The sequence below is a fragment of the Protopterus annectens genome, chromosome 4.part0 (assembly GCF_019279795.1).
Source record: "Protopterus annectens isolate FY-2018-M chromosome 4.part0, PAN1.0, whole genome shotgun sequence".
In the NCBI taxonomy this organism is placed as follows: Eukaryota; Metazoa; Chordata; order Ceratodontiformes; family Protopteridae; genus Protopterus; species Protopterus annectens.
In genome coordinates this window covers 143787591-143859679 of record NC_056733.1, presented here as the reverse complement: position 1 = coordinate 143859679, position 72089 = coordinate 143787591, and positions in this window count along the sequence as shown.

Sequence of the window (72089 nt, the reverse complement as noted above, 5' to 3'; positions counted from 1 at the left end):
ATTACAAATGGTCAGCATGACTACATCTTTGTAAACTGTAAGCACAGGCAGTTACTTCGTTAGGCATTTCATGCAGTGTACATATCACCATGTCATGACTAATTAATGGAAGAAAGGAATGTCATGTTATTTGCAAGTATTTCCTTATTACTGATTTACTGTCTGTGTGACTTACCGGGGCAACACTTTAAAGCGATCGCTCCGTTGTAATGCAGTATCTTAACACATCTGTCAGGCAGACGTGTGTAAAATTAGAGTAGTTACTTGGTTAAACATTTAATTATCAACACAAGGATTTTATACCGACATGTGCTCAACAGGCATGTTAATGAGCTGCATTACACCTGAATGATTGTATTAGTAGTGTTGCCCCGATAACAGAAATGTACCCATTCAACAGTGTAGGACATGTATTCAATTACGTAGATGTATGTGTGTTAATGTCCATATAATATATATATATATATATATATATATATATATATACATACATACATACATATAGATTATATATCCCAAGAACAAACCACGTGACACCAAAGCATTAGGAAAGAATGAAAAGGAAAATACCTGCAACTCCTGTATTCTGTACTGGTGTTAATCCCAAGGCAAGTGTGTGTCTGTCCAACACATGGGTTCAGACTGTAGTCTGGGTAATAACAGGGTTGCTGACATTACTCACCATGCCTATTGCCAAATGTATGGGTATGTCTCGCCAACCCAGTAACTTGGCTGATTGTGACATATATGGCCACTATATAGGAAAACTACAAAACACACTCCCCAACACATCCAGTGGCTAGACACTCACAGCCACCAACACACAGGATATGACTGACAAACACACACACCTGCTATGCCTCGGAATAGAACACCTACTTAACTACTTTAATACACTACAGCATTATGCAGTTACAGAACATGCTACCAAGATTACTGGGTTACAGTAGTCCGAGAGGTGTATTTTTAGGTGGGTGACATCAGCAGGACTGCCAATGTTGAGTATATGAATTGTACAGAGTGTGAGTACTCCAAAAGCATTGGTCTGTCCTCAGGCAGACGGACACACACACACAGTTGGCAAGTCTGGGATTAGAACACTGACTTAAATACTTTATCACACTACAGCAATATGCAGTTACAGAACACACAACAGAGAATACTGGGCTATGAGAAAGCAAGATGGCCGCTGTCCTGTAGGGAGTGCTGAAACTCAGGAGAGCATCACTTAAAAATATATCTGCTTATTTTAACAGTAAGACTTAATATTTTTCTCATCAAAAACACGGATTAATTACTACAACACCTCGTTCCAATTACCAGAAGGAAAGAAAAAACTGAAGCTCTTACCATTAATGACGGATTTATGCTGATTATTTGGGGACCTGGACACATGTAAATCCTGCACAGGGAAGGGCTAGGCCAAAGAATCCTGAAATTAAGACAGAAAAAAAAAACCTTGCTAAATTTCTGCTTGCTACAATCAACAATCATTAATCGAAATGCCACTAGCATCAGAAGATATGGAAAGCCAAACAACAAAAACTAAATTTACTGCTATTAATTCTCCAGAGAAAGACTCTACTGCAACTTCTAAAAGGGCCAGAGTCCAGAAGGCCTTAGATACTAACAAAAATGCTAATATAGCTAAAGGTAAAACAGAAAGCTCCAACTTAGATGACTTAAAAGCAGCACTCCAGCCTTTACAGGATGCTACACTAAATCTTACTGATCAGACTAAGGCTATTGGCTCATCTACAGACAAGATATTAACAAGATTAGACAAGATTGAATCCAAAATAATGGACCAGGACATCAAAATTGATACCATGCAGGAGGAATTGAAAGTAAATAAAAAATCAGTCCAGGAGCTGCATACAAAAATTCTGGATCTCGAAGCTAGATCCAGAAGAAACAATCTAATCATAAGAGGCATCCATGAAAGCGTTGAACACAACAAGCTAACAGACGTGATAACTTCCATATTCAGACTTTTACTTGATAATGACCAAGAAGTTAAACAAATCACAATAGAAAGGGCACACAGAGCGTTAAGAGCCCCCACAGTGGCAACCAACCCCAGAATTGTTTATGCTAAAATTCTGAATTTCTACCATGTGAACAAACTGTTAGCTGCAGCCAAACTCAAAAAAACAATAATGTGGCAAGGAATGAAAGTATCCATATCGCAAGATCTACCCCAACAAATCAAGGTGGCAAGACAACAATTAGCCCCATACTGTGCATACCTTATCAACAGTAACATAAGGTTTCAAATGAAGTACCCCAATTCTCTATCATTCACAGCCCAAGAACAGAAACATACAGTCACCAATAAGGAAGATGCTGCAACTTCATTTATTAAGATGTTCGGAACCTACCCTGGTAAAGAATCGAAATAGTCTAATCATTTTAGCGACTCACTTCTAAAAAGATGAAAAAACAACAATCAAAGTTCTTTCCTTTAACTCCCTTCGTTCCAGAAATTGAGACTGCTTACCGTAGCATTATACGTTGCCTTCGAAAGGCCAGAATGGAGATAGGCCTATCCTTTTCAGGCTTCCCTGCAGTGTTTAGTGTGTGACCCTTGCCTCTCGTAGCCCCCTGAAGCCATAATTCACCAAGCGCTGCCTTGTGGTTTTGGAATTCCAGCCTGGCCAAATGTAACTGCATTTCCCAGCAGTCGCCCTAACCTAACATGACCTCAACGTGCCTGCTAACCTCCCAGGATGCTTTACATCATTAAAGTGACAGGTTGGGCTAAGGAAATATAAAAATTGTATGTCTGATGTCCTCTTTCACCTATAAAAGTGATAACATATCAGCGCTGTAAAGAAAGCTCTTGCAGCGATACCCGACTTGACTTCATGACACCGGTCCTGAGAAGTGTAATGTTTCGAAAGTTCAAGGTAAAAGTTATACATCCATAATGTCATCACATTGACTGGAGAAATTATTTGCTCAAACATTTGCAACAAACACTAAAGTTCTTTGCACTTCATTCTACCAGTTTCAAATGTAATATTCAGCGTTGTCGCCTCATAGCTAGTTGTTGTCCCGTTTGATTCGCAGCTAGAATGTCTTCTGTGTGGAGACATACGTGAATGGGTCTTGCCTTTGTTGAGGGTTATGCGTCAGGGCTGGTAACCCGGTATGTGTGGATCCGCTGCCAGTCGTTGGTGGACCGGAGTTCCGTCGTGGCGACCCATAACCGGGAATAGTCAAAGGACACAAACATTCCATGAAAAAAAAAAATATATAGCTATGCAAGATTCTGTTTGATGATAACATATTATGTTGCTCTGTTGTCTTTAAAGGTGTGAAAAGTAATTGCACTACTAAATTGTTTTGTTTCTGCGAATTAGATCTTTAGACAGCGCATTCATTATGTACTGCTTGTAATGCAACTTATCAGGGGCAGACTAAACTTTGGATGAGTTGGTGATTTTAATATTCAAGGGTAAGTGCTGAGGATTTTTTCCTAACTCTCACTTGTGGCAAAATCTTCACAATGGTGCAATTCCTATACAAAGTCTGCGTGTTTCACAGCATTTCCAGTAATTGGGAAGTCATTCTAGGCTCACTTAAATACACATTGCAAAGAATGCTTTAATTTCATCAGCACTGACTGGTGTTCACCGTGGGTCCACCTGTCCTTCAGCCAGCTGAGGCTGTAAATGTCTTATTTTCATCACCAGGTTAATACCTGTGGTGAAAGCACAAACTTTTATTACCCATACGGTTTTCACTTCTGTACCTCACTCACTATGTCCCTAACAACATTCTCTCCCCACTTGAAACAATACACCCTTTGTCACACCCATCTTAAACACAACTTACCCTCTTTTTCTTTCTGAAACATCACTTCTCATTCTTCTCTTTTTCTAAATGTCCCATCCACTGCTCTACTTCCCGGATGCATTCCCTGTATGCCTTATGGATATACCACTTAGTAGCAGGCAGCCCAGTCAGAACTTACCCACCCTGCACTCTCGCTTTTATGCCAATACCACTATCCTCCTATATAATACTAGTATCCACTCTTCTACATCATTTTATAATTTACTTCATTATCTCACTACTTCATTGTCTTTATTAATAATCCTTATTATATTTCTTGTACTATTTACACATTTTCCCTACCAAAATGTAAGAATGCTATACATTTCTTTACAACATCCTCCCTTCTACAATATAAATCCATTTACATCCTGTAAGAATTCAGAACTACCAGAACTGTATAGATCTATACATACTGATGCAACCAGTTTACTGTATATAACTATCCTGTAACTATGGGTGTATTTATGAGAAAGGTAACAAACTAAAATTCAATTATTAGTATAAATGTACAGTGATGAAGTTTTCTTCAAGGATCTCTACTGAAAAAAAAAAAAAAAGTAAATTACAGTTGATGCAGCCTAGGGTGACTCAAAGTGTTGATTTCACAGTTGAAAAGCTGAAATGTGTATATTGCAGTAGTAGCGTAAACTTACTGAAGTTGCACTAGCAAGGTGTCAACGGATCTTCATAGATAGGTGCCCTATACTGCACGACAAGCCTCTAATTGTATACGCCTTTTACAACAATATGTCGATTTTACTAAAGGTGTCACACAAAAAGCAGAAAGTCAAAGTTTTTGATGACAGCTGAAATTTGATTGCTTGAAAGGCGCAAATGTTGTCTTAGGGTGAAAACACTTGTTCTATCATGATAGTGGCAAGGCAACAGATAACCTGTTACGATGCCGGATCATTGCAGTTGAGTGGCACTTGATTACCTTGACTGACTACTGCTCTTAACACATAATTCTTAAAAGAAAGGATATTTCATGTAAACTTTGGGATCATACAGTTTAAATGATACATTGATTGTTCTGTTGGAAATAGGATGTGTCTAGTTAGCACTATACCTAAATGATACAGAAGGAGAGCAATTTTACAATATCATAGTTCAGGATCCATTGCAGCAGGGAAAGGATGCAGTGTGATGCTTACAATATATGATTACGAACATGACAGAATAATTTAGTATTTTTCCTTTCATTTACTATTTTTCTGTTACTGTAAGACTGTAATCAACTGAAAAGGGTCATTCCTTGGAAGCTCTAGGATACAGACTATCTATGATAGTTATATGGTGTAACCCTGGTACAGTTTTTATTGGTTAATATGTGAGTTTTTTATGTAAAATAGTAAATCTGAACATAACTTAGTAGGGCTAACCCATTGCATGTTATAGGGAAAAGTTAATGAAGATAGCTATGAGTGTTTTCTTAAAGCTCACTATGCTTCTGGGGTCTGGAAAGCGTGTGTCCCTTTAATAACAGATTGACACAGAATGTAACACCAGTTAGGTACAAGATTCCCATTACATATATCATATCTGGTATGGAAGGGAGTTATATGATTATTATATGTCTAATGCACACTAAAAGGAATGAAGATTTAATTTAGAATAGAGGTCTACTGTGAAATACTCCTTACATAGACCTATGTTGGCAAGATTGGTGTGTTCAAAAACGCCTTCCCCTGGGGGAAATGGAACTTAAATTATTACTAATAGAATTCGGGTCATGCTAATTATAACTATGAAGTCTTACTAACCATTATAAATATGTATCTGTATTGAGTTTTTTACACTTAAGTTCTGCTCTGAATGAGTTAGGCAGTGTTGTAATTTGAGTCAGCGTAGCTCTCTAGCTGTTGTATAATTGAGGTCTGTAATCTGGGATACATTTTTTTTTCTTATTCTGTACTTGTGTTTTAGCTTAATAGGTAGAAAAGACTGTGTTTCAATTGTTTGCAACGTGTTCAAATAATATATGTATTCCAGCCTCTTCCAGGCTAAAGGAGTAAGTGGTTATGCACTGGAGATATGCTGGAGGAGTCGCCCATCTATGGCTTTATGATGTATTGTACTTTTTTAGGCCCTCTGTGTTCAACTTTTATACCCTAGAAAAGTCTAACCTTTTTTGTTACCCACAAATGTTAAGATTGATATGTGGAAGATAGCCTCATGGAATGTCAAAGGTTTACAATCTGAAAGCAAAGAAAACTTATCCTTCATCTGTTGTTCAAAACCAATCTAGACTGCATCTTGTTACAAGAAACACACTTATTAAAAGAACAATGGAGCTCCATAAAGAATAAAAGATGGATTAAGGAAATTATAGCAGCGGGGAATAGAACTAATAAAGTGGGGGTGGCTATCATTATTAAAAACTCCTTTAATCACACTATTGTAAAACAAGACTTTGACTCTGAGGGTAGATGGTGTTACTTTGTAACTAAAATAGATAACTTGGCTAAACCTATTCTGATTTTAAACATATATGCCCCCATTATGCGCTCCAACACAATTTCATTATGAACTTGTATAACATCCTTCATAAATTCCCAGGCCACTACTTTATAGTAGGGGGAGATTGGAATTATATCCAGGATCCAATTCTAGACAGATCTAATAAGATGTCCGCAATTAATTCTCAGGCCTCCTCCGCTTATTTCAGATCTTAAAAGTGACTTAATCTATTCACCCCTATTGTAATAATTCCGATAACTTGAAGAACAGAGGGTATACCTTTTTCTCACAGTGTCATAAGTCCTGGTCCAGGCTGGACTTTTTTTTAATTTCAGACATATTTCGAAAATTTACAACTACTGTTTGCACGAACTGAGATCAATTTCTGATCACTCAAAGATTACATTAACTATAGAATGGCCCGAGCTACCCTCCAAATAATCTGTTGAGATCCTGGAAACTTAACCCTAATTTACTAGAAAAGCCCGATATTAAGAAAGAAATTAATACCTTATTAGACCAATGTATACTTGCCATTAAAGACTCCAACACCCTGTTTGATATATCATGGGCTACCACTAAGGTTTTGATCAGAGGGTCATTAATCAATAAAGCCGCCTACTATAGGAATGAATATATCTCTAAAGAGAGGAGTATACAGGAAGAATTAAAATCCCTGGAAACACGTATTCAACAAAACTACTCATCGGATTTAGAAAAGAGATTAACCAGCTACAATTAAAATTAACTTCACTACAGGCTGATAACCTATCATTCTATGAGATAAAAACTTTGGCTAATTATTCACACTGGGCTAACTCGCCTCTAGGTTTCTGGCGAGATTAATTAATCAGCATAGTAATACTCCCCCTATTTCAAGAATCAAGGTCCATCAAAAGTATATATGTTACACACAAGACATAATAAAGATATTTGAAGAAATATATGAAGAAGTTTACAATCCTATCCCTTGTACTATAGACAAGCAGGAACTAAACATATTCCTTGACAAACTAACAACACCGAAGATAGATGAACATCATCAATCCTTATTAGCAGCCGATATCACTCAAAGAGATACTATGTTCATGATCAATAACCTTAAAAATAATAAAGCAGCAGGACCAGATGGGTTCACGACGGAATTTTATAAAGCCTTTAGCCATAAACTAACAACCATTCTATGTCACCTATTTAACTTCATTATTCAGAAGGATGTCTGCGACCCTCACCTAAATGCATCCCGAACTATTCTAATCCCCAAACCAAATAAAGACAGTACCAATCCTAATAATTATAGACCCATCTCTATCATTAATATAGACATTAAAATTTTAGCAGCAATCTTAGCATGTAGATTGAAATCTGTTATTAATAAAATCATCTCTCCTGAACAATCAGGGTTTATAAACCAGAGACAAACCTTGACCAGACTCTCACCCTAAATGCTATGGACCGCTTTTATCATTGATTAAGCATACCCCTATCTACGCCCTTGCAATTGACGCATCCAAAGCATTTGACAGAATAAACAAAGAATTCTTGATCTCGGTTCTACAAAATTTAATTTCCCTGCACAGTTCATACGCATTCTTAATACCCTTTATAAAAATGCTTATACTACTTTACAAATAAACAAGCATAGTCTAATAGGATATTGATTAATAATGGTATCAGGCAGGGATGCCCTTTATCACCACTTTTATTTAACCTTTATATTGAACCTTTACTTTTACTAATTAAACAGAGAACATTCCATCATATTCCGAGATTATTTAATACCGAAATACCCCTATCAGCTTATGCAGATGATTTGAATATTTACTACTCCTTCCCAACTCTGATATTAACAAAATTAATAATGCTTTGCAAATTTTCTCCAAATTCTCAAATTATAAGGTGAATATAGATAAGACAACGATCTTCCCAATTAACATTTACTGCTAATTACCAGAGAAAGATCCTTACCTAGCATAAAAGTTAATGACCATCTCCAATACCTAGGAGTATCCTTCCAAACAGATAGAAATACCCCATACAACACCAAGGGGACCTATCTACATGTTGGGGCTTGATACAAAAGGATATGGAAAGATGGACTCAACTAAAACTCCCAGTCCTCGAGAGTAGCCATTATCAAAATGAATATTCTACCAAGACTACTATATGTTCTAAATGCTACTAACACCTGATTCATAACAAGGTCTTTAATAATATACACTCATCTCTTTTCAAGTTTATATGGTACCCAAGACCCATCAGGATAAGCTATAAAAAACTTGTTTACCCTAAAGATAAGGGTGGTCTAGGCCTTCCAGATTTTAGACTAATGTATGAAATAAATAGAAGCAGTAGAATAATTAATGTTGCAACTTTCAGAGAGGAACTAAATGCCTGGTGCCCATCTTGGGTCAAACTCTATCACAATTATATTAAAACTCTTTCCATTAATCCCATGGCCCTACCATTCTTAGACATTTCACAAAAGAAAGTACAAAATTCAAAATGATTTATGGTCCCAAATCAAATGTACTCAAAACTTGTTTAAATCTCTAGATCTACATTTTGCGTTTCACCTTCTCCAACCTTTACACCTTAATCCTAACATTAAACTAAACGAGAATTTGGTTAATTTGAATACATTCCCACTGATCAAAAGTAAAACGGTTCTGGACTTCTTCTCATGTAGGATGGAGCATATTTCTTCCATCAGAAACAAGTTTAAGCTTTCGAACAAGTACACCATCATGATTAGACAACTAATGGACATTTGCAACAAATTCTGGAGGGATACTGATATTCCTGAACCCCAAATAGAAAGGTGTAAGGTATTATGGAATCTACTAACTCGTAGAAAAGAAAATGGTCTCACTCCTATAAATTAATCTCAGCAATTAGATGCTCGAAGAATCTATCCATTCTGATTTTTGGATAAAACAAGACCCTTGATTTCTAAGTCCATTGCCCAAGCCACTCAAATATTCTCTAAAGCTATTCCTCTGTTAAAGTTCAAGTATACCCAACTTATGATAGTAACAACGATACTACACCCCCTGCTTTTACTAAACAAGATGTGTTGTGTTTCAATGAAGTCCCACCCTTTTGCCAATTCTGCCCTTTGATGGAAGCAGATATCATTCACATCTTTTGAGTTGCAAATGCTCATATAGACTTGGTGTGCCCTCAGAGTCAAATTAGAAAAATGGGTTATGAAAAATCTACGCTTCATGGCACCGCCCTCCTTCATATACCGGGTAGGCATAGACGTTAAGAATATTCATTTAATAACATCTTTTATGCTGATAAAATACTATATCACCCTAAATTGGAAAGATAGGATCGGTTCTTTCATGGAAGGACTCAAATGGATAGCTGGGAAGCATTTTTCTGCTCACAAATATTTGTGGTATTCCATGAGGCTAAATCCGTCACAGAGGGATGCATGGAAAATGGTGTATGAATTTATACTAACATAATCACACAGCATTCAAACCTCCTGCTTGGGGGCTCTGCCTAGATGGGCTTTGTGTGGTATATAGTTACTGTATGTAGAGGAATTTCTGTTTGTACATATCTTTTTGTCATGCTGTTTGATATGATTTGTTATGATATGATTAAAAATCAATAAAAAGAATTTAAAAAAAAAAAAAAAAAAAAAAAAAGAATACTGGGCTATGACTTTCCCAGAGGTATATTTCTAAATGAGTGACATCAGCAGCCTTGCCAAAGTTGAGTATATAAATTGTACGGACTGCGAGTAGCCAAAAAAGCATTTCACTCTACACAGTCTGAGACAGACAGACGCACAATCACACACACAATTGGCAAGTCTGGGGTTAGAACTACCACCCAACTAGTTTATCTGAAATACCACAGCAGTATGCAGTTATGGAACACACCATGGAGATTACTGAGCTACAGCAAAAAACCACAACCAAATTTTTTGTGATTTACCAAAACAAAAAAAGCCACCGGGGAAAAAAGTTTAAAAAAAAAACCTTAAATTTTTTCTGATGTTAAAAAAATCCCCCAAACATGGGGCCCAAAGGGGACAAGCCCCCAAGTCATTTAAAACATTTTTTTTTTTTTTTTTTTTTTTTTTTTTTTTTTTTTTTTTTTTTTTTTTTTTTTTTTTTTTTTTTTTTTTTTTTTTTTTTTTTTTTTTTTTTTTTTTTTTTTTTTTTTTTTTTTTTTTTTTTTTTTTTTTTTTTTTTTTTTTTTTTTTTTTTTTTTTTTTTTTTTTTTTTTTTTTTTTTTTTTTTTTTTTTTTTTTTTTTTTTTTTTTTTTTTTTTTTTTTTTTTTTTTTTTTTTTTTTAAAAAAAAAAAAAAAAAAAAAAAAAAAAAAAAAAAAAAAAAAAAAAAAAAAAAAAAAAAAAAAAAAAAAAAAAAAAAAAAAAAAAAAAAAAAAAAAAAAAAAAAAAAAAAAAAAAAAAAAAAAAAAAAAAAAAAAAAAAAAAAAAAAAAAAAAAAAAAAAAAAAAAAAAAAAAAAAAAAAAAAAAAAAAAAAAAAAAAAAAAAAAAAAAAAAAAAAAAAAAAAAAAAAAAAAAAAAAAAAAAAAAAAAAAAAAAAAAAAAAAAAAAAAAAAAAAAAAAAAAAAAAAAAAAAAAAAAAAAATGAATCAAAAATTTAAAATAATAAAAATTGTAATTATATAAAAGGCTTTCTTTAACATATTTTATTTAAAAAAAATAATTTAAAATAAAAATAAAAAATATATATAAAAAAAAATTTAAAATAAATTAATTAATATTTTAATAAATAAATTAATTTAAAAAATTATTATCTGTGCAACATGCCAAATAAAATTCATTTAAAAAGAAACCAAACATCATAATTATTTCTGTAATAAGTCCAATAGCAACTAATTAAAAGTAGGATGTTAACGGGATAATTGTAAGGGAAAGGGTCTAACTTCAAAAGAAAAGGGGTCCCAGTGGGAAAGCAAAAAAAGGGCCTATCGGTCACTCATGTCACCAATGTTTGTGGACTAAAATGTTAGGATTCCTGAGGATACATGTAGTGAGTCAACTGATGGGATGGGTCTACAGGGGTAGGGAGTGGCAAATGTGTACTGGTGTGGATACACTGCAAATCCAACTGGAGAATGGATGACTACAGTGTTATTGAAGTGTTGGGGTGGGTGTTTGGGGAACTAGAGACATGGGTATGGGCACATATGCAACTGAAGGAGCACAGCAATAGTGTATTGGTCAGAGCATTCGCCAATCTAACAGGCATTCCTGCGGTCCCAGTCCCACACTAGCACATATAATTTTCCATGTGAAATGTAATATAAACATATTTATACATCATATTGCTGTACAACCTGCATAAGAGCATGTACATGCTTGAACTGGAGTACTGCATGAAATGTTTAATTAATGCCATTCAATCTCAGTATTAGTGACACATACCTAATGAATAAGTTACTATTATAGGTGTAAGCATAAATATGCAGTAGTAAGCATATATAAGCACCAGCAAGCATGTTTAAGTGGACGATGGTGCGTACTTTTCATAATCTAGCAACACTGTTAATGTGGTTGCTGACTGAATCCAGTGTCAAAACCGTATTTGTGTTAGTCTTAACATGTGTGTGTAAAATGGTGTTACAGTTGTTTTCTATTTTGTTTTTACATTTTATTCATTTATCTGATTTACACACAACTGTTAACATTAACATCCAAACAACATGGCTTGAGGTAGAGTCGGAGCTTAGTACCTGCATTAAAAGTGTTTGCCCGAAGCAGAATAGACAAAGGCCTACAATTACAGCAGTCTATCCATTATAGGGAAAGCAGGCATTGTAGAAAACGCTTTCATTGTCAAATACCCATCCTCAAAATCTCTAATAATACTACCACTCGCTTCTTGTTTGAGGATGCGATTACAATCAGTAAACAGTGATTGTTTGTTTTTAAGAGTGTCAGGCATGGATTTAGGAAGGCATTGCTGAGCCTGGAAATAACTGTGTTTCATGTATAAGCATCTGTTGCTATTGTACAAGGCTTTTAGATAATTAATCCAAGTTGAAGCCTAATCTTAACAACTTGTGTCTTGTAAGTCCTTCACGACAAACATATGCATAGGAATTACACTGTCTTTTAATCATCATTTCACATGTCTCACGGAGGACTGAAAACTGTCTGATTACAAATGGTCAGCATGACTACATCTTTGTAAACTGTAAGCACAGGCAGTTACTTCGTTAGGCATTTCATGCAGTGTACATATCACCATGTCATGACTAATTAATGGAAGAAAGGGAATGTCATGTTATTTGCAAGTATTTCTTATTACTGATTTACTGTCTGTGTGACTTACCGGGCAACACTTTAAAGCTTATCGCCTCCGTTGTAATGTAGTATCTTAACACATCTGTCAGGCAGACGTGTGTAAAATTAGAGTAGTTACTTGGTTAAACATTTAATTATCAACACAAGGATTTTATACCGACATGTGCTCAACAGGCATGTTAATGAGCTGCATTACACCTGAATGATTGTATTAGTAGTGTTGCCCCGATAACAGAAATGTACCCATTCAACAGTGTAGGACATGTATTCAATTATGTAGATGTATGTGTGTTAACGTCCATATAATATATATATATATATATATATATATATATATATACATATACATACATATAGATTATATATCCCAAGAACAAAACCACGTGACACCAAAGCATTAGGAAAGAATGAAAAGGAAAATACCTGCAACTCCTGTATTCTGTACTGGTGTTAATCCCAAGGCAAGTGTGTGTCTGTCCAACACATGGGTTCAGACTGTATTCTGGGTAATAATAGAGTTGCTGACGTTACTCACCAGGCCTATTGCCAAATGTATGGGTATGTCTCGCCAACACAGTCACTTGGCTAATTGTGACATATATGGCCACTATATAGGAAAACTACAAAAACACCCCCCAACACATCCAGTGGCTAGACACTCACAGCCACCAACACAGAGGATATGACTGACAAACACATACACCTGCTATGCCTTGGAATAGAACACCTATCTAACTACTTTAACACACTACAGCATTATGCAGTTACAGAACATGCTACCAAGATTACTGGGTTACAGTAGTCCGAGAGGTGTATTTTAGGTGGGTGACATCAGCAGGACTGCCAATGTTGAGTATATGAATTGTACAGAGTGTGAGTACCAAAGCATTGGTCTGTCCTCAGGCAGACGGACACACACACAGTTGGCAAGTCTGGGATTAGAACACTGACTTAAATACTTTATCACACTACAGCAATATGCAAGTTACAGAACACACAACAGAGAATACTGGGCTATGAGAAAGCAAGATGGTCATTGTCCTGTAGGAGTGCTGAAACTCAGGAGAGCATCACTTAAAATATATCTGCTTATTTTAACAGTAAGACTTAATATTTTTCTCATCAAAAACACGGATTAATTACTACAACACCTCGTTCCAATTACCAGAAGGAAAGAAAAAACTGAAGCTCTTACCATTAATGACGGATTTATGCTGATTATTTAGGGACCTGGACACATGTAATCCTGCACAGGGAAGGGCTAGGCCAAAGAATCCTGAAATTAAGACAGAAAAAAAGCCTGCTAAATTTCTGCTTGCTACAATCAACAATCATTAATCAAATGCCACTAGCATCAGCAGATTTGGAAAGCCAAACAACCAAAACTAAATTTACTGCTATTAATTCTCCAGAGAAAGACTCTCCTGCAACTTCTAAAAGGGCCAGAGTCCAGAAGGCCTTAGATACTAACAAAAATGCTAATATAGCTAAAGGTAAAACAGAAAGCTCCAACTTAGATGACTTAAAAGCAGCACTCCAGCCTTTACAGGATGCTACACTAAATCTTACTGATCAGACTAAGGCTATTGGCTCATCTACAGACAAGATATTAACAAGATTAGACAAGATTGAATCCAAAATAATGGACCAGGACATCAAAATTGATACCATGCAGGAGGAATTGAAAGTAAATAAAAATCAGTCCAGGAGCTGCATAAAATTCTGGATCTCGAAGCTAGATCCAGAAGAAACAATCTAATCATAAGAGGCATCCATGAAAGCGTTGAACACAACAAGCTAACAGACGTGATAACTTCCATATTCAGACTTTTACTTGATAATGACCAAGAAGTTAAACAAATCACAATAGAAAGGGCACACAGAGCGTTAAGAGCCCCCACAGTGGCAACCAACCCCAGAATTGTTTATGCTAAAATTCTGAATTTCTACCATGTGAACAAACTGTTAGCTGCAGCCAAACTCAAAAAAACAATAATGTGGCAAGGAATGAAAGTATCCATATCGCAAGATCTACCCCAACAAATCAAGGTGGCAAGACAACAATTAGCCCCATACTGTGCATACCTTATCAACAGTAACATAAGGTTTCAAAATGAAGTACCCCAATTTCTATCATTCACAGCCCAAGAACAGAAACATACAGTCACCAATAAGGAAGATGCTGCAACTTCATTTATTAAGATGTTCGGAACCTACCCTGGTAAAGAATCGAAATAGTCTAATCATTTTAGCGACTCACTTCTAAAAAGATGAAAACACAACAATCAAAGTTCTTTCCTTTAACTCCCCTTCGCTCCAGAAATTGAGACTGCTTACCGTAGCATTATACGTTGCTTTTCGAAAGGCCAGAATGGAGATAGGCCTATCCTTTCAGGCTTCCCTGCAGTGTTTAGTGTGTGACCCTTGCCTCTCTGAGCCCCTGAAGCCATAATTCACCAAGCGCTGCCTTGTGGTTTTGGAATTCCAGCCTGGCCAAATGTAACTGCATTTCCCAGCAGTCGCCTCTAACCTAACATGACCTCAACGCGCCTGCTAACCTCCCAGGATGCTTTACATCATTAAAGTGACAGGTTGGGCTAAGGAAATATAAAATTGTATGTCTGATGTCCTCTTTCACCTATAAAAGTGATAACATATCAGCTGTAAAGAAAGCTCTTTGCAGCGATACCCGACTTGACTTCATGACACGGTCCTGAGAAGTGTAATGTTTCAAAGTTCAAGGTAAAGTTATACATCCATAATGTCATCACATTGACTGGAGAAATTATTTGCTCAAACATTTGCAACAAACACTAAAGTTCTTTGCACTTCATTCTACCAGTTTCAAATGTAATATTCAGCGTTGTCATGCCTCATAGCTAGTTGTTGTCCCGCTTGATTACAGGCTAGAATGTCTTCTGTGTGGAGACATACGTGAATGGGTCTTGCCTTTGTTGAGGGTTATGCGTCAGGGCTGGTAACCCGGTATGTGTGGATCCGCTGCCAGTCGTTGGTGGACCGGAGTTCCGTCGTGGCGACCCATAACCGGGAATAGTCAAAGGACACAAACATTCCATGAAAAAAAAAAATATATAGCTATGCAAGATTCTGTTTGATGATAACATATTATGTTGCTCTGTTGTCTTTAAAGGTGTGAAAAGTAATTGCACTACTAAATTGTTTTGTTTCTGCGAATTAGATCTTTAGACAGCATTCATTATGTACTGCTTGTAATGCAACTTATCAGGGGCAGACTAAACTTTGGATGAGTTGGTGATTTTAATATTCAAGGGTAAGTGCTGAGGATTTTTTCCTAACTCTCACTTGTGGCAAAATCTTCACAATGGTGCAATTCCTATACAAAGTCTGCGTGTTTCACAGCATTTCCAGTAATTGGGAAGTCATTCTAGGCTCACTTAAATACACATTGCAAAGAATGCTTTAATTTCATCAGCACTGACTGGTGTTCACCGTGGGTCCACCTGTCCTTCAGCCAGCTGAGGCTGTAAATGTCTTATTTTCATCACCAGGTTAATACCTGTGGTGAAAGCACAAACTTTTATTACCCATACGGTTTTCACTTCTGTACCTCACTCACTATGTCCCTAACAACATTCTCTCCCCACTTGAAACAATACACCCTTTGTCACACCCATCTTAAACACAACTTACCCTCTTTTCTTTCTGAAACATCACTTCTCATTCTTCTTTTTCTAAATGTCCCATCCACTGCTCTACTCCGGATGCATTCCCTGTATGCCTTATGGATATACCACTTAGTAGCAGGCAGCCCAGTCAGAACTTACCCACCCTGCACTCTCGCTTTTATGCCAATACCACTATCCTCCTATATAATACTAGTATCCACTCTTCTACATCATTTTATAATTTACTTCATTATCTCACTACTTCATTGTCTTTATTAATAATCCTTATTATATTTCTTGTACTATTTACACATTTTCCTACCAAAAATGGAAGAATGCTATACATTTCTTTACAACATCCTCCCTTCTACAATATAAATCCATTTACATCCTGTAAGAATTCAGAACTACCAGAACTGTATAGATCTATACATACTGATGCAACCAGTTTACTGTATATAACTATCCTGTAACTATGGGTGTATTTATGAGAAAGGTAACAAACTAAAATTCAATTATTAGTATAAATGTACAGTGATGAAGTTTTCTTCAAGGATCTCTACTGAAAAAAAAAAAAAGTAAATTACAGTTGATGCAGCCTAGGGTGACTCAAAGTGTTGATTTCACAGTTGAAAAGCTGAAATGTGTATATTGCAGTAGTAGCGTAAACTTACTGAAGTTGCACTAGCAAGGTGTCAACGGATCTTCATAGATAGGTGCCCTATACTGCACGACAAGCCTCTAATTGTATACGCCTTTTACAACAATATGTCGATTTTACTAAAGGTGTCACACAAAAGCAGAAAGTCAAAGTTTTTGATGACAGCTGAAATTTGATTGCTTGAAAGGCGCAAATGTTGTCTTAGGGTGAAAACACTTGTTCTATCATGATAGTGGCAAGGCAACAGATAACCTGTTACGATGCCCGGATCATTGCAGTTGAGTGGCACTTGATTACCTTGACTGACTACTGCTCTTAACACATAATTCTTAAAAGAAAGGATATTTCATGTAAACTTTGGGATCATACAGTTTAAATGATACATTGATTGTTCTGTTGGAAATAGGCTGTGTCTAGTTAGCACTATACCTAAATGATACAGAAGGAGAGCAATTTTACAATATCATAGTTCAGGATCCATTGCAGCAGGGAAAGGATGCAGTGTGATGCTTACAATATATGATTACGAACATGACAGAATAATTTAGTATTTTTCCTTTCATTTACTATTTTTCTGTTACTGTAAGACTGTAATCAACTGAAAAGGGTCATTCCTTGGAAGCTCTAGGATACAGACTATCTATGATATTTATATGGGGTAACCCTGGTACAGTTTTTATTGGTTAATATGTGAGTTTTTTTTATGTAAAATAGTAAAACTGAACATAACTTAGTAGGCCTAACCCATTGCATGTTATAGGGAAAAGTTAATGAAGATGGCTATGAGTGTTTTCTTAAAGCTCACTATGCTTCTGGGATCTGGAAAGCGTGTGTCCCTTTAATAACAGATTGACACAGAATGTAACACCAGTTAGGTACAAGATTCCCATTACATATATCATAGCTGGTATGGAAGGGAGTTATATGATTATTATATGTCTAATGCACACTAAAAGGAATGAAGATTTAATTTAGAATAGAGGTCTACTGTGAAATACACCTTACATAGACCTATGTTGACAAGATTGGTGTGTTCAAAAACGCCTTCCCCTGGGGGAAATGGAACTTAAATTATTACTAATATAATTTGGGTCATGCTAATTATAACTATGAAGACTTACTAACCATTATAAATATGTATCTGTATTGAGTTTTTACATAAGTTCTGCTCTGAATGAGTTAGGCAGTGTTGTAATTTGAGTCAGCGTAGCTCTCTAGCTGTTGTATAATTGAGGTCTGTAATCTGGGATACATTTTTTTTTATTCTGTACTTGTGTTTTAGCTTAATAGGTAGAAAAGACTGTGTTTCAATTGTTTGCAACGTGTTCAAATAATATATGTATTCCAGCCTCTTCCAGGCTAAAGGAGTAAGTGGTTATGCACTGGAGATATGCTGGAGGAGTCGCCCATCTATGGCTTTATGATGTATTGTACTTTTTTAGGCCCTCTGTGTTCAACTTTTATACCCTAGAAAAGTCTAACCTTTTTTGTTACCCACAAATGTTAAGATTGATATGTGGAAGATAGCCTCATGGAATGTCAAAGGTTTACAATCTGAAAGCAAAAGAAAACTTATCCTTCATCTGTTGTTCAAAACCAATCTAGACTGCATCTTGTTACAAGAAACACACTTATTAAAAGAACAATGGAGCTCCATAAAGAATAAAAGATGGATTAAGGAAATTATAGCAGCGGGGAATAGAACTAATAAAGTGGGGGTGGCTATCATTATTAAAAACTCCTTTAATCACACTATTGTAAAACAAGACTTTGACTCTGAGGGTAGATGGTGTTACTTTGTAACTAAAATAGATAACTTGGCTAAACCTATTCTGATTTTAAACATATATGCCCCGTGTACGCTCCAACACAATTTCATTATGAACTTGTATAACATCCTTCATAAATTCCCAGGCCACTACTTTATAGTAGGGGGAGATTGGAATTATATCCAGGATCCAATTCTAGACAGATCTAATAAGATGTCCGCAATTAATTCTCAGGCCTCCTCCGCTATTTCAGATCTTAAAAGTGACTTTAATCTATTCGACCCCTATTGTAATAATTCCGATAACTTGAAGAACAGAGGGTATACCTTTTTCTCACAGTGTCATAAGTCCTGGTCCAGGCTGGACTTTTTTTTAATTTCAGACATATTTCGAAAATTTACAACTACTGTTTGCACCGAACTGAGATCAATTTCTGATCACTCAAAGATTACATTAACTATAGAATGGCCCCGAGCTACCCCTCCAAATAATCTGTTGAGATCCTGGAAACTTAACCCTAATTTACTAGAAAAGCCCGATATTAAGAAAGAAATTAATACCTTATTAGACCAATGTATACTTGCCATTAAAGACTCCAACACCCCGTTTGATATATCATGGGCTACCACTAAGGTTTTGATCAGAGGGTTATTAATCAATAAAGCCGCCTACTATAGGAATGAATATATCTCTAAAGAGAGGAGTATACAGGAAGAATTAAAATCCCTGGAAACACGTATTCAACAAAACTACTCATCGGTTTAGAAAAGAGATTAACCAGCTACAATTAAAATTAACTTCACTACAGGCTGATAACCTATCATTCTATGAGATAAAAACTTTGGCTAATTATTCACACTGGGCAACTCCCTCTGGGTTTCTGGCGAGATTAATTAATCAGCATAGTAATACTCCCCCTATTTCAAGAATCAAGGTCCATCAAAAGTATATATGTTACACACAAGACATAATAAAGATATTTGAAGAAATATATGAAGAAGTTTACAATCCTATCCCTTGTACTATAGACAAGCAGGAACTAAACATATTCCTTGACAAACTAACAACACCGAAGATAGATGAACATCATCAATCCTTATTAGCAGCCGATATCACTCAAAGAGATACTATGTCTGCGATCAATAACCTTAAAAATAATAAAGCAGCAGGACCAGATGGGTTCACGACGGAATTTTATAAAGCCTTTAGCCATAAACTAACAACCATTCTATGTCACCTATTTAACTTCATTATTCAGAAGGATGTCTGCGACCCTCACCTAAATGCATCCCGAACTATTCTAATCCCCAAACCAAATAAAGACAGTACCAATCCTAATAATTATAGACCCATCTCTATCATTAATATAGACATTAAAATTTTAGCAGCAATCTTAGCATGTAGATTGAAATCTGTTATTAATAAAATCATCTCTCCTGAACAATCAGGGTTTATAAACCAGAGACAAACCTTTGACCAGACTCTCACCCTAAATGCTATGACCGCTTTATCATTGATTAAGCATACCCTATCGCCCTTGCAATTGGCGCATCCAAAGCATTTGACAGAATAAACAAAGAATTCTTGATCTCGGTTCTACAAAATTTAATTTCCCTGCACAGTTCATACGCATTCTTAATACCCTTTATAAAAATGCTTATACTACTTTACAAATAAACAAGCATAGCTCCAATAGGATATTGATTAATAATGGTATCAGGCAGGGATGCCCTTTATCACCACTTTTATTTAACCTTTATATTGAACCTTTACTTTTACTAATTAAACAGAGAACATTCCATCATATTCGAGATTATTTAATAAGAAATACCCCTATCAGCTTATGCAGATGATTTGAATATTTACTACTCCCTTCCCAACTCTGATATTAACAAAATTAATAATGCTTTGCAAATTTTCTCCAAATTCTCAAATTATAAGGTGAATATAGATAAGACAACGATCTTCCCAATTAACATTTACTCGCAATTACCTAGAGAAAGATCCTTACCTAGCATAAAAGTTAATGACCATCTCCAATACCTAGGAGTATCCTTCCAAACAGATAGAAATTTACAACACCAAGGGGACCTATCTACATGTTGGGGCTTGATACAAAAGGATATGGAAAGATGGACTCAACTAAAACTCCCAGTCCTCTCGAGAGTAGCCATTATCAAAATGAATATTCTACCAAGACTACTATATGTTCTAAATGCTACTAACACCCTGATTCATAACAAGGTCTTTAATAATATACACTCATCTCTTTCGAAGTTTATATGGTACCCAAGACCCATCAGGATAAGCTATAAAAAACTTGTTTACCCTAAAGATAAGGGTGGTCTAGGCCTTCCAGATTTTAGACTAATGTATGAAATAAATAGAAGCAGTAGAATAATTAATGTTGCAACTTTCAGAGGAACTAAATGCCTGGTGCCCATCTTGGGTCAAACTCTATCACAATTATATTAAAACTCTTTCCATTAATCCCATGGCCCTACCATTCTTAGACATTTCTGCCAAAAGAAAGTACAAAATTCAAAATGATTTATGGTCCCAAATCAAATGTACACAAAACTTGTTTAAATCTCTAGATCTACATTTTGCGTTTCACCTTCTCCAACCTTTACACCTTAATCCTAACATTAAACTAAACGAGAATTTGGTTAATTTGAATACATTCCCACTGATCAAAAGTAAAACGGTTCTGGACTTCTTCTCATGCAGGATGGAGCATATTTCTTCCATCAGAAACAAGTTTAAGCTTTCGAACAAGTACACCATCATGATTAGACAACTAATGGACATTTGCAACAAATTCTGGAGGGATACTGATATTCCTGAACCCCAAATAGAAAGGTGTAAGGTATTATGGACTCTACTAACTCGTAAAAAGAAAATGGTCTCTCACTCCTATAAATTAATCTCAGCAATTAGATGCTCGAAAGAATCTATCCATTCTGATTTTTGGATAAAACAAGACCCCTTGATTTCCTCTAAGTCCATTGCCCAAGCCACTCAAATATTCTCTAAAGCTATTCCTCTGTTAAAGTTCAAGTATACCCAACTTATGATAGTAAATAGCATACTACACCCCTGCTTTACTAAACAAGATGTACAATGAAGTCCCACCCTTTTGCCAATTCTGCCCTTTGATGGAAGCAGATATCATTCACATCTTTTGGAGTTGCAAATGCTCATATAGACTTTGGTGTGCCCTCAGAGTCAAATTAGAAAAATGGGTTATGAAAAATCTACGCTTTCATGGCAATTCCCTCCTTCATATACCCCGGTAGGCATAGACGTTAAGAATATTCATTTTCTAATAACATCTTTTATGCTGATAAAATACTATATCACCCTAAATTGGAAAGATAGATCGGCTCTTTCATGGGAAGGACTCAAATGGATAGCTGGGAAGCATTTTTCTGCTCACAAATATTTGTGGTATTCCATGAGGCTAAATCCGTCACAGAGGGATGCATGGAAAATGGTGTATGAATTTATACTAACATAATCACACAGCATTCAAACCTCCTGCTTGGGGGCTCTGCCTAGATGGGCTTTGTATATAGTTACTGTATGTAGAGGAATTTCTGTTTGTACATATCTTTTTGTCATGCTGTTTGATATGATTTGTTATGATATGATTAAAAATCAATAAAAAGAATTAAAAAAAAAAAAAAAAAAAAAAAAAAGAATACTGGGCTATGACTTTCCCAGAGGTATATTTCTAAATGAGTGACATCAGCAGCCTTGCCAAAGTTGAGTATATAAATTGTACGGACTGCGAGTAGCCAAAAAAGTATTTCACTCTACACAGTCTGAGACAGACAGACACACACAATCACACACACAATTGGCAAGTCTGGGGTTAGAACTACCACCTAACTAGTTTAACACTACAGCAGTATGCAGTTATGGAACGCACCATGGAGATTACTGAGCTACAGCTCTCCCAAAGGTGCATTTCACATTGAATGACCTCAGCAGGCTTGTCATAATACTGCTATGGGGAGGGCAGTGCGTGCATGGGCCATAACCCATTCATGTGCCACATGCGGGCACACACGGTGTCATATGTCACAGGTATGTGTATACAGCTACTAGAGGACTACTACATTGTACAGTCATGTTGCTCAGCTGGCACGTGTACCACATAGACTGTCATGCTGACAGATACTGGTGGCTAGTATCTGCAGTAAATGACATATGCACCTCATGTGTTTGGGGCCCTTTGGCTGTGTGCTGGGTGGGACAGGCCCAGATGGCTCCTTGTCACGGTCACCCTCTTCCACAAATCTATGTCTGTCTACCTTTGGCTTATTATAGTGTGTTGTCCTTACATATATGCCTGTATTCCTAGCCACTGTGTGTGTAAGGCAGGAGTGGTACATACTGACATGTGTCTGTAGAAAGAACTGCGACTGCCAGATATGTCTGGACCACTGGTGTTTGCAGACATGGCCTTCATGTGTTTGTGTGTGAGGATGCCCAGTATGACCTTTCAGTATGTTGTTGACTGACATTGCCTTTATAACTTCAAGTGTGTCAGCATGCCCAGTATGGCCATCTGTATCTCATGTGGATCAGGTCCAGGTAGTTTGTACTGTGGTGCTGACCTTTGTGTTGTACACTGACAGGTAGCTTGCTGTGTCTGCAGGGTATCCATCGATCATTTGGCATTGACTGTTACTACATGTCTGCATAGCAGGGGGGAGACACCTGACTGTATCTACATTCCTTCACAGGAGCGGGGGGGCACACCTGACTGTTGCTATAAGTGTACATTGGATGGGGGGGGGCACACTTAACATGTGTACACATTTGCTAGGACTGTACTGGTATGTCAGGTACTCCATTTCAGTGTGTAGTCTTACCTATTGTGCTAGCTAGAAGCATACCAGTGTACTACAGATCTTTGCTTTAATTACCAACATATTAGTTTCTGACTTCCTAGCCTTCACAACTTACATTCAATTGCCTGGCCTGCTGTAGTCTGTCTGTGTGGGTCTGGGGGAGGGGATACCCATAGGGCACATTCAGAGGCCATAGCACAACATTTGTTTATGTCTGTCTACACCTGTCCTGCTGGCTGAGACTTGTGTGGGTCTAATGGACACACATGTTGCTCAGCCCATTACCTGTAGTGGGGTGTGTCACCCTGTGTAGTACTGGCTACTATGGTGACTCCAGTATGTGTTACAGATGTCATGGTGCCACTATGGGTGTCTACTGTCTGCTGCCTTAACATTCGGCCACCCAATTCCCCTTGCATGCTCACATCCATATCATAGCTACAGGTAACAACACATTCTACTCCATTTGGCAATTGGTAGGTTTATTGACTTACCTTGAGGGAGTGCCAGACTTGAGGATGATGCTGGAGGGCTGTTTATGTTGGATGCACATAGTACACTCCCTATACATGGTTGAGCACAGGTAGTGTCATGTTTGACATCCCCTTTACTGTCTGTGCGAGTCAGAGAGGGTGTCATTCCCTGGGTCCCTACTGTGTCAGTGCATATGCTATGCATTACCTCTTTGCCAAGGCCAGGTCATACTGGGCACTCCTCCTTCTGCCTACTGGGTCAGGCTCAGGTTGTTCCCCCTCTGAGTCACTCTGTGCCTGTACAGACCTTGTCATTAGTGGGGGGCTGTGTGGCCCTGTCCCATGCTGTTCCTGCTGCAGCTGTTTCCGCAGGATCATATTGTGTAGCATAGAACATACCATAACAATTTGGGTGCATGTAACTGGTGAATACTGCAAGGCTCCACCAGATGTGTCCAGACACCAGAACCATGTTCTGAGCATCCCAAACACATGCTCTATTATATGTCTGGCTTGTGCGTGTGCCTCATTATGGCATTGTTGTTCAGGTGTGTGAGCATTTCTGATGGGTGTCATCAGCCACGGCTCCAGTGGGTACCCAGCATCCCCCACTAGGTGACCGTAGGGGATGTTCATATCAGCAAATCTGTGGTACAGCTGCATCAGATGCAATATTTCTGAATCTTCATAGCTTCCCAGGGCAGCCAGCACACACATTCATTATAATGCCCTGGCATCACATACGACCTGGCAGTTGATGGAGCAGATGCCTCTGTGGTTGATGTAGGCCCTACCTTGCTCACTGGGTGGTGCTTTGATGCATAAGTGCGTGCAGTCTATAGCACCCACTACCCCAGGGTATTCTGCTATTTGGTGGAAGAGATGCATATTGCTGGTCAACACCTTGTGTGTTGAGGAAATAAACATGCTCACTGGCATGTGCTGACATGGCATCCAGGAACTGGTGGAATACTCTGGATGCTGATGCCTGTGATATCCCCATGATATCCCCAGTTGTGCTTTGCAAGGTACCTGTGGCTAGTTTACCTAGGCCTACACATACCTTGGTATCCACTGGGATGGGTTCCCCTTGGCCAGTTTGATGTGTCAGGTGTGGCCGGCACAGCTCACCAATTTGCTGTAGGAGGTTTCTGTCCACCCACAGTGCACCACTGTCTCCATCTCATGTAGCCCATGGTAGGTTACCCTGAGTCTGTTCACTCTTCTCTGTCTCCTCACTGTGGGTTGTTTGGCAGCATTCACATCCTCACCACCCTCAGCCTCTTGCACATGTTGTTCTATGTTGCCTGCTGCAGCCCTTCTCATTTTGTAGGATTGTTTGTTAAAATTTCCCCGCTTGTATACACCGGTGGTGTAGAGTGTGGAAAAACTAGATGGCAAGGTGTTTGCTTAGTTTATAGTAGTGTTCTGGACTGAGCTTGTCTGCTGCCTCTGTAATTGGCTGATCCTGATACATTTCACCAGCTCAGCTAGTTCTCCTTGATTACTTTCCTACTGCTGTTTCCCCTTCCAATTGTCCTAGGCAGGTTTAGACACACCCCTAGCTTAGCCAAGCTAAGCTAGGAGCAATCCCGAGCCACAGGGCTTCAATCCACTTACAGTATGCCTGACACGCCCCCCCCCATAGTGTCACCTATATCCAAGTCTTGCACCCGGCTATCTATACTCTTACACTGTTGGGACCTGCCACACACCCTGGGGAAAACTGGGATTTACTATCCTTCACCTCATAGCATAGGAATGCCTGCTAATGCATAGTTACATGTCCCATACTGAGCCTCCCCTAAACTAACCACTGCTTACCATCGCGCAATCCCGCACACACCCGGTCACAACTGCTTAAAAGTTCCTTACTCACTCCGTATCCAATGGCCCTTGTTCTGCCCAGCAAGAAAATGACCGGCCTCTGTAAGGCTCAAAACCAGGGCCCTGCACACCACAGCCGATGTGCTTTACCACTAAGTCATAGCAGATATACAGACATCGGATGTTATCATGAACATATCATCCAACACAGTCATTCAACAGTATAGGACATGTATTCCATTATGTAGATGTATGTGTGTTATTGTCTATATATATATATATATATATATATATATATATATATATATATATATATATATATATACACATACACACACACACACACACACATACTTAGATATAGATTATATATCTCAAGAACAAACCTCGTGACACCAAAGCATTAGAAAAGAATGAAAAGGGAAACACCAGCAGCTCCTGTATTATGTACTGGTGTAAATCCCAAGGCAAGTGTGTTTCTGTCCAACACATGGGTTCAGACTGTATTTTGGGTAATATTAGGGTTGCTGACTTTACTCACCAGGCCTATTGCCAAATGTATGGGTATGTCTTGCCAACCCAGTCTTTTGGCTGATTGTGACATATATGGCCACTATACAGGGAAACTACAAAACACGCTCCTCAACACATCCAGTGGCTAAACACTCACAGCCACCAACACATAGGATATGACTGACAAACACACACATACATGCTTTGCCTTGTAGTAGAGCACCTACCTCACTACTTTAACACACTACAGCATTATACAGTTACAAAACATGCTACCAAGATTATTGGGTTACAGCAGTCCTAGAGGTGTATTTATAGGTGGGTGACATCAGCAGCATTGCCATAATTGAGTATAGGAATTGTACAGAGTGTGAGTACTCTAAAAAGCATTGTTCTGTACACACACACACACACACACACTTGGCATGTCTGGGATTAGAACACCAACCTAACTACTTTATCACACTACAACATTACACAGTTACAGAACACACTACCAAGATTACAGGGTCACAGCAATCCTAGAGGTGTATTCCTAGGTGGGTGACATCATCAGCCTTGCCAATGTTGGGTATAGGAATTGTACGGAGTGTGAGTACTCTAAAAAGCATTGTTCTGTCTTCAGGCAGATGGACACACACACACACACACACACACACACACACATTTGGCATGTGTGGGATTAGAACACTGACCTAACTACTTTATCACACTACAGCATTACGCAGTTACAGAACATGCTACCAAGATTACTGGGCCATAGCAATCCCAAAGATGTATTCCTAGGTGGGTGACATCATCAGCCTTGCCAAAGTTGAACATAGGAATTGTACGGAGTGTGAGTACTCTGAAAAGCATTGTTCTGTCCTCAGGCAGACAGACCCACACACGCCAGTGGTGGGATCAGAACACCTGCCTATCCACAGATTATTATTACAGTACTACACAGTTACAAGTCACTCCACAGAGATTACACATTCCAAGGCAGTCGTCATGACCTTCTAGGATTGCGGATATCAGCAGGGATGCTGACAGTTAAGATGTACATAGCTGTGAACCTGTGTGTTTAAAGTAGGAGTCCATCCTGAACAGGAGTATGCCCGTCTGTGGAATGGACGTCTACTATCACTATACAGGGTTACAATGACCATGCTCATACACATAAAAGCACATAACTTACACAAGGTGTCAGTGGGCATGCTCACACACACAGTAGCACAGGGCTGTTTGGAATGCACTATGAGTCCAACTACACAAGGTTATACTTGGCATGCTCATACACTTAGTAGCACAGGGCTGTTTGGGATGCACTCTGATTCTAAACATGGAAGGCCACAGTGGCCATGCCCATACAGTTAGATGTTCAGAACATGTTGTAATGGACTCAGGTGTTAGTAGTTGTCATTGTTAGCAGGAATGCTGCACTACATCTATCTGACACTGGTCATCTACACAATGTCTGCTGCTGTCCATCACCTTAGATGCATCAGTCTATACCAAGCACAATACTACCACTCTCAGTGATGTCATGCTAGGAATGGCAACTGCTTGACCAATACAATGAGCCAACGTCCTGCTGTAATTATGAGGTTGTCCAGTGTCTGTCATTCTGGAATGACATGACTGACAGAAGACAAGCCTTTGTCACAGATCACATGCATCCATGATTAAAGCGAGTGGTGATAATACCTAGGTCGCATTTGACCATATAGTGCCATATCAAGTCAAATGTCTAAACACAGGATGACACCCTGACACCTAGAAGACAATTGCATCGTGTGCTTATGCTAACCAGTGCTAGATATGTTGCTGTTGTAATCACAGCTGCTCACTGTAGAACCTACAATGGGGAATACTGACATCTGTGCAGTGAGGAACACCTGGCTGAAGGCTCTGTAGTGCACAATAGCACTACCACCATATAACTCAGAACCAGACATGTGGGCCATAACACTGGTATGAACCACTCCAGGTGGTGTTGTCCCCACATTCATAACGGCTATTCAAATATACAGACCAGTACTCCAACATAAATCATCACAGATGAGCCAGGTGCAGGTCAGAGAGTCAAAATCTGCATTCTAGGATGTAATCCTCAGACTCCACCATGTCCTCAGACCACCAACACACATCCAAACATGTGGTATAATATATAATGGTACAACACCAAATAACCTTTGACTGGTGGACTGTACCTAGCCCTACAACAACTGTACAGAGTACCCATGTACTGACACAGTTGCATCATGTGTTATGCAATGCAATGATCTGTATATTTTGCACTATGTTATGAACAAATGACCTCTTTGATTATTCTCTGTACTGACCTGCAATGTTCATTGTATACATTCATTTTTTGTATATGTGCTTTTGTTTGTTTCCTTGGAGCTTATCTCCCCGGGCCTCTACTGAAAATGGACATATATTCAGTTAGACTAGCCCGGTCAACAAATGTCAAATACATAAAAAATAAAATAAATGATACCACTGTTTGTAACCAGGTCAGCTGTACACATACCAGGGTCCCTCGGATATTGACAGTGTTAACAGATGACTGTTGCTGTGCACCATTTAGTGTGTAAACAGCCTGACATGAAGCTATGATTGTACAAGATGTTTATGTGGAGAGAAAATTGTTTTGACATTTGTGTAGGATACAACCTGGAATGTGGTCAGGCAGCTACATGGGCAGCAGTTTCCTACATCTTACAGATATTTATGTGGAGAGAAAATTGTTTTAGGATACAACCTGGGATGTGGTCAGGTCCCATGCAGCTTGTATGTATGACATGGATATATGAATGTGTACCTGTTGGGGCAGTGTGTTTATGTTATCCACGACCCTAGCTGGATGAACAGGTCTATTGCAGGTCTTGTTGTTGCCATTATGTTTCATGACACAGCTATGGAATCCTCTGTGTTTGGCCTCATAATATGTGGATGAATAGTTTAACAGTAGCTTTGTGTGGCATTATATGGTGTATCTGCATCTTACTGAGGCTGACCATGGATCAACTTCCACTCATGTGACTACCTCCTGTGGTACAGTTTGTTTGCCTTCATGTTTGTGTTTGGTTGATTCGTGCTTCTGTTCATTTGCATATGCATTGTACATCTGCATGGGTGCCATGATAGTCACCACTTCACTCCTAAGGAACATAACATTGGCTTTGAAGACTGACCATGTGTGGCATACTGTTAGCCCTGTAGGTGTGACTATGGTGATCCAGGTCATTGGTGTTGATGAAATCCAACATGCATTGAGCACATGTTGATTATGGTTTCCTGTCTCAAAACTGGTATTCCCCATTACAGCACAATGACAGTTGGGAATTCTGAGGCATGGTGGATGATCTGTCACAAGGTGCAATTTGGATTACACTTTGGCACAAAGGTAGTTGCTCAGCATAGTGCATCTTACGTTGTGCAAGTACAACTAGCGTGGGGGTGTACATATCCCTCAGGAAGTTGGACACATGTGGCCCATGTGTTCCAATAAAGGATGATGGCCAAGAGGTGAGGTATGTGTTATAACATGGTCATGCAGGGGTGCTCTCCAAAGCATTGAACCATATCTCAATCACTGCACAGATATATTCTCCATGTTTCAGATTGCTGTAAGTATGTGTCCATATTGAGTACCTGATTTGTATCATTGAGTAGCAAGACCCACAGTTTATTTCTTGGCTGTCCCTGTTGCACCACTGGACTTTCACTTGAACCTGGCATGATGAGGGCACTATAAGGGAAGCATGGGCTGTTGCCAGTATCCAGATTCTCAGGGGTGACAGGTGCAGGCCCTGTCTGGCAAAGCATCATGGTCTGTCAACCATGTTATCCCAGGCAGAGAGATGCTGGATACTCTTTACACCAGTACATTACATGATTGTGGAATACAATCCTTGTCCCTGTACTGCTGCATCATTCTGGCCAAAGGCAGAATGCTGCCCAGGACTTGGGACATACCTGCATGGGCTACAAGACCTGACAGTTCCTACATGTGTTTCCATGCAGTCCAGGCTACTGCATCACAGGTCCTGTACAGCAGCATAGAATATGCCAGAGGCATGTGTATAGTTCTAAAGGTGGTCTGAGTGTATGGGTATGTGGCTAATCATGGCAGACAGGCAGTTGGCAGTATGTTTGCCCTCATATAGCTTGGTGTGTAACATAGTGCTAGAGTTTGCATTCACAAATGAGTACTGTTGGCCATGTTTCTGGCCACGTGTTCTGAGGTGTGGCACAATTATGCAAACTATGTTGTACAGTCTTTGTATTCTGTTGTCTGTCTATTCCAACTTAGGAGGCCTCTTGCTTGGCCAGATACTTAGAGGCCGCTGTGGATGTGTGTGATATCTGGTGGCATGTGTGTCTGTCCTTACTGTGTTCTGGTAAGGGTATGTGTTGGTTGTGGTGATGAGATGCATGTGTTAACCTATACCTCTTGACTGTCTAGTCCAGTCATGGGTGTAGATTGGACTGCCTCCAAGCTCACCCCTGTAGCTGCATCCCAGACAATGCTTTGGCAGTGTACATGGCATAGAGATTGCATTCCCCCAGGATGGTCACATACACTAGGATGACATTAATAAACACCAGTAGCTGATTAGTGGACATGCCTGTATGAGCATTCAGTACTACAAGTACCATGGACATGGCAACACTAGCTATTACAGGAACATGGTAGCTACTCTGAGGACCACATCACATCCTGATAGTTGATTACAGATGATGCAAGTGTGAACAGGGCTGTATCCTTGTCTGGCATACCCAGCAGAACCATGAGCGAGTCAAATATCAATAGACTCTGCTGCTACTATCGACATGATCAGGATATAATCAGATAGTGTACGCTATCAACTATGAAGCAGCTATTACACATGGGCAGCAGTTTCCTACATCTTACACTCCTACTGCAGATGTCACACTGGAGGTAAAGATGATACGCACCCTGTTTCATTACCAGTACTGTCCACATATTTCCAAGCAGCTGTTAGTCTGGTAATGAGAGGTTAGGCTACACAAATCTAAATGTTCAACCAGTGTGTCTCTACTGTCAATATCCACTCTATGTAGGTGTGCACATAGCCATTTGGCACAGCCCTGTAACAAGGGTCAGTACACATTTGCAGAACATGTACACATGCACAGCTGTCATTGCTTGCAAACAATACTAGAGAGGTGGATATTAGGCAAGGTGGACTTTTAGGCAAGGCTCAAAAGAGAAACCCACCACCATAAATAGCACAAGTAACCAATAACTGAGGGTATTGCTACTCAATGCCAGAGGTCTAAACCTCAAAATGCACACATTCAAGGCACCCCTCAGTATGGAGAACATTGATATCTGTGCAGTAACAGAAACCTGGTTTAAGGCTCCAGAGAGCACCCCAGCACTACCAGGCTATAACTCATACCACATCTTTCGGCCACAGAACCCGGACCAGAACAGAAAAGGCGGGGGTGTATCCATATTCATCAAGGATACTCACACCTCCAGGTTAGTGGTGCAGCACGATGCATCAGAGATCATCCAAGTGCAACTGACAATGGGCAAAACTGCAATCCAAATTGTAGCTTGCTGCAGATCACCCACCATAACCCAGGACCCACATTCCGCATTTCTGGAGACACTGGGAAATATGCAGGTCCTACCAAACACCCTAATACTGGGTGATTTCAACTACCCAAACATTAACTGGGAGAACTACTCAAGTACTAACTCCCTTGCCCAGCGCTTTCTAGAATTTATAAACTCATACGCCCTGGATCAACTAGTCAACACCCCCACCAGAGGGAACAACATATTGGACCTGGTCATCACCAACATGGGCGAACAGTGTTCCACACCTGACGTCAACCCCTCACTGGTTAAATCCGACCATAGACTAATCACTCTGGATATTCACATTCCACCCACAACCCCAACCAAGAAATCACTGTGTAAATCTTTTCCTAAGCAGACTTCACATTGTTTAAGACTGATGTGGAAAGGTTCACGGCCCCCACGCCAATGGACAATGCTGTCCAAGATGCTGAAACTTATATAAAGGCACTCTATGATCATCTGCAGGAATGCATGGATCGTGCTATCCCATGTCAAACCTAGACTCACTCCTCCAAGAAAAGGAAACTGGTCTGGTGGACCCCTGCCATAAACAGGCTGTACAATACAAGGAGGAAACTAGTACAGATAAAAGCTAAATCCATAGAAGGACAGACATTGCTGATCAGTACCATCAAGAAACTACGATCCCTCATGAAATCATCCAAGGCTAGCTTCAAAAAACAAATTTCTAAGGACCCTACAGATAACCACAAAGCGTTCTTTAGCTATGTCACGAACCTAAGTGGGAACTCTCAGATCTGCTCGGAGTTGATGCAGACTGGCACAAAATACATTGAGCCAACTGATATTGCCAACATTTTGTCAGACAGGTTCAGTGCAAACTTCACCTGCCTCTCACCCCCAAAATGGCCCATAACCATACCAGAGGAATGTACGGCCCAAGCAATCACTGACACACAGGTTAAAACAGCCCTATCCAAAGCCAAAAACACAGCCACAATGGGACTGGACAATGTCCCATTCTGTGTCTTACAAGAGCTCCAAATGAAATAACCCCTCACCTAAACACACTGTTCAAACCCAGCCTCTCTACAGGTTATATACCACAGAGTGGCACACAGCAAAAGTTATCCCACTCCACAAAGGTGGCACCACAACAGACCCTGGGAACTATTGCCCTATAATCCTGACTAGCCTGGTCTGCAAGGCTATGGAGCACATCATCATGGAACTCATTAACAGATACATTGAGAACCTCCAGACACTCGACCCAACCCAGGTCAGCTTGATTGAGTGCAGATCATGCCTACTGAAGCTGTTTGATGTCTTACAGTCACCTAGACTTTAGGTGAGGGGTGTGGTAGTTCACACATACTACCTGGACCTCTCCAAGGATTTTGACACCATTCCCCACTCAGGTATTATTTATAAACTCACCAGCCAGTACATACACCCATACATCATAGGTTGGGTTGCCAACAAGCTTACACACAGAACCCACATGTTAATCCTAGCAGCCTCCAGGTCCAACTCTTAACCAGTCACAACTGGTGTCCCACAGGACTCAGTCCTGGGACCCCTACTGTTTGCCATATACTTCTCAGAGGTACAGGCAAACACAGGTGGACTACAGCAGACTGTGTTTGGTGATTACTGCAAACTGGGAGCCATAATTGACAGTCCAGCTGTCACAGACGTCCTTCAAGGGGCCTCACATAGACCAACACAGGGTGTCAAAGTCATGGCCTCCAGCTAAGGGCCACATACAGCATGGTCATTCCATTTTGGGAAAACTAAACACCCGCATATTAACACATGAGTGGCAGCCACTTTAATACAGACGAGGTAATGGGTATGTGGGGACTACATTAGATAGTGATCTCTCCTTTGACAATCATATCTCCAAAGTAGTTAGGACATCCTTCTATGTAGGCCATCTGATGACTTAGGGATTCGCATCTAGACATATTGAGGTTATTGTGCCCCTTTACTCATCAATCATCAATCCCATCATCGAGTATGATAACCTATTTGGGATGTACCTCACAAGGCATATCGAACAGCTGGAGGGTCCACGAACGTACCTCGCCTAGAGGATTACTGGCCTCAGACATGTGTCCTATGCTGCCAGAAGTAATGAACTCTTGCATTACTCAATGGCATCTTGTTTACTCAGAGATGATCTTTGCTGGCCAACAAAGCCATGTCCAAGTCAGGCTTAATGGATATGCTCCACCTATGGGAATCCATGTCACAGTGAGCCACACACTGTAATGAGCTACACCTTGCCACAACCACAACTGGAAGATGCTGGAGTGACAGATTCCTGTCACATGTCCTCCCCATGCTTTGGAACTACATCCCTGATTACATTATACAAAGCCCCTCACTAACACTCCAGGGAAACCTTACAGAGTGGATGGGGAACAGTGGATACACCCCAGGGATCCTGCAATTGCCTCTGCTCCACAGAGGGACAGTTAGTTAATCAATGAGGTGGTGACAGCTGACACATTTTGACTAGGCTTATGAATGGCCTTGGGCAGTTAGCCAAGTACCTACCTATGTACCTATGAACCTATATATACAGTATCAGCACATGCTGATAGCTTAATTTACTGTTCAGGTGTTGACTTACCTTGTGCCAATAGCAGTTGTGTGTGCAATAGTTGAGGGCTGCCTATGTAGGATGCACACAGTAGACCACCTATACATGACAATTTACAGGTGGTCATGTGTGTGCCATCCATGTTTACTGTGTGTGCAGGTGGAGAAGGCTGCCAGTCCTTAGCTACCTACACTGTCAGTGTGTGTGCTATACGTTCCCTCTTTGCCAAGGCATGGGCATACTGGGCACGCCTCCATCTGCCTACTGGGGCTGGCTCAGGGTGTTTGTGGTCTGAGTCCCTCTGTGCCTGTGGGGCCCTTGGCAATGGTGGTGGGCTGTAAAGGCCTTTACCATTCTATCCCTGCTGCAGCTGTTTCCGCAGGATCATATTGTGTAGCATGGCACATACTATGATGATGTGGGCACCCGTGCCTGGAGAGTACTGCAAGGCTCCACCAGATATGTCCAAGCAATAGAACCATGATTTCAGCATCCCAAACACATGCTCTATGATGATTCTGGTTTGTGCGTGTGCCTCATTATGGCATTCTTGCATGGGTGTGTTTGCATTTCTGATGGGAGTCATCATCCACGGTTCCAGTGCATAGCCAGCATCCCCCACCAGATGGCCATATGGGATGTCCCCCCTTGGAAATACCTGATACAGCTGTGAGGCATGCCAGATGTGGGAGTCGTGATAGCTTCCAGGGCTGCCAGCACACACATCCATGATAATGCCCTGGGCATTGCACATGACCAGGCAGTTGATGGAGGGGTATCCCTTGCGGTTTATGTATTACCTACCCTGCTCACCGGGTGGTGATTTGATGTATATGTGTGTGCAGTATATTGCACCCAGTACCTCCGGGTATTCTGCCACATGGTGGAAGAGACACATATTGCTGGCCAACTCCTGCTGCATTCGGGGGAAGTATATGTTCTCATTGGCATGTGGTAACATGGCATCCAGGAAATGGTGGAGTACCCTGGATGCTGATGCCTGTGAGATCCCCATGATATCCCCAGTTAGCCTTTGAAAGTTACCTGTGGCTAGTATTCTCAGGCTTACACATACCTTTGTGTCCACTGGGATGGGTTCCCCTCTGTTATTTCTGGCTCTGAGGCGTGGCTGGCACAGCTAAACAAGTTTCTGTATGGTGTCCCTGTCCACCCTGTAATGCTCTACTATCTCCAGATCATTTAGCCCCTGGTAGGTTACCCTGGGTCTGAACACTCTTCTTCTCCTCTGGTGCCTGAGGTGGTTGTCAGCGTCATCTTTCACACCACCTTCAGTCTCCAACACATGCTGGTGAATTAAAACTATGGCACCCCCTAACATGTACATATTAAAAGTTCCCTATCTGTATACACCAATGGTGCAGGATGCATGGGCATACACAAGTATGTGTGAGGTGCTTTCACACTTTATACTATTGTGCTATGGATGCTGCTGATATCATTAGGTGTGTATGTGCAATTCCAGCTGCTGGGTATCTTAATTATGGGTTTTACAGTGAGTACTGCAATTGTGGGGCCTTTGGTGTTGAATTATTCTTGCCTGCAGTGATTCATCTGTTGCCCTTTAATTCACATTTCAACCCAAATCCCCTCCCATTGTCAGGCATGCATCCAGCTGCCGGCTGTCTTGTTTTGTACTTTCCCTACCCAGGAATGTGTTGTGAAATTTGCTATGTAGCTGATCTATTGCAATTTTGCTTTGTTCTGCTGTGACAGTACTGTTTTCTTTGCAGTACGGCACCTCCCCTTTCCTGTTCTGCAGGTAGCTGCTAGCAACCTTGTTAGCTGTTGTCAAAGGCCTACTGTGGGTTCCTAGGTGTTACTCATTTGTACTCTAATTTCCATGCTGCAGCATTTTCTTATTTTTTTCCCATATCCTTCCTGTTTCCACTCTGGTGTGCACCGCACACAGCCGTTTACCGGGTTTACATTGCGTTTTCATCCATGTTCACATGCACATTTGGTTACCTTGTGTGCTCTCAGCCTAACAAAGCTATGGCTACTTCAACACACCCCTATCCTGCAGCTTTGCTTAGCAACAAGCAAACCGGATTAGCAATGCTCCAATGTGCTTACAGCAAAGGTGGCACACCCCTCTCTTGATGTCATCTTTGTCTCCAGGGCACACCTCAGTGTTGTAACACTATGCTGTGAGGTACATCTTCATACCGGCGGGGAATTTGTGATTCACTATTACTCCTCTCATTTGCATGGCATTGCCTACTAATTCCTAGTTACCAAACAGAACACTGTCACAGTCCCTTAACAACCCTTGCACCATGGTGTGGTGTAGCATGCGTGCCATTGACTATTATGGGGAAATCATGAAAAGTGTTACATTGCAGTTTTATTCCATATAATTCTATTTTCATTGTGATCCCGTTTGCGCACCGTTGCCCTGCGCTTTAACTTCGCGTTAGTGTGGGCATAACATTAAATGTTCTTTTTTATATTTTGTGCATTTTTTTATGCCAATGGCAATATATTTAGCCATTGGCATATATTAACAGTATAATACATGTGTTTGGTCCACTGTCATGGCTCCGGTTTTATGTTTGCGAAAATGTTAACCTTTTTTCGGTTTACATTTCTGCATGCTTACACTATGCCTGCACCACTTCCTGAATCGCTATATACCTTCATTTGCATGCTACACTGCTGCACATGGGGTGATTAGCATACAGGTGCCGGGAGCTGTGCGGGCGTAGCGTATGCAGGTAGTGCACATGGAAACAGCTCGTAGCTGAATCGCTCGGTGGCCATATTTGGTGTTAGATCGCCAACGCTACACCTGTACCTGGTGCAAGCTTCATGAATCCTGGGGACAGTCTCTTCCTCATTCATACCTGCATTCCCCCACATATCGCTCTCACTCTGCCGATCTCTCACACACACACACGGTCACTTCCTCATACATACCTGCATTCACTCACACATTGTTCTCACTCTCCCGATCTCTCTCACAGACACAGTCGCTCTTACTCTCCTGATCTCTTTCACACATAGTCACTTCCTTGTTCATACCTGCATTCACTCACACATCACTCTACACACACACACACACACACACACACACACACACACACACACACACACACACACACACACATTTGGGCAACTTTAATGATTTTAATTTTTTTGACATTATTTCCAACATTGTGGCAGCTCATTCATATCAATTCATTATGTGGAAATTGCAGCTATACCATTTATTCTTTGTAATATCATTGTACGTATTATAGCCCCGAGAATACATCTCATCTTTTTTTTTTCTTTTGGTTGTTGAATTTAAGTGAATAGTAGAAACACATTTTTCTTGCAACATAAGGCTGCAAATTCTCTTCCTTGTAAGATAGCCTGCTGGCCAGAAAGAACAAAGTATATTGGTAAAGTAGCTTAAAAAGGAAGTATCTGAGGAGGAGATCAGCTCACTGTTGGATGGGGAGTCAGTTTGCTTTTTTATACCTGGAGGCTACAGTGATAGAAATTCATATTTGTAGTCTGAAAAGTTATAATATTTTTCATGAGGCAGTGGCAGTAACAGGATGATTGTATTCCAGTTGTATGAGAAGAATGCCTATTTCTTATTTTTTATTTATTTATTTATTTTTTATGTGTAGCTGTAAATAGTGATTCTTGTCAGATCACAGGCCCAGGTATTTAAATGACATAACACTTTTTAGTGGAATGTATTCTTGTCTAGCACTGATAAATCTGATGGAGATAACTAATTTTTGTGGTGTTTCCAAAAGCATTGCTTTGATTTTATTTGGGTAAAAGGATAATTTCCTTGAGATAAGGCATCTGTTAAGGGAAAAAATTCTGTTGTTGAACAGATTTCATGGTGGTCAAGAAAGAGACTGATCTATTTATAATATCAGTATACATTAAGGTTGGTAGCTATAGAATGTCTTGCGGGAGTTTGTTGATGTATAAATCAACAACATGTGCAGTCTGAGAGGCTGATGAGAGTAGAAATCTAGAAGAAATTATACATAGTGCTGCAAAGTATGTGAAAGTCAAATCAGATAAGCAAAAAACCATCAGAATTCCAGCCATTTTGGAATACATTTAAAGTTTTTGGGAATAACAGCACTTCTGCAAACAGCGTATATAGTCATTGGATTTAAAGATTATTTTTTGGCAATTATCAGGCATACTACAAGAAATCTATCTATAAAAATAGCACAGCTGAAATAAGCATCTGTTGGAGTAGTTTTAACTTCTCTTCCAAACAAGAGCCCATGTCTTCACCATGTAAACTACCAACTGCCTTTGTACTGATGATTGTTCTCTCCATAGCAAGTTTTCTAACTATAGCAATAAACAGAAAATGATGGTGTCAGTCACAACCAGCACCACTGGCCAGAGGAGGTAATTCACAAATGGTTGACAATTACCTTTCAATAAGCCTCCCTGCAAAAATACTTAAATTGTTCATCTTCAGCTTGAAAAAATATATAACAAAACATTGCCCAGAACCAGCATAGCTTTACAAAACACAACATACTTCAAACAGTAATTCAGCTAAAAAAGGATGATCTCCAGAAAGAGCCATGAAGACCTACTTGCAGCTACTATATTTGAACTTTTTCAGCAGTCTTCTGACCTTATTGATCACAGCCTTTTACTAGAAGGGATGAATAACACGTGATTCAGTGGTTTAATAGCTACCAAAATGAAAGGGAGACACTTGCATACCTCTCAATCTCTTAGAGCAAGAAATCTGGGACAACGCCATAAATAAAAGTGGGACAAAGGCCTAACAATAGGAATGATTTTTAAATATTGCACTTACAAACTTAGAAAGTTGATAGAATAACAAGTTTTGCATTAGCATGAATTTTCTGAAGGATATAAAGTCTGTAACTCAAATGTCTATCATTATAGTCTAACCTCAGTCCTCAATAATTTGTCACTAATTTGCCAGAAAACCACAATTTTATGAAAAATGGACCTAAAATATGAGGCAAAAATCTGGAAATTCTGCGAAATTCTGTACAGTTGAGAAGTGGATGGCCTGGTAATCAACACTCTCCTTCCACAGGAGAGATTGCACGTGGCAGTATGCCAAATATCTACCTGAACTCTTTAACTTTCTCAGTCTTTATCAATGGCAGGCACCAACAGAGAAAGGGGAAACATTTAATCCAATACACCAAGCATCTGGTGCCAATACATTATTGTTCAAAGCAGAAATGCTGTCAAATGACCTGTAGGACTGCTTCAATGCACTGAACAACTGGCTGCTGCAAAGTAAGCTCTTGCTGAATGAGAAAATATTGGGATAACAGTCCTGTGATACTGAGGAAATGTTTTTCCACAACAGGAATAAGTGGCCACAGCATGAAGATAAGTAGCTGGAAATATCTTGTCACAATCTTTCACAGCAAATGGTTTCAGAGATACTGCTGAAATAATTATCAAATAACATAGAGACTTCTTCATATACTATGTCAGATCAAGGACTAGCTCTTACTACCAGTAAAGAAAACACTGGCAAAAGAAAATTTAATACTGAAACTCCTCTACTGAACACTAGATCTGAGCACTAAAAAAAGAACATACTTAAGAATGAACTCTACATTTAATAGTTTATTGACTTGCTCTACATTCTTAGTCTTATTTACTTATATAATCTAAATGGCCAAACTCATTGCTTACATAAAAGTATTTCTATTTTTCTTTCCTTTTATTAGATGTAATTCCATTGTACTCCTACAAACAGGAAATAGCTCACTATCTCTGTTTACATATCATACACACGCCAGGGACCAAACTGAATACCATTCCAAATATGCATCAGTGCCTGTAGACTCTCAACCTGTAAACTTTTTGTTTGTATTTGTGTTTGTTAGTAGACTAAAACATAATCTAACTGTATACAATACTTACAAAATGTCTAAATTTTCGCTAGATGTGCCCTGGTTTGTGGAGGACCCACCTGCAGGGGATGACTATCAGAGGTGGAGATGGACACTGCATTTTGTGGTGCTGGTTAAGAGGTAGCAAATGGTTCACAGCTGAGTACGTATATCAAAGAGTAGCAATATGCATGCATTACTAAAACTAGATTATGCTATATCATACATGGTCTGACAACACCGTACATCAGACTCAGGTAACAGAACACTTAGGTCAGTTCATAGTTGTCATCATACATACAGAAGGGGATGGCCACACTGACAGACTCTGGCAGCAGGCATCATGAGTTGGGAGAACAAATCAAATGGGTTTCTGCTTGTTTCTTGGCCTGGAGAGTATGGTGAGCTAAGAAGACTGGGGGAGGGGGGTTGTGTTTTCATTGCTGTACAGTATGGTGTATGTGGGCTGAGGTGGGTGGCAGTGTTCATACTGATGGTGCATGTATATGCATGCATGTGTGTGTGGGAAAAATCTTTTGCAAAGGTCACTAGACTGTGCCTGTTACTATGGAAGAAACCGAGGGCACCCTCAGGAGGTGTGTGTGCTAACTATGCATATTCTTGTTCAGGGGTACCCTCTCTAAAGGACATTAGGGGCATAGTTCACAGCTAGCAAAGAAGATGATAAAAAGTAGTATGTACCACAAGTGGGTTCAGCAGGTACACCCAGTCTGCCACCATGGTGGGCCTCAGTATCCTCAATACTAGTTGCAAGCACAGAGAATGTAGTGACACAAGAACTAGACCATTTCCTATCAGTCCTGTCAGGGCTTTCACACCAGAGGCAGATGGGATCAGCCACAAGAAAGGTGATACCCATGGCTTGTGACTGTATACTGGCACCCTGATGATAGACACTCCACACCATGCTACATAAATCGTCAGAGTCCTCACTCAGGTCATTATGGAGACCATATACTATTCTAATTAAATCTACAATGACTGTGGCAGCATCAGCCTGTACCTGTATAACAGCCCTGCACTTCCATAAGGTAATGGCCATGAAGACACACTGCTCAGGTGCAGGGAAGGAACCGAGGCATTGATGGCCAGTGGAATGTTGGCCCTTACCTGTCCTCTCTACTCCTTTGGAAACTGCAATAACCCCCTGCTGTTGGGTTACACAGAGGATGAAGGTGGACCTTGTGCTACTGTGTTGGCTAACTCCTGACCTGCTATGTCATTTTGTGACTGAGGAATGAGTTGCACAGTGAACAGAGCAGTGTCTATGGAAGGAGAGGGTGATATGCCTACCACATTAACCAGACAGTGCCACTGAGACCAAAGACTGGTGCCAGGCTGTGGCAATCATTATAGTCAGGCATGTCAAACTCTATGTTGGAGGTCTGAGATACCAAAGCACCTGTGAAAACAGATACACATTCCAAGTGTATCAGTGCTACCCTGTGATATTGCCACATTGCAGTGAGGCTGAGGATGTAAAGCAGTATGACATGCAAAAACTATAAGTCCCACACTTCTGTGCAGTATGATATATATATATATATATATATATATATATATATATATATATATATATATATATACACACACATACAATTACTGGGCATCACCCACCTGCACCAAAGGCCGTGTGTGAAAATCAGCACCAATGTCAAGTCTTCCATAAGGTCCAATGAAGCAGCCTTTCACCCTAGATAGAGATGCCAGGAAATGTTCCATGTCTATTAATATCTGTGTTTTTGTCCATAAGGAGAATCTACCAACTGTGACCACAAGCGACCTACAGTGCAATGCTGTTGTCTGCCTGGGAGAATGTCTCCATTCTATCCCTTTGCTTCAGAGCCATCTTGCTCTGTAAATGTGAGGACAGATATATGGTAAACTGTCAGCCTGTGACATCCACTGCTCCCTCAGTACAATACCCCACCTCACAGACAATAGGCAGCACAGACTGAGCAACACCTGTCCTACACAGGTACATAGATCACATCTAAATAAGTTGGCTGCTGAGCATCATTCTGTAGTTATTTGTGGTGTGCTCCTGCCAGACTACATTGTGCAGCATTCATTGTGAAACCTGCCATTGGAGTCTAACTTGATCCTTTCCTGATATGTGTTCCATGTAACATGGCCCCACAGTATCATAGGTACAACTTCCATCATACATGTGGATAGCTACAGCTGTGTGCCTCCTAACACTATTAGTATCACTATATAGATCAAGAGCTGATAACTGATGCAATATTTCTTGATCTCAGATCAGCCTTCCAAATAGTCAATCACAAGCAGTTACTAAATAAGCTTACAGAATGATGCTTCTCTCCTACAGTTTTATAAGGATTTTGTGACTACCTATCCAAACAATCCTACACTATTACATGGAACTTATGATTCCCCAGTAAATAGACTAATTTCCTGTGGAGTTCCTCAGTGTTCTGTTCTTGGACCTATTCTATTCTCATTGCTTATTATAACTTGCCTTAAGGCTGCAAAACACATGACTACTTACTGTATGCAGATGGCATAGTGTTTAACAGGCATGAGGAATCAAATCTGGAAATCTCTGCTAAGCTGCAGTTTGATTTTTAAGTATGTTGAAATTGGTAAGTTAACAACACATGTGTTACAAATACTAGAAACACAACTGTCATGTTGTTTGACAACTCAGAAGATTAAAAGTGCCCTTCTTACTATTGTCCTGATCCACTTCAATAAAATGCCACACACCAAACTGACATTTGATGACCCTTATTTAAACTTCACAGAACATCATAACTTTATTGCATCATTTCAATTTATTAATCACAACAAAACATCCTTGTAATCATTCATCAGAGCAGTGTATCCCCACTCACCCTGTCCAAATAAGCAGCATCCTCACATCCACTCATTTATTCTTATCAGTCAAGCAGCATCCTACCACTCACTTTCACCCTGAAACATTCCTTACCTGACACCCAACACCAGAGGGGAAACAGAAGAGGGGCAAGCCTTCCTGCCCCTCTTCTCCATACACCAGCTTGTCCCAGACTGTCCCCTCATCTGTTTCAGGACTTTCACTAAACTCTCCAAAAATAAACCTAAGTGCAGATTAAACAAATCTAAACCAAATCCATTAAGCTGTACCCCTTCGGTTTTGAACCACACTGGGTCCCTGCCATCAAAATCCCTATGTTCTAGCTATCTGCATATCCAAAGCAACCAGTTGACTCACCAACCTTCATTTAAAAAACCTCCATGCCTGTCCTAAAGCCATAAAACTAGCAGAATGCCTAAAGAATAAATGAGGTATTATCTCAGACCACACAATGCACATATCCAGCTATAGTTGCTTCAAAGCAACCAAATCCTCCCTTATCCGATACACCAATTGCCATTTTGAAATTTTACCCAAGTCATTACCTGCCAGATGTATCACCAGTACTGGAGGAAGCCCCATCCATGATTGCATACCTGCAAAGTCCTCCATGAGCTGATTCCACCTGAAACCTCTAATACCATGCCATATGATTTTACACCTGAAGCGATGCTAACCCAATTCCATGCCATCGGTCCTATCTGCAGCCCTCTTTGCCACCCATTGAACATATAAATGACATAGGATGACAATCTGCTTACAAAGAAAAAAATTAATAATAACCAACCTCATTAGTCAATTATCTAATAAAAGCCAAACAGAAATTTGAAGACCAATGACACACCTCTTAATGAGCTTGACCGCACTACCTTCCCTCACTAAGTCAGAAGCCCTACACTTTGTGAAAGGAATGAGCAGAAAACCACTTTCCCAGAAAACCCATACAGTGAAACACCCTTCTCATTACATACCAGTTATCACCTTACCCTCTGACCTGAAAAGCAAATCATGAGGGCTTCCTGTAATGGACGTAGCAATTTCTGAGCCCAAGCCACTGGACACATCCAAGCATGCCTATCATTCCTCAAAACTATTTGCGTGCCTTTCCCTACCTTGTCCATTATAGATCTATGAGACCAAATATGCGCTACCATAGAAAATATCATGACACCCCCTCAAACAAATGACCCTAACAACTCTGACACCTTAAATGATCCATAACACATCCATAAGGTCAAGGTTACCCACAAAACATAATCAACTGAATCCGCAGCCACCAAAGCTAAACCCCCAATAAAACTGTCAAAACCTGCCTTGTCAATGGTCAACGCTTATCCATATTCATACCAGCTGCTTTACTTCATCCCTTCAACATGTTCCCAACTGTCCAGGACTTTGTAAAATCACATAACCCTGCCACCCGAGCAAATATACTGATTGCAGCCAGGTCCACCTTAATCAGCTGCACTGCCTTACCGTGCACCCAAGCCCGGGCCAAGTATTGCAGTAATAGTTCTTCTGAACAAACTCCCTCCTCTTCAGGCAGCTGTAAAATAAATCTATCAAATTCATGTAATGCCCTACCACACACCCTCCTGGTAGATGCTGCCTGTGACTGCTGCACCAACCACCTGGTTACTCCAACCTAATTTGCCATACTTCATCTAGCACTGCTTTCAGTTCCTTCTCTGCTCTCAGGGCTAACTGCCGAAACCTGGAAAACCAAAGGTGAGACAAACTATCAGCAATCCCATTCATAGCACCTGTTACATGCATACCTGTAAAAAAAAATGAATCAGGAAGCTCTGCAAAACCAACTTATGCAAAACTAACAATAAACATTCAAATTTTGTCATCTTCACTTGTAAAACCCGAACCACTGAAATATTGTCTGAGTGAAAAATAACACCCTTCCCCTCAACCGCTCCTGCCAAACCACAGATGCAGGTCAAATCAGCATTAACTCTATGAAGGCTATTCCTTCTTCCAATCCTCCTTCCACTCTGCTGGCCAATGAGTTACAAACCACTCATCCCCAAGAAATGCCCCCATTCCAGTCCCCCCTGCTGCATCTGTAAACAATTGCAAATGCCCTTGACCAACCCAATCTGAATACCAAAAGGAAACTTCATTAAACTGCTACAAAAATGACAACCAACGAGTTAAATCAGCCCATGCCAACATGAACCTACAGAAAGTGCGACCCAGCTGAACTGCCCAACATGCAAAATTCAAAAGCCCTAAAAGCTCCATGACATCCTTAACCCACACTTTATCCTTGGACTTCACCCTTCCAAGCTTTTCCTTCAAATGGGATATCTTTTCCCCTGATAGACAAAAGGGTTTACTATCAAAATTTTGGATGCCAGTTATGCAAACTCTGATGTTCAAAAGGCTAGTTTCAAGTTCACACAACACTGATCAGGAAAATATTTGACTCGACAACAGCAAATTCTAGTGTGTATTCGCTGTTGTGAGTTTGATGTTCTGACTGGAGATTGCACTACAGTGGGGGTAAGTTTACCCTTTTCCTCATTGTAGTATGATCTCAGAGTTGGAATATATAATTAGCAGGGGGTGTGGGAAGTGCAGGGGGGCTTACCCCCCTGCAAAACATTTGTAGGAAATCACCGGATGTCAAAGTAAGTTGGGTAATGTCGATAATGTTGAATATGAATTATTGACATTACCGCTTTCGTTGCTTTGACTGAATGATGTTGGTCATTTCCAACCTTTTTTTTTTTTTGCATAAGTCATTACCTGAAAAGCTGTGTTTCAGAATTTTGATAGTAAACCACACAAAACAATGCATGTTGTGCATCTACTAGCAAACCCAAGAAATGTAATGACTTATTTGGACCTTCCAACTTCTGCCTCCCCAAAGAAACCCCATGTTCTTCACACATCCCCAAAAACTCTTGCATATCTTCTAATGCTCCCCCATACCCCTCAAGTACTATTAGGAAATCATCTAGGTAATGAACTGCTCTTTGAGTGCTCATCTACTGCTGCCAAATCAATATAGTGCCATGCTAACTTCTCGAAAGTAATGCAGGCTACCAAGCCACCCATCTGCATAGCCTTGTCAAAATAGAACTTCTCTTCAACTACCATGCCCAGTAATGGCTACTCTTCCTCCCATACCAGCAGAAGTTGAAACGCAGATTCAATATCCACCTTCAGCAACCATGGATCTTTAAACTACCAAATAGCCCACACTCCATCATTCAAAGATGCATAACTCACCTTAAAAATCTCTACTGGAAAAAATCATTAATGGAGTTTTTTTCAGGTTAAGAAATGGTGAATTATCTGCAATTTACCAGCCTCCTTCTTAGGAACCAAACTAGTGGCAAGATCTTAAAACTGCCAAAAGGGGGTCTGTCAAAAGGGCCCAATAGCCTACCTGCCAGCCACTCCTTCACCAAAGCTTGCAAAATATCTTCCCTACCCTGCACTGATTGCAAGTTCTTACAGACTACTCCATCCTCTCCCACCTTTGATTTCATAGAAAATCCCTGAAAAAATCAATTAGTTAATTCATCCACAAATGCCAAATCCAGAAATTGCTGGAGCATGAGCTGCAATACCTGCACCGTAATGGGAGAATGTTTACCCAGGTCTTCCTCTTGTCCCTCAAAATGACACTCCCCCTCTCTACCCATGAAAATTTCCTCTGCCTTGCATACTTTGGATCCCTGAAACAAAGTTGGTAACCCACTCAAATCAGCTGAAAATGAAGTCTGACTGACTGCATCACCTTCCCACAGGCCACACTGCACCATAAACTGAACAAGTATGTAAAAGTCTACATGTAGCCCATGTACACTGACCCTCATTAAATGCATTAAATGCCCAACATATTCTACTCATCTCTCCCTCATCTTACTTAATTTGGAAAAAAAACACCCTAACTAATCATCATCATGCCCAATCAAATGTCAGGGTGCCTCAATTCCCACCTCAATTATTGATCCACAGCTTTCTGTTTGCAAATCATACCACTTCCTCCTGTTCCTAGTGTGGAGCTGGTGAGCCTTGCAAATTGTAAGAAAATAAACCAAAATCAGTAGGGCTTGTGAAATATCCTTCTCTAAACAAACTGCCATGTAATACGCTAAACCAAATAGCCAGTCTTCCCACATCCTTGCTCAAAACCTTTCATCCCTTTTCCAACCTAGTGCCATTAATGCTGCAAATAGGTCCTTGTTATTCAACACCTCATCTTCCACCATCTGCTGCAACCTCTCCACATCATTTAATTCAAATATGTCCAAATACTCACCTTTCCATATCTTCTCTTTAACTGATGGAGGAATATGCAGAAAAAACCCTCCCTCTGCGCTAGTCAGTGCTTGAGTATCTAACCAATCTCCTAGTCGAATCCCAAAATCAGAGCCCACATCTTGCCGCAGTGTATCATCCTGGTATAGATTTGACCCTGCACTCGCCAAAAATGAAACCATCATATCATCCACACACAGGATCTCACTCTGCACTTGTTCATTCCCTCCAAATAGACCCCAGTCATCCACTCTACCTATCACATCAATGTTTCTAATGACTTCAGTGACTCTTACCCCCTCCAAAACTCCCACTCCTTGAAGCTGGCACTCCCATTTGCCTATATCTGACATAATATCATTACCTGTAACTGCATCCAAACTTGATCTCCCAGCCAGCTTGTTCATGACAAATGGAACTGCTGACTTCTTGGCTCTGCCAACAGCAGTCTTCCATGCTGGCTGTGCTCTTCTTTTCCTCCTAGCTGTATTGGCTCCATCCAATGTAGAGGACTTCCCTACTAGCACATCAGAGCTCATCTGCATGGGCAATGATAGCCGGCAATCTGTCTTTCAGACTGAGGGCAACGGCCATCTGCACCTGAAGGAAAACATAAGTGAGAGAACCACACACACAAAAAAAAAAAAAAAAAAACTGTCTAGGCAAATGCACATCCACAGGTGGCAGCATTCCCTTTATAAGCACAACTGCTGCTGAACAAAATACCATAACCACTGTTACACACATAAAACCACATTTGGCCTGCTCAACATCCTCCCATGATGAAGGTTGCACCCCATAGCATTTATTATTTTTTTATTGACTTTATATTAAGTTATTGGTAGGAATGCAGTTCCAAATAATGAAGGAACCAAAAAAAAAACTTGGAACATTTTATCTACTACACTTACAAATTAGGACATTAATAAAATGACAGGTGTACTTGACCATGAGTTTACTAATGGAATTCAACCCTGCAAAATGACCCTGAACTCCGATGCCTGCCATTTCTTCCAGAGCTCAAACCTCAATAATTTGTCTGAGTGTTGCCATTATGCTAACACTTACAAGCAAAAATGGACCAACTTATAATCTACACTCTGGACCTTCTGCAAAAATCTTGGGAGATGAACATTATGTATGTGACCACTATACTTCAGTGATCTGCATTAATGTGCCTAATAACTTCTTGCAGCAATAAATGTGAATGATGCTATAAATCATGGGTGGACAAAGGTCCAAAGTAAGGATAATTATTAAATTTTGCTCTAAACCACTTAGGAATCACCCAGCCCAAAAGTTGAGAGAACAATTGGTTTTGCATTAACATGGATTTTCTGAGGGGTTTGAAGTCTGAAACCCAAATGTCTGTCATTCTTTACTGACTTCACTCATCAGTAATACCAAACTATGAGACAAAATCTGGACATTCATGGACAAGTGAGATATAGATACCCAAACATCTCTTTTGATAACATCATAAACAGGCAAACTTTGTTCTTCTGAGGAAACAGGACAGTCCCGTGACATACCCACCCCCACATACACGCTGCACTAATCACTGTAACCTTCCTCGACACAAATGCACATGTGCACAAAAGAAAATGCTAAGTGCAAGCATTTCATAGCCCAGGAAAAGACCCAATGACAACTGTAAGACAGAGGGACAGCAAAACCAATACCAGCAAGCCCGAAAATTCTAGAGGCACCAAACAAAGTTGGGCAACAAGAGATAAAAGAAAAAATATCACCAAACATGCGGATGTGACATAATGAACATACAGCACCTTGACGTATACCAGAACAACTAACAAAAACTCAACACAGGAGACAGACCATGATCCTAAACCACAAATGAAACAAGAAAAGTATCACCACTTACAACAACAAAAAAAACACATACTCAAACAACTATATTACAACCCACAACAGCTGCAAGGCACAAAATGCTTCCAATTACCAGAGCAGCACTAAATTGGATAATTATGAAAAACCCTACCCCAAATAAAGAGTTAACTGAATACCTTCATTCCAAAGCTCAACTACACTTACACTACTGCTGTTCAAAACAAAAAAAAAAAAAAATTAAGTTCCAAGCCCAAATACTATTCTCCTTCTTCAAGATCTACCTGCACTGCTATACCTACTGCAGATCATCTCGGACGAACTTACTGACACTAAAACCAACAAGCTCATGCCTAAATATGATCCCTATCACAATTACCTACACATACGAACCTCTAAGCCCCACCCTACACCTACCACACTTCCTCCAGCCTTTTCCTTACAACTTTAACCCATATTTCTCAAATTCATCTTAATCCCTCCTTTTCATCCCTACCCTAGTATCCTTGCCCAGCCCCAGCCCCTTCCTACTTCCTTTTCTCTCTGCCTAACCCCTAAAAAGCTGATCCCCCTTTTATCATTTTGCCTACAAACCACCTGTTCATACTTAAGAATTGTATTAGATTCTTATCTTTTACTCTTCATGTAGAGACTGAAGTTAAAGTACTAAGACAACTTAAAGGGGCTCATGCATTATCAAATCTCCTCACTCCAGATGACAGACATTCCATGAAAATGGATGTACTCATTCCTAAGATCGAATATGGACGGCCCCTTATTGCTGCAAACTCAGCGCTAATACTTCATCATTAAAGACCACCAAGAATAATACACTACACTTCATCAGCCTAGCTAACAATAGACAAAATAACTGTATGATAATAAAGAATGGTAAATGGCTTACAACTTCAACAAGAAAGGTGCTAATGCATAACAGGCTTACTTACAAGCTCCTTAATACGGGATTATGTCCACCTTTAAAGACCTAACTTTTAAAAGGGACTATAATTATACTCTTAGAAATAGAGACTGCAATCAGTTAGCCAGATCCCACTTCTAAATTAGCCACTACCAAAAACACTTTCTCAAACAAACACCCAAAAGAAGTAAGATATGTGAATAAACTTACTAGCTTCAAACTACAGCTAAAAGCTATCTGATAAAATGGCATGCCTGTATGTGGTTCAGAGATGTAGGCTAGAATGCACCTATAAGGCAGGGAGCAATTATATATTCCTTCTACTGGCTTAATACGAATTCAGCTCTTATCATATTTACTGGAATGTGCCTTTGGAATTGAACTGTTAATCAATTTGCTCTGTCAGTAATATCTACCTGAAAATTCAAAATAATCAGTTCCTAAATGAAAATTCAATAATGTACTATATATTTAACAAATATGTTACTTCCAATGGCTATATACATTTGATGTAAATACTTTTACATTCTTTTGTAAGTTTAGTTGTACTGTCTGGCCTCTTTGGGCCAGGTTGTGACATGAAAAGGGTCCTTGGAGCAGTTCATCTACCTGGTTAACAAATAAAACAATGACTTCCTACAAAGTGCATTTTGCAAGCATGAGCAGGTCACTGGCCAAGTGGGCATGTAGATATATATTACTGTGTGTCAGAACTCTTAGAGGTGTTAATGAATATTAATGAAATAAAATGTGGATTCTACAGGCTACACACAAGTTTACCCTTGTACCTTTTGCACCCAAACATCAGCGGCCCACAGCATGCATTTATACCCCACTAAATGCTGGCACTGCATAATGTTTCAGTGCCTCAGTGCTTGTGGCCACACACTATGTGATATCGGCAAAGTGAATTAATGGGGTGGGAGGCTGGCGTAATGGTTAAGGTGCTTACCTTAGAAACACAAGATGCAGGGTTTGATTCTCACATGGGGTAATTGGCTAGGCTTAAAATGGCCCAAGAGGACAGTTAGCCTAGTATGAATCTATGACTCTATGACTATGAATGTGAATTTCTCAAGGTTGTGACCTGTGATAGGGCAGTGACTTCTAAGTATACCAAGTATGGAAGGACTCCCAGGAGTCCAGAATATTTCTGCACTTGAAATACACATATCACTTGGATTACCTACTGGAGGTATCTTATGAAGGTCCCACTATAAGATGGGTGCCTGTTCCACCTTGCCAAGGCAGTTCCTGCTGCAAGTGGCACCACCCACTCAGGTGAGCAGTATGATTACACACTACATTGATCTGTATAGGTTCAACCCTTCCCTTCTTCACAAGTGGGACAAAGAGGTTAGGGAAATTGTTCCAAGTTCTACAGTAAGTACAACTGAGCTTTAAATAAATAACTTCCAGGCCAATTACTGGACATATGCTTCATGTCCCTTTAGAGGTTTCAATGTTTTTCAGCTCCTGAGTTGATGAAGTAAAACTGGGACATTTTCCAGAGGCATATGGAGAACCCCTGTAATAGTTTTCCAGCATATACATTTCATAGCAACAAAATTAACACATGTTCTCAGCAAGACTACATATGTCAGGACACAATTGCACTGAACAAGCAGGCCAATGTGCTGTCCCACTTACCCAATCTGCACGAGATGACTGCATCATCAGGTAGCAACCACATGCCTGCCAGGTACAGTGATGTGGTGCAAACTTGTAGATTTGGCACCTATATTGTTATTTCCCCTTCCATAGCCTTGCCATATTGACTGGATTCTCTGGCATACTGCATGTACAGCTCCATGGTAGTGACATATATTATATAAGTATGTAAGTTTGTGTATATATGACATGTGCTTCGTGCATGGCACTCTTTTGTATACTCAAGACTCAGCTTACTGGCTGGCATATATAATACTACTGGGCTACCAACTACTTACTGGTGCCCATGTTTAGTACACTAGTTTTGCATGTGTTACTCTATCCATCTGCCATGGTCCACAAGCTGCCCATTGGCATCTGTATACTAGGCCATGTGTGCTCTGCTGTTTTTATGAAATGGCTATAAAATGTTGAAGTAGGGGATACCGTCTTCTGTGGCCCCTGCTGTCCCACCTTGCAGCACTTGCATTGTGTCCTTAGAAATACACAGGGGGACTGATCGGTGAAGATATATATCCTTTTTCCCATTGTGTCTTGGACACAATGCCTGCCATTCTGTCTACCAGATCAAAATGTTATCAACAGTACCACTGCATACCTCCCATCATTCTGTTTCTCCAGGTAATTCTATAGTTTTAAACAGATCTGCTAGTCATGTTCCCATTCTGTCTCTCTCTGTCTCTTTTTCTTACTGTAATTTTATTATATTTACTTGATGTTTGTTTATTTCTGTCTCTGTGTTTCTCTGACTCTATTTATGTTATTTTCTGCAGTGTCAGCCACAGCTATGGATGTGGTGTAGTAGTAGTCATCTCACAGTCAGCCTACCTGTTCTGCCATCTCCTGCTGGGTCTCCAACTAGCTCTGGTTCTGCATCTCTATAGGGTGAAGAAGATCATCAGATGGGGGTGATGTGGGCAGTTCCATTGTGGACTTGTGCGATCTGCCACCTCAGGAGATGCCATGGAAGGTCACGATATATAACCAGGCATGATTTGGAGAAGTGGTGATGGCACTGATTGACTGGTAGCTTGCTATATGCATTGGCTGCATAGAAAATGTTCTTGTGTGAATTGCACTGTTGCCTGGCATTACCCAGTATATCGACAAAGGCAGAGTGAAAGTGAGACATTGCCCTTATAATGCATTATCTTCCTCTTCCTTGTGTTTCACACTCAACCTTAGCCTGTAGACGAGTCCTGTCCATCACCAGTTATCATCCCCTTTGTCTATCTCTCATTCTCTCCTTTGTATTCCTCCTTTTGTATCAGCACCTCCACTGATGATGTTTGTCTCTCTGCCCCTATTGCCATCTCTATGCCATCTTTTCAATCCACTCTTTCCCCTTACTTCCTTTCCTCACTGCCCCTCATTAAAAAAAATAAAAGAAGGGCATCTGTCTGAAAAACAAAACAAAACAAAACAAAAAAAGATCCTCTTGCTTCCCACCACCAACTCGCCCTTTGTTTCCTTCTTCTTCTTCTTTGGGTTTCTCTATTTGCTGTCCCTCCTTTCTGACTATCCATAGGTTCATAGGTAGATACTAGGCTATCGGCCCTGGGGCCTATACAAGCCCAGCCAAAAAGGTTCACTGGCTTTTGCCACCCAAGAAAATTATTTTCCTGTGCCACTGTCAAGCAGAGCCACAGAGGTGATCCCCAGGGTGAATTTCCTATTTCCCATCCAATCATCAAGATTTTTCTTGAAGAGTGCTAATGAGGAGCTTTGTTTGATATAGATAGGTAGTATAATCCAGAGTAGGGGAGTCTCTGGGACAGGAATCTATCCCTCCGGCATGTTCTGTTTATTGTGGTGACAAGGTTTAGGTCCCTAGAGCGAGTAGCTCAGAGGGATTGGTATTTCTTTAAGTGGAGCATGTCCAACAGCTGTGGTTTTGACATAGCTTTGTATGTTAAGCAAAGATCACCTCTGAGTAGGCGATATGTGATGGTGTAAAGCTGGAGTTGTTTTGAAACGGTCTGCGTATGGCATCTGTTTGAGGCCGGTAATCCTCTTTGTGAGGTATTTCTGCAGCCTTTCCAGTTGTTGTAGATGTCTTGTGAGGTACATACCAAAAGGGGCATTGTCCTCTATAATGGGTCTAATGAGTGATGAGTAGAGGGGAACAATGACCTCTTTTTTTCTGGATGAGAAAACTTTTGTGATGAGGTGTGCCACGTAGAAGGATTTCCTGACTACTGTGGCGATGTGATTATCAAAGGAGACTACTGTCCACCTGTGTCCCAAGGTCTCTTATCAAACTTTCGGTGTTAAGTATATTACCGCTTATGTTGTAGTTCATGGGTACAGAGTTTTTAACCAAAGGGGATGACAATGCACTTTTTAGCATTGAGCTTGAGGCCATGGCTTTGGCACCAGGCATCTGTCTCAGTGAAGCCCTTTTGTAGGATGTCCACATTGTTAGGAGTTTCGATTATGGCTCCTAGTTTGCAGTCATCTGCGAACTTCGTTAGCCAAAGAAGTAGATACCAAAGAGGAGAGGACTCAGGACTGAACCCTGTGGTACTGCTCTGAAGTCAGATTTGGAGTCTGCTACTTTCACAGTGTGGGTTCTGTCAGTGAGCCAGTTGGCAACCCATCTTGTGACATACGGATTTATACCTAGTTTAGTAAGTTTATCTATAATTCCAGAGTGGGGGATGGTGTTGAAAGCCTTGGCAAGACCTAGATAGGCTGTGTGAACCACTTTACCCTTGTGTACGGCTTTGGTGACTGCTTCAAAGAAGTCTATCAGGTTTAGGAGACATGATCTGCTTTTACAAACCCGAACTGGGTGGGATCCAGAGTTTGGAGATTACCAATGTCTTTGTTTATAAGTTCCATGATGATATGTTCCATGGCCATGCAGACCAGGCTCATCAGGCTAATGGGGCAGTAGTTCCTGGGGTCCGTGGTGGCTCCCCCCTTGTGGAGTGGGATAACCATTGCTGTGCGCCATTCAGCAGGCACAAAGCCTGAGGTGAGGCTACGATTGAACATGGTACTTTGGTGGGGTGCCAGTTCATTCTGTAGTTCGTGTAGAACGCAGCCTGGGATGTTGTCTGGTCCCATGGATGCTGTGTTCCTGGCTTTGCAGAGTGTGGTTTTTACCTATGCAGCCATGATTACAGGAACTTTGCATTCTTCCGTTATAGAGATGGGCTCTTTAGGGGGTGAGAGGAGGGTAAAGTTAGCACTGAATCTGTTTGCCAGGATGTTGGCAATATCAGTTGTGTCTGTATATTTAGTGCCATTGTGCTGTAACTCAGAGCAGATCTGAGTGCTGCCACTGAGATTCTTGGCATAGCTATAGAATGCTTTGTGGTGGTCTTTAAAATCAGTGGCAATTTTGTTTTCGTAACTAGCTTTGGAGTATTTTCTCAGGGATTGCAGCTTCTTACTGAGGCTGACCAATGAGCTCCTCCACTCATGGGATTTTACTCTCTTTTGCAAGAGTTTCTTTCTTCTGTTGTACAATTTGTTTATGGCAGGGGACCACCAGATTGGCTTCCTTTTTTTGGTGGATAGCATCTTGGCTCTGTTTGGGATAGCACGATCCATGCACTCATGTAAGTGTGTATAAAGTGCAATTGTGTAGGATTCAGTAGTCGTAACTGTATTGTCCATCTGCATGGGTGTCATGAAGTTCAACACTTCTGTCTTAAGAAGCATGAAATTGGCTTTGGAGAAACTTTTACATGGTTTCCTTAATGGGGGTGGAGGCAGGATGTGGATATCTAGGGTAATTAGCTTATGGTCAGATCGGACCAATGAGGCATTGATTTCAGGTGTGGAACACCGGTCACTCATATTGGTAATGACTAGATCTAGGATATTGTTGCCCCTGGTGGGAGTGCGGATATGTTGATCCAGGGCATTGGAGTTTATGAATTCCAGAAATCATTGAGCAAAGGAGTTGGCACATGAGTAGTTTTCCCAGTTAATGGTGCGGTAGTTGAAATCGTCCATTATTAGGGTGTTTGGTTGAACCCTAATATTTTCCAGTACATCAAGAAAAGAGGAGTGGGAATCCTGGGGCATGGTGGGTGATCTGAAGCAAGCTACAATTTGGATTGCTGTTTTGCCCAGAGTTAGTTGCACTTGGATAACCTCGGCTGCATTATGCTGAGCAACTAGCCTGGAGGTGTGGATATCCTTAATGAATATGGACACACCTCCTCCTTTGGTGTTCTGGTCCAGGTTACATGGCCGAAAAGTGTGGTATGAGTTATAGCCTGGTAGTGCAGGGGTGCTCTCTGGAGCCTTGAACCAGGTCTCAGTCACTGCACAGATATCGATGTTCTCCATTTTAAGGAGTGCCTCGAGTGAGTGCATTTTGAGATTTAGACTTCTAGCATTGAGTAGCATCACCCTCAGTTTAGCTTGCCTGTTCCTGTTACGGTGGTGAATTTGTCATTTGAACCTTGCCTAAAAAAGGCACTATAGGAACATCAAGAACCTTAGCCAGTATCCGGAATCCCAGGGGTGACTGGTGCAGGCCATCTCTGGCAAAGCATCGTGGTCTGTCGACCATGTCATCCCAGGCAGACAGATACTGGATCCCTTTAGAATGGCATCAGAAGCTTACCCAATTGTTGAAATCAATCATTTTGTCCTTGTACTGCAGCATCATTCTGGGTGATGGCAGAATGCTACTCAGGGCTAGGGTCATACCTGCCTGGGCTACAAGATCGGAGAGCTCTTCCATGTCTCTTTTCATGTAGTCCAGGGAGGTACGTCTCAGGTTGTTCACACCAACATGGACAATGACAGAGTCATATTTGTACTTGTTGTGGAGTGACCTGAGTGCGTGAGTTATGTGGCGGATCCTGGCACCTGACAGGCAGCTGACAGTAACCTTCTCCTTGTTTAGCCTGGTGAGTGGGACATCAGTGTGCCTGACTATAGAGTCGCCTATGACTAGTGTGTTGGGTACGTTATTTTGCCTTATTGGCTGTGATTGAGTGGCACACTGAGTCTGCGGGCTATGTGTCATTTGGGTTGTGTTGGGGTTTGGAGGTTGCTTGCATTTCTGCTTTGGAGGTCTCTGTTGCTTGAGCAGATTATTGTTGAGAGCCTCCGTGAATGTTTTTGTGTTTCTATGTGTGGATTTTGGTGGTGTAGATTTAGTGAGACTATGTGATGAGTGTGATGTGGTGCAAGTGTTTACCTTCTCCTCTTGACTGTCAAGTTCAGTCTTGATTGGAGAGAGCTTTACCTCCAGTTTGGCTAGATAAGTGCATCTCTCACAGATTGTAGTGCTGGGTGGTAGGAGGAGAGGGTTGTCTGTGTACATGAGGCAATTTCTACATTGCCCCAAGATGTCCAGAGTCATCAGATAGACAGGAGAGAACACTGGGAGCTGACCCTTGGACATGCCTGAATAAAAAAAACTATTTTCCTCTAGATAAGTGAGGAAAGTGAGTACAAGAGTTGTTTTTCTCTAAGCAAGTGAGGAAGGTAAGTACCAAAACTGTTTTTCTCTAGGTAATGAGGAAGGTTGAGTGCTGTAGTAATTAGTAGGTTATTTAGTGCTTACAAGTTCTGAACAAGTACTGATCATGAATAAGCAAATTCAAGTGCTAAATGTAAGAATCTGTATCTGGACTAAACTAGTTACAAGAAAGGGGGGAAACAAGTGCAAATGTGGGCTTTTAAATCAGAAAGTTGAGAGAGATGGAAAAACTAATAACTAAAATTTCTGTGCCAGAACCACTCCTTATGTGGTAGATAGGTTACCTAGTGCTTACCACTCCCACTGATAAGCTAGAAGGCTTCCCTCCAACACAGAAAGCTTGAGGGGGGGCTCAGAAGCTTACATACAGTCCTGGATACAGCAAATCTGAATCTGGACTACACTAGTTACAGGAAAAGTATATATATTTTTTTATATACAGAAAAATAGCTAAAGCAGCAGTCAAAACAATTCAAATGCACTGCAAGCTAGCACACTTGAGTATGTAGCAATGTTAGACCAAACAGTTTAAAAAATGCAATTAAGTTAAAAATGACTAAAAACAATGCAGAAGGAGTCTATTAGGTAAAATGAGGTAAAGAGATGGGACTGGGGGAGTGTCCCAGATCAAATCTACAGTGGGGGCAGGCAACTGCAAAAACCTCCTAACAACAACACAGGAATAGGGAGCGTGGGTATGGGAAAACCAGCACCTTCAGCAGAGATCTGAAAAATTATACAGTGAAGCAAAAATAACAGTGCACAACGCTGAAGTCAGACAGCAATGATATAAAATTAGTCAAACAACAATTACCAGTACACAACTCTGAAGTGCCAGAAAGATATACTCAGCTCTGTATATCTCCAGATAGTTTGAAGAGCACTCTTTCAGAACACAGGAAGGCTCCAGCAATGATATACAGACATTTTTACTAAGAGGGTGTGACTTTATGCAAGTAATCCTTGAGATGGTCAGATAACACACAGGATGTAAAACCAGTTATACCAACTTAAGACACAGAGAAATAGGGGAAGGGGGGAAAAACACCTTCAGCAGAGATCTGAAAAACTACACAGTGAAGCAAAAGTAACAGTGCACAACTTTGAATTCAGCCAGCAATGATATAAAATTAGTCAAACAACAATTACCAGTACACAACTCTGAAGTGCCAGAAAAATATACTCATCCACTCATTTCTTCCCCATTCATACAAATAGGCTGGTATAGACATTGCTAGGAAGCCCATATTCTACCTTGCTGCAGCCTCATAATTGGGTGATGTTGCAAGTGGATGCTCATACTTGCTGGTATGTCACATGCACTTTTCTGGAATCTGCAGGTCACATGACTGTCAATTTCTTATGTTTTTCTCTATGCAGTCTGTTCAGGTCTCACCAGTGGATTCTTTATTTAATTAATTTTTGAAGAGCCAATTGTCTCCCATTTCACAGTTAGTTATCTTTGGACCACGATGCACAACTTCAGCTTTTTTAATTAACCACAGCATGGTCACATAAGTCAGGTTTCTGAATCCCAGGAATAGATTAGTTTTGCTCCTCTCATCATTACTACAGAAGCAACAAGCCTGGAAAGAAATGAACTAAAAAAGAGATTTTATTTCAAAGCCTTAAAGTGCTATTCACTCCCTGAATGGCATGCACTACCAAAAAAAAAAAAAGCTTACTACAAATAAAATGAGTCTACTGGTTATAAATTACTCAATTCACACTATCAGTGGTTCTAAGTGTATTAAAGTAAGGTACCTCTTGTGAGGACATGTTCAAAGGTCTGCATAATGTGTACTGGGAGTATTCATACATCTCAGTTCAGCGGTGTTACACAAATTATTTAATTTATTTATATATTTTATTTGTTAACCAGGGTGGAGCTCTAATACAGTGGACCTTTTTCTTGCTGTTCTCAGGGTTATAATATCCAAACAAGTCAAAATGCATTCATTAAAGTACAATAATGAGAAAAAAAGTAAAACAAATCAACGTAGTGATAAGCGGAGATAAGAAATGTTAGTCTTACTAGTCATTTAGCATGTTCTGCTCTATGGAGATCAATTACATACCGTTAGTTAACTATAATATTTACGTGCATGTACAGTCAAAAGAAGGCAGCACTAAGATGAGCAGAAAAAAAGGCAGTGTGAAAAGTAGGGAGGGGAAGTGAAAGAGGAGGTATTAAAGATTACAGAATGGTAGAAGGGAATGGCTGGTTACTATGAAGGAGCCAAGTAACTGAAGTGAAGTGAGGAGTTACACTAATGCAGTGAAATGACACCAGAAAAGAAAGTCACCATTAATAGATTTTGTCATTTAAGTCATAATGAGATTTCTGTTTTGCAAAGAGTACAGGGTACAAACTCATCAGCTCTTATTTTATACCTGATGAGCAACATCCGTACTCTCCAGCAGAACAATTAATGGCTTGGACTAGGCAAATATAACCCCTACAGCTAAAGCTTCAAGGTTATCTTCTCTGTTTCTCATTATTTCAAACGTAGCAGCACCTGCTCAAGGTAACACAAGGCTGGTTATATTTTGTTTAACTAATGGGTAATTATGATGGGTGGCACTTTCAACTGCACTAATGCTATATAAAACTCTCCTAGGCTAATGGTGAAAGGTTATTATCCATCTGGCAGGCTTTTTGAAGTCTAGCCCACAACCCTAAGCACTTAATGTGGGTATGACAACCAGAGGACCACATTCAGAGGCTGGTTTATCTGTCTCCCATTTAGCTTACCGGCCATGACTTCACTTAAACTCTTTAAAAACAGAAATCAAATTATGGGCTGCACAGTGCATCCATTCCCCTCCTTATATAATTTATCCTATCGGTTTAACTACAAGCAGAAAGCATTCTGTCCATATAGCTTTGGCCAATCCCTCAACACGTCTTTATGTCTGTTTAAAAAATTTATGAAAAAGATGTTAACTCTGCCCGAATCTTCAGCCCTTGGGACTCTACCCTGGAGAATAAACTACATTCAGCTGCATCTGGTCCTTTGGCTTTTTGTAAACATTTTCCACAAAAACCTAACAGTACAAGCTACCACTTAGCCTCCCTCTTCTCCATAGTAAGGCTAACTTATTCTAACCACTGGCTTCTTTGCATCACCTACAATCACATGTGATTTCAAGCCCATGGGCTTCAGCTTAGTCTCTCCTCACATAAAACCCAAAGATACCCTTTCTGGCACCACCAACATAACTTAGAACTTGAATCACAGCAGCCACAACCCCACACCTATTTTATTTTACCTTTGTCCTATCTGGATCACAAAAAACGCAAATCTGATGAAGCATGAATGGGAAAGTGCTGAGTTTTGAACATTTTTACATCACTATTCAAGAAGACATCAGCCTTGATTCTATTAATGCAAATTATAATTGTTGAATTTTAGAAGGTAAATGTTGCATTTTAAACAGTGTTTAACACTATAATCTCCAGCATAACTTAGCTGTACTAGACTCTTGGCACCATCTCTATGTTATGATAAACTAGGACAAGGGACTACTGTATTTGGCCTGCCCCTGGGGATGTTACTACACCATGGACATGCCCCCAGGATGGCCACCTCCCCTAAACACATCCCATTTAGAATAGCATTAATTCATCTTCCGCACAAATAAAAGTTCACACAGCTCTCATCTGCCTTCCTAAGGAACAGCTTGAATAAAGAACCTTATACAAGGATTGGAACGTTGTTTTGAATCTTCACTGAATCATACTGGGATATTTTCACTTAAGTCATACTGAGAATTTTATTGAATGGTGTCTTGAGGTTTCATTGAATCATACTGAGAGTTTGTCATTAGAGTCCTAACGAGATTTCTGATTTGCAAAGAGTGCAGGGTATAGACTCATCAGCTCTAATTTTATACCTGATGAGCAGCATCCATACTCTCAAACAGAGCAATTAATGGCTTGGAGTGGGCTAGTATAACCCCTACAGCTAAAGCTTCAGGGTTATCTTCAATGTTCATCCCTAAGAAACAGGTATAATGTTTTTTTAATAATAATATTATATGGTATGCTAATGACCTTGATTTTGCATCCCGATTGACAGCTGATTTCACTTCTGTGATGCTATCAGTGTCTAAGCAGAGGGCTTTCTCTGTATTAGTGTGTGTGGCTGAGTGTGTGTGTGTGTGTGTGTGTGTGTGTGTGTGTGTGTGTGTGTGTGTGTGTGTGTGTGTGTGTGTGTATTTAGAATTTGACCTTGATCAATATGCTGCGGTTTCCTAGCTGAAAGGATAAACCTATTCAGGGAGAACTCAACGCCTATGTATACAGAAGCTTTTGTTGGTGCAGCTGCAGTGACACTAGCATGGTTTACTGGAGGTCTTCAGTCCAGTCCCCATAAAAAATATATTATCTTTTTACTTATGTAATTGTAATGTGCCATAAGAGGGATTAAGGAAAGTAATATTTAACTCATGGTAGGAGGGCTATAATCTGGCCTGTGACTGAACCCTTATAATCATCCCCATAACAGATGGACTATAAAATGTATCTACCCCACCATCTTAAGGTGCTGTATTATATTACATTATATCTGTAGCTTTGTGCAGAAAGAATAATCTGGAAAAAAAATGACACTGTACAATATTTTGTTACACCCAGGTGTGATTACTTTATTTGATAAATAAGAGCATTTCCTGCTTATTGCCAACTTATATGTGTACAAGGGCGTAATCCATGAAATAGATCACAGACTGTTTTCTTCTAAATGTATTTTTAAAATAATTCTTGACCATCTTTTATTCTGGAAATATTTCCAGGTAGTCTTTTCCCAGCCATTAGATTAATATGGAGTCTTAAAGTGCTCAGAAGAGAACACACATTTTTCACCTGGAGCTATAGCTCTCAACTTGTTAGCTCAAAAATCTAAGATAAAGCAAAAAAATCAGTGACAAAACATACTCTAATTCAATTAGGTCATAAAGCAACATGTTTTCTGAACTCTTAAGAACCCTAATGCCTGCTGTTGACTTACTGTAATCCTCAATAGTTTAGCAGAAAATCAAAAACATTACAAGAGACAGTGCAACACTGGTTACATTTTGCAAAATCAGAGGCATTTGAGAGATATGCCCATACAATAGTATGCAATGAGGCCATTAAAAATCGATCCAGACATTCATGACTCCACACCAAAGATCTGCATGAGATATGAGAGAAACCACAGGAATTCTAGGCAATCAAGTGGTAGCATGCACTGGCAGTGTTTTGTTACCCACTGTATTACATAAAGTATCCAGAGTCATCAGTCACAAAAGGAAATTATTATTAGTACACCTTTCCAAGGCAGTCATAGGTTTTTAATCAGAGGAAATAATACAGGTTCTTGCCAGTGGTGAGACTCAAATGTATTTATTTGTTTAGTCCTTTTTTTAATGTTTGCTGTATAACTATATTAAGGCAAGCTATATAACTATACTAAGGAAGAATACAACACATCCAGTTTATATAGTATTTGATAAGAACCAATTTAATCTTCAGTCTTTAGATCTAGCTTGCTGTAATTCCCCCATCACAGTCTTCAAATGAGATAATTTGATTCTCTCACAATGCTGCATTAACTATTATCTACAGGGTATGCATAATATTCTCAAGTTGTCTATTCACCATGCCTCTTCTCTGCAAGGAGTCTCTGCAAACTCACAGTCTGTACCTCAGTCCTAGTCTGGCATAATATTGTGTTCCAAGATCCATAATTTGCTGAGCAATTAACAATAAATTAGTATAAACAGTAGCAACTTATCCACTGTTAACCGCATGTCTCGTCTTGGTATGTACTACGGCCAGTGTGAATTCATTCACTAATAAACCATTGTTCATATGCTGCTGTGTATGACATGGTCAGTATGAACTCATCCAGTGTCCTTTCATAGTGTTGTGCTGAGACCTATGCAAATCAACAGAGTCGGTGCAAGGCCATGCAATAGACATATAGGACATTTCACCGGCCACTGGAACAGGTGGGTTCAGCAAATTACCAAGGACATTTATACTAAAGGAAGCTAAGAATATAAGAATATGGAGTGAGAATTCATACCTCTCAACTGTACAGAGTTTTGCCTTATATTTCTGTTCCATTTTTCATAAAATTGTGGTTTTCTGGCAAATTAGTGGCAAATCATTAAATATTGAAGTTAGAAAATAATGATATTTGAGTTTCAGATTTCATACCCTTCAGAAAATTCATACTAATGCAAAACCTGCTATTCTATCAACTTTCTAAGTTTGTAAGTGCAGTATTTAAAATTATCCCTACTTTTGCGCTTTTGTCCCACTTTTATTTATGGCTGTGTCCACATTTCTTGCTTTAAAATGTTGAGAGGTATGAGTGGGATTGCAGTGTTCTGTATAATTAGATGCAAACTGAATCTGGATGGGGGCTTAACCCCTCTCCATCCCTCAACACTGGCCATCTCCATACAATCAGCTCTTTAAACAAGGATGGTTTTACTACACACATGATTATGGCATAGGAACATATATGGTCACCAGAGACTAGTTAAGGGAATCAGGGAAGCCAAGGGCTATTACACATCTGAATGTTCTAAAATAGTTCATGGTTCCTAGTAGTAATTTGCCTAGCCATGCACATTGTCAGGCTCGAAAAGCTCCATGGTTCAGCATTGTTCCCAATATAAAATGAAGCACTGGAATCTTGGCATATTAATAATTCACAACAATACCTGCTGGCATGCCTTGCATCATATGTGTGGTACAATATTCCTAAATATAAAGTAATTTATGCTTATAAGGCATATCGCATACAGTTCACAAAATTATTAACATAATTATTCTGGGATCAGCAAAATGTAAAATTTAGTTTCCCATATTTGCTACTGAAAATCAGGCAACTTAAAAGATTATACTTATTGCTAGATTGTGAGCTTTTGTGTTAAATAATAGAAATGTGACACAATTAATTTATAGTAAATTTATTCAATTCATAGCTCTTATATAGTTGTACTGTGCTGCATTTTTGTTAGCTGAGTTTAGATCTGACTGCTTCAAACGCCTTTGAAATATTATCTGATTAAAAAGGACATAAATTCCCAGGTTAATTGATTTGTAGGAAAATCAAAGAGCTTGATATTCATGAGACAGTTCTCTGAATGCTCTAAAGCTTTTATAAATGTTCATGCATGGGTTCCTGGTAAGTGCTGACAAGAAAATTTACTGTGCTTGAAAATCAATAGTTCATTTGATCAGTACTCACAGACGGATGGCATTTTATATGGATTGACATCTTAGTGAATTCTATTACATGAATGAGACATGCAAACCCCTCCAGTGAGGCACACTTGAGGATATGAATTCTTCCATGACATTCAATAGATGCCAATTTAAGATTTAACAAATCAGGTCTCCAAATTCTGTTAACTCTGAAAATCAATTTAGGATAATCCTGTTGCGACAATACAGAGAGGAGGCACGTTCATTATACTTGCATACAACTCAAGTTGCTGTTCCGTTATAAAAAGTGTACACTGTGTTAAACTCTAAATTAAAACTAAAAAATGCACATAAAACTGACATGATGCATGATTACAACATGTACTCTCCTGAAAACTTTGAAGCACATAATTATGGAAGTTTTCTTTTCATTTTTGATCATGTCACTCATTAGATTAAATGATAATAAAAAACAATATTTCATTATAAATTGTTGCCATGTGTGCAAATGTTCGACTTCAAACTCCTACAAATTCCACTTGTTTAATTACTTGGAGTATTCAGCACAGTATGAAATATTTAGAAGCTGAAAGTGCACTAAGAGTTGTCCTGTACATTGTTGCTGACTTTAATAACTTCAGCCACCAAATAACGAAAGCACACGATCTAGAATACCACATCAAGAGATACTAATTAATGGAATACAGACATGTCTAATTAGCTACTTTCCAGACTGCATAGGTATATAAATTCATAGGTTCATAGGTTTATACTAGGCTATCTGCCCAAAGGCATTTATAAGCCTAGCCCAAATTTTTGTGGCTTACACCACCCCTTATATGAAAAAATACTGTGCCCATTATGATTCCGGATAAACTTCATCCCTCATCCATCCACAGGTTCTTTTCTCTCTTGAACAGAGCCAGCAGTGCTCTGCCTCACATGGGGGATTTTTATTCACAGCATAGTATCTCTGAGTGATAAATATATCTCTCATCTCGCCAGCATTTATATCCATATCTAAGGTTTAAGTCAGCTGGCTTGCTCTAGTTTTTGGGTGATTTGGATTTTTGAGAGTGGAGCATGTCATTAATTCCGGGGGACATGGCCTTGTATGTCAGGGCACATGTCACTCTGGAGCAGATGCGACAGATTTTGGAGTTGGTTTATCCTTTTTTGGGGTCTCTTTTCTTCTCTCAATTCTCGGGTGATCTACGGTGAGATACATCTAATGGGGCATTTATTCTTTATGTAAGGTGATAAGTGTGTGAAGAGTGGGAACAAAATTGGATATGAAGATCATGATGATCCTTCCCTTCATGATCAAGGTTCAATGGTGAAGGCCAGCCTAAAGTGTCAAAAAGAAAGGCCACTGTCAACCGGGTCCCAGGGTCAACTGAAACCCTCTTCCTGTCCTTGGGCTGCTTACCTTATTGGTACTATGGTGGTTGCTTTGTTTTTGTTTGTTTTGAAGGGTAAGGATTTTACATTTTTACGCTTAACTTCAGGCCACCACCAGCTATCTGTTTCTGCTCGCGGACTTCTTCTGGCTGAAGGATATCCTATCCGTCATGCCACTTCCACTCACTATTCAGTTGCAGTGCAGTCTGCAAACTTTTGTCAGCCAAAAGTCCCCATGTTGGCCTGTACTTCTGAAGTAGATGCGAACAATAGGGAGGGGGCCAAGGACTCTGTGGGACACCACCACTTGGACGCTCTTGGAGACATGACATAGCCAGCAAACCCTGTGGGTTCTGTCCTTAAGCCAGTTTGCAACCCATCTTGTGATTTATTGGTTTTATTTAAAGCTGCTAAGTTTTTTTTACAATACCCGAGAGGGGGTATTGTGTCAAGGCCTTTGCAAGGTCAAGGGTGACAGGTAAGCCATCCCTCCTTGAGAAGCACGTGGCTTGTCAAGCATGTCATCCCAGGCAGACAGACACTGATCCCCTTTTGATGACACCAGACATTAAGCCAATTGTTAAAGTTGATCATCTGGTGAAGGAAGGATACTGCAAATAACAAGCAAACAAACAACAAGCATATAAACAAAGCTAGATTTATGATTTGACCCCTCCTGTAACTTTATGCCCTTTCATTTCATGCCATTTATGTTTAGAATAATAAATGTTACTCACATCATAGTCATAACAAAAAACAGATGCAGTTATCAGTTATTACTATATTACATGTTTTAGCCTCTGATGTCAAGGATTAATTAGTGAGGTTCTGGAAAGTTAGTAATAAGATTTTAGTAACATAAATAGTTGTAAAGTGAGGATTTAATGCATTGCTGATGATATCATTGGGATAACATGAGCACCTGTCTCATTTCTAAGGCATTTTATATTGTGTTGGTAAATAAGGAATGTGACTGAATTTGATATAATATGTGGCTGTTTACTGGGGTGTTCCAGTGGTTGCTTTATCTGTTCAGAGATGTGAGACTGCATCTAGGAAGAAGCCATTTTCAATAAAGTGAATTGTTATGTTTTATTCACTGCGGTAAGGATATGTATTTCTGTGAATAGTTAATTTAACAATTTATTGTGTTTTGTTTATCAGGTTAGTTACTGATGGGCACAACCTATTTGCAGGAGAGAGATGAAGGGAAAAGCTCCACTAACAATGCAGCAATACCTAAAAAAACTATACTTCTAATGTTAAAGTCAGATATCTCAGACATTAGAAACATTCATCTCTTCCCACTTTTATGTATGTATACATTTAGAGAGAGAGAAAACAAGATTTTCATTGTCTTTACCCCCATTGTCTGTAATTCATCAAATCCCTCCCTGCCAATAAGCTCAGTCGTTTCCCATCAGTAGAATGAAGATCGACCAAAAGGCACCACTATTTATGCACCCATTCAGAGTCATTTGAGGGTTTTCTTATTTTTTACGTTCCCATTAAGATACAGTGAAGTGCCAGGAACGGGCATGCACTGTGATGACAGTGGAGGACTTCTCCTCGTTTATGCAAGGGGCATTAAAAGCAAACCTGCTTCTCTTATCAAAGTATGGAAGGTGATTTTTCTGGTTTTATTCAGGAAGGTCAAATTGCCAAATTTTTACAGAATGTGTGCTTCCCCCCAAAGTGGGAGTGAAGAATGGGCCATGCCCTTTCATTACTCACCCTCACCTGTGTGGCTTCTCCAGTGCCAGTGTTACTAATCAATCCCCGCTCATCTGAGTGACAGTCCAAGCTCCATCCCTGTGCACCATGGAGGCACACACGCACATTAATAATTAAAAGATGCAACAGATTATAGTTCATGATAAAAGTTTACAAAACAAAGGTTCATAACTGGTATCTATTGCTGAAGAGTACATAAAATTACGTGTAGAGAAAAACATTAAACTCAGAGAATTATTGGGTTGAAATCTTAGTGCCAAAAGAGCTGGCTGGGGAGAGGAGGAGAGTGAGCACCTGAGGTTGGTTTACTCATCCTGGAAGACAGGTGTGGAAAGATCTTACAGTTGTGTGCCATCTTTCAGAGGACAGGCTTATTAGAAGTATATCCTGAAAACATCAAGATGGCTTAGATTAAAATATGCATTGCACTGTAGCTGGAGTAAGTGTGTAGAAGTAATCATCATCCACCTGTACTATAGACCATGGAACAGCACTGTGCATAATCACTTCAACCTGTACTATAGACCATGGAACAGCACTATGCATATTTTACCAACACAGACAAGATAGGAAAATCAGGGCATATAAAACATGCCCAATGAAGTCATCATTGGGACTAGTCCATCTTTTAAGCAGTAAGTTGGTTCTTCATGCCATTAGGCAAAGGGCATCAAATAGGCAAGCCAACAATCAGAGCATGAATGGAAAAAAAAAACAAACAAACAAATAATTCAAAAAACTTAGAAAATTCTGATTAATGTAGCAGTGAAAAACTAGTGATTGTAAGACTGCACACAATTCTAGTAAATATGCAGCTTAGTAACAAAATGTGTAAACAGCTGGTATTAATCAAATGATAATAAGTACGATAGGTGTAGCAAAATTAAGTAGATTCATAGAAGAAAGAAGAGAAAGACAGAATTGTTTGCAAGGAGGTAAGTTACTAAGCAGATGACAAATAAGTAAAAGCATACTGGTGCAGCAGCTATGACAGAAAGGATTGTAGGCAGGAAACATGCAATACAGAGGGCTGCACAGCAGTAAACTAATATAATCATGGGTGCCTCAGTACACTTCAGGTGTAGCATGATTTCAACACAAAACTCAAACTAAACAGTTAATGCTGTAAATAGCTGAAGGGTGACTACTATAGGCAGTAAATTTTATGGATATGTCTGCTGTGAGAGGGGGATGATCTAAGTGGTTTTGGCAGTACATGCCAGGATACCAAATATGCAGCTTAAGAGACTGTAATGTGCATTGGTGTGGTGCTGACTGAAGTCATGTGTATGATAGCTTGAAGGGGAAATTCACCTACCTAAGATTTAATTTTATTTTATTTTGTTTAGTTCTACTTTGTTGACCGGGTTAGTTCCACTAGGCAAGTGTCATCTTTTCAGGGGAAACCCAAAGTGGTATTCATACCGACTAGTAGAAACATGATCAGGGTACTAGGGAACTGTCAACCTATCAAACAAATCACTGTTTGACTTTTCCCTACTCTTTTTTTCAATAAGTGCTGAGGAATCTTTATCATCCATCTAAGCAACAGTCTACCCCAAAACTGCTAAAAATAAAATAACAAAGTAAAGTGGAAAACTGGATATATACAGACCACAATTTTATTATTAGTGCTTTTGGTTAAGCCTTGCCAAATTTCTTCAGATCTAACTCAAAACTGCATGCATCCACTTTTAAAACTTTCCATCATCACATGACTCACCAGTCCCAGCTAGAGTCACCAGATCTTAAAGATACCATGCCCAAATATTCCATTAAAACTATAAACTACCTTAAAGCTGCTTTTTAATTAGCAGAAACATTACAAAAGTAGTACAACAAAAGAAGGTGCATGGCATTCATTCAATACATGTCATGTCATGTTTATTTTTAATGGAATATGTTGGGTATGGTATCTTTAAGATCTAGTGACTCTAGTGGGGACTAGTGAGTCATGTGATGAGGAAAAGTTTTAAAAGTGGATGCATGCAGTTTTGAGTTAGATCTGAAGAAGTTTGGCAAGGTTTAAACGAAAGAGCTAATAATAAAATTGGGGTCTGTATATATCCAGTTTTCTGTTTTGCATTTTTTTTTTGTTTGTTTTGTTTTTAGCAGTTTTTTGTTGGTTTGTTTGTTCATTTCTACCATCTACCCAGTCAGATGGGGCCTCAGTTTAACATCTCATCTGAAGAATTTTCAAGGTAACAGCTGTAAGTTTATTAGAACAGTGACCCCAGACTCACATACTTCTTGAGGACCTCCCAGAACATATGCCAGGATGCACAGTCAGAAACCTTCCACCAAATCCACAAAATGGTTAGATTACTAAATTTCCACTTAGTTTTTCCATCTAGCACTGGCATCCCAGCAAGTTTCATAGCCAAGTTATCCAAAAACTCCTGCTGTTAGCAGAGTGACATTGTAAATATGTCTAGGGTGAATAGGCAGGAAGAAGGATGCTGCCAAAGGGATTGTTAAGAGGACTAGGCTTGAATTCTGCTTGCTGATTAACCCATATGACATGCGGTCTGACCGCAAAAGTTTTGTAGTGCTTTTTTTGACAAGACAACAGCATTGAGATGTAGTACACATTCGCAAGAGAGAGAGAGAGACTTTTGTACACCGGCTAGATGGGTTTGTACACCAGTTAGATGGGTTTGTACACCAGATGAATGGGTTTGTACACCTGCTAGATGGGTTTGTACACCAGATGGATGGGTTTCTACACCAGCTGGATGGGTTTGTACACCAGATGGATGGGTTTTTACACCAGGAAGCTGTAGGCTGAAAGTATTTGGTCACATCCTGCTGCTCAAGGAATACAGACCAACAAATTTCAGAGCAACATTTACTGCTGCCATAGGTCATTTAAGAAATGTCACCTCTCAAAAATGATTTAACTTTAACTTCATCCATAGATTTACTTATTGATTGATTAATTAACTATTTAAATTTGTTAATGGAAATTCTTCAGATGGGAAAAGTCCTATTTTGCAGTGGGGATGCAGAGATAAGTCTCAAAACAATCAAATCAAGTGAGCATATATTGTTGACAAATTGAAATCCCTATACAGGATTTGGCCAAGATAAGTTAGACTACAGGTAAACAGGGAAGACATATTATGCTCAGGAATATGTAGACTGTAACACACAGCACCTACTTTATATAGCTAGCTATGTAGTATGTTTGAAGTTTTAAGTTGGGAAAGCAGATATGAGTTTTAAAGAACACATGCACACATATACATATATGTTGTTGTTGTTGTCTTTTGGCTTTTCCCAGTTAGGGGTCGCCCTAGCGGAACTCTGGTCCGCTAATGATTAGCAATATTCACGAATGTCGAGGTGCCAGCTCGACGTTCAACCTTCAACGAAGGCACGCCCATTTACGCATGTCTTTCGAACGCCCAATCAACCGCGGGGAGGACATGCAGACTCCACACAGAAGGCACTCCCCGCACTCCAGCCGAGAATCGAATGGGAGAACCTCTTGCTGTGAGGCAACAACGCTACTGCTGCACACACATATATATATATATATATATATATATATATATATATATATATGTATGATATCAGGAAAGGAAACCCATACAATATTTTAGTGAAACATATTATGAAGAAAGGTAACATAATTTAAAATTTATGATGTTACAAGTTACATTTATGATTTTAAGAGGTGGTAACATCAAACTGAATACTGAAAATAATGAATAGAAATGGTTTGCTGTTTTAAAGCAACTGCTGAGCCTGGATTAATCATTGGATATAGTTATGTAATTAAAGTGGATGACTTTAATGGCGTTTAAAAAACTTGGGAAAGACCCAGTTGTTGCATAAAAATGCTTGCTTAATAAAGTGCTATACTCGTCTGTATGGTTACCTTTGTGTGTTTTTTGTCCTTTGCTGCTACACTTTTGAACATTTTACATTCTGTTGTGTTACAGGGTTAATGAATTGCTTCTTAGTAAGGATAGGTGTACCCATACATGCAGGAATAACAACAGCTACATCTGTGTTTAGTATGCTTCATTGTATTTTATATGTAGAGAGGAGACCCTGCACACAAAAAAAAAAAAAAACTAAATCACTAACTTATCTGGAAATGCACTAAGAAAAGTGTGTTGGCTGTACAGCCCTCAGCAGACTAGGGTACCTGATGTGTTGATAGTAATTGTAGTGCCTTACAGAATTTGCATGACAACAGTGAGAGATTGTACTCTTTTCTAAAAGATAACCAGCCACTTGAAAGTTCAAAAAGAAAAGTATGTGTTTTGTTA